General features: G+C 45.9%; 3 protein-coding genes across 20 annotated transcripts in view; all 3 read left to right on the top strand.

Annotated features, from left to right (window-relative positions):
- The window catches only part of FHAD1 (forkhead associated phosphopeptide binding domain 1), a 66,569-nt gene extending 37,832 nt beyond the window's left edge, over positions 1-28,737 (top strand). For 6 of the 17 annotated variants that reach the window (XM_073317147.2, XM_073317142.2, XM_073317145.2 and 3 more), the window contains 14 exons: positions 1,642-1,749; positions 2,607-2,696; positions 3,252-3,477; positions 3,928-4,009; positions 5,113-5,219; positions 6,173-6,332; positions 6,672-6,801; positions 9,915-10,050; positions 11,902-12,026; positions 13,306-13,401; positions 15,439-15,659; positions 20,383-20,548; positions 21,786-21,866; positions 25,682-28,737. In XM_073317147.2, the coding sequence (XP_073173248.2) occupies positions 1,642-1,749; positions 2,607-2,696; positions 3,252-3,477; positions 3,928-4,009; positions 5,113-5,219; positions 6,173-6,332; positions 6,672-6,801; positions 9,915-10,050; positions 11,902-12,026; positions 13,306-13,401; positions 15,439-15,659; positions 20,383-20,548; positions 21,786-21,866; positions 25,682-25,780 (1,827 nt within the window). In that variant the 3' untranslated portion in view covers positions 25,781-28,737. The other 11 variants (XR_012155595.2, XM_073317144.2, XM_073317143.2 and 8 more) reach the window with 11 other exon arrangements.
- Positions 28,738-34,733: 5,996 nt separating this feature from the next.
- On the top strand, positions 34,734-55,128 carry EFHD2 (EF-hand domain family member D2). The gene is given in 5 exon segments (XM_073317181.2): positions 34,734-34,859; positions 34,861-35,090; positions 48,846-48,993; positions 53,008-53,142; positions 53,755-55,128. Coding segments are annotated over 5 exon segments (726 nt in total). The 5' UTR covers positions 34,734-34,781; the 3' UTR covers positions 53,890-55,128.
- Positions 55,129-61,520: 6,392 nt separating this feature from the next.
- LOC140900115 (chymotrypsin-C) lies at positions 61,521-69,376 on the top strand. Of its 2 annotated transcripts, XM_073316771.1 has the most exons (8): positions 61,521-62,886; positions 63,605-63,693; positions 63,793-63,890; positions 64,679-64,801; positions 66,040-66,176; positions 66,972-67,117; positions 68,231-68,380; positions 69,304-69,376. In XM_073316771.1, the coding sequence occupies exons 1-8, from the start codon at positions 62,847-62,849 to the stop codon at positions 69,319-69,321; spliced, it is 801 nt and encodes a 266-aa protein (XP_073172872.1). In that variant the 5' UTR covers positions 61,521-62,846; the 3' UTR covers positions 69,322-69,376. The 2 variants fall into 2 exon arrangements, with proteins under 2 accessions (XP_073172872.1, XP_078705445.1); XM_078849319.1 differs by having other exon boundaries at positions 68,231-69,370.
- The last annotated feature ends 1,454 nt before the right edge of the window (positions 69,377-70,830 follow it).

The following is a 70,830-nucleotide window of genomic DNA, read 5'->3' as shown; positions in this document are numbered from 1 at the left end:
TCCAGGGGTGAAATCCTGGCAGCTTTGAAGTCAATGGGAGTTTTGCCATTGTCTTCAATGGAGCCAGGCTTTTACCCCAGATCTGGTGCTTTGCTTTGGGCCCATATCTGTATGCTTCTGTTAAAGTGAGGAGAGATATCAAGACTTGCAGTTATTGCACAGATATTAAATGAATATAAGTAGGGGCCAGTAGAGAACAATAATGTCTCTGTTAAACACATTGTTGTCTAAGGTTTAGAGCAGGGGTTCCCAAACTTGGTTTGCTGCTTGTTCAGGGTAAACCCCTGGCGGGCCACGAGACACTTTGTTACCCATGGTTTAGAGCAACAAAAGTGAGCTGTAGCTCACGAAAGCTTATGCTCTAATAAATTGGTTAGTCTCTAAGGTGCCACAAGTCCTCCTTTTCTTTTTGCAAATTGAGAATCAGGAGCCCTTCTGTTCACAGCTCCACAGCTGACTCCTCATTGGAGCCTGGGCAAAAAAATGTAAACCATTCTGTGTATCGGATGACTCATATTTCAAATGGGATAATAATAGATTAATTTACCTCACAGTATGTTTGTGAAATGCTTTTGATAATTTTGTATGAAAGCTGCTTTATAGAAGTACTATAATGTATTCAGTAGTGATATTGTCTAGAATAACTCCCCGGGAGGCTGAAGCTGGAATTTGCATCTCACCTTTTCCTCCCCCCCTCACATGGCCACACGGGTGGAATGCATATTATAGGGCTGTTTGTGAACGAAGGGATGATGGCATAAATGTATCTCTGTTGTGGAAACAGCTCTCCACAATTGAAATTATATGAACATATATATATATTTGTGAAGAAAAATATCCCTGTTAGGTCAGATTTGGGGCTGTCTCTTTACTAGTCTTCACTGACTTCCTTTAAATTCAGGGAAATACAGATCTTCACAAGATCTGGGGTGAGTGGGGGACACACTTACTTTTTTTTAAAAAAAAAATCACAGTTCTCTCCAACTTGACTTAATTTCTTGCTAGTAGCCATATTTCAAATGACACTGTGTATTACAAATTTGCCTGAATTATTCATCAGTCTCCTCTTGAACATCCTTCCGAGACTTCTGGTTTTCAAATTAATCAGTTGATCAGCAGACCATTCACTTCCTCTTTTAGTTTTGTGATCTCTGCAGTATCTCTGGTGAAGCATTCTTCACTCTTCTTTTTAAAATTGTGCCAAGTCCAGCTAACCTTCCTTCGTAATCCATCCTCCCTTCAAAACCCTGACTCATATTAAGAAAAGGAGTACTTGTGGCACCTTAGAGACTAACCAATTTATTTTAGCATAAGCTTTCGTGAGCTACAGCTCAGCTGTAGCTCACAAAAGCTTATGTTCAAATAAATTGGTTAGTCTCTAAGGTGCCACAAGTACTCCTTTCCTTTTTGCGAATACAGACTAACACAGCTGCTACTCTGAATGACTCATATTAGTTGCTCTCTGCCTTTTCCGTCTCAACAATGTCCTTCCTCTAAATAATATTTCTTTATTTGTTACACAAACTGTCATAAATATAAAGGGAAGGGTAAACACCTTTAAAATCCCTCCTGGCCTTCCCTTTATATTTATGACACAAACCGTCGGCACTTGGGTGATGATAATTTGATATGTTTTCTCAGATTCTGGACAGTGCTGTTGCCCAAGAAAAAGACAAATTAAAGGAATCTGTGGAGGAAGAAAAGAAAAAGGTCCAACATTTGGAAAATCAATGGAGACATTTGACTGAGGTATTTAGAAAACCAAAGAGATGAAATAGAACATCCTACATTCCCATTTTCAAAATCCACTCCAACCTTGGAGCCCATTGGATTTTGTTCCATCAAGAGTTTCAATTTCAGGCAAAACTTCAACAGGAGATCAACGTGTTAGCTATACATCCAACATGTGTATGCACACACCAAACACACATGCTTTGGAATAACCTTTTTGGGTATGTGCCAATCATCCATAGGGCTCTGAAATTATTAAAGACCTAGAAGCAAAGGAAGCAACCAGTAAGTAAAGCAGACGAGGATCTGCACCACTTTATTTATAGTCAGATCAATGCACCTGCCGCTGTATTTCTTTGCAGCAACAATGATGTGCAGCCAAGTTCTCTTTTCCCTGTTGGTGTTCCCAGGCCTATATATATTTTCTTTGTCCCTATTCAAAAGGATATATTTGGCACCAATTGGAATTAACTCTGGTACAGTAATAGCTAGTGACCTCTGACATTTTTTTTTAATCTTTGTAGTAGAATGCAAAGTACATAATTTTGAGTTTCTCCAGTTGAAATATTTAATATTCACAATTTTAAAAAATAATTACTATATACACTTATTTCTTAAATTTACTGCAAATTCCTGGTGCTTAAATAAAAAATGTAAATCATGTTTATGACTATGAGCCAAATTCACGATTGGTGTAAGCGGGCACGTCACCATTGACTTCACGGGGCGTGTGCCTACTTACACATGATGAATTTTCCCAGAGATTCCATGTCTGTAATGGGTTGAGTGGGATTCAGATAGATTTCAACTCTATTAGGAATAAAAGGAAATATTCTAGTTCTTTTTTCTCATCTACTGCTTATTTTCTGATTTAGGTAATTGAACTTAAAATGAAAGAAGAAGAAAGTGTAAATGCCAAACTGATAGAAGCAGTGGACAGCTTAGAAGAGGCTAGAAAGAGAGAGGTAACTACAGTAGAAAGGAGAATATATTTACTATGTTTTGCATTATACACATTTTTGGTTGAATGCAATTTCTTCATTGCACCTTGATGAGCCAGGCTGGTTCAAGCACATCCAGAGCCCCCTGCAAACCTCTTCATTTGCGGGGTCACCTCCTATGTAACTGTAACCTACATGAGAAGTTTGTGGATATTGTAGTAGTAGCTCATGCTTCTAGCTCTGCAGGTCCCAGGCTCAAGCAGGGTCAGTTACCTAATCAGTCAAAGGTTTCAGAGTGGCAGCCGTGTTAGTCTGTATCAGCAAAAAAAACCAAGGAGTCCTTGTGGCACCTTACAGACTAACAAATTTGGGCTGGGACTGGGAACGGTTCTCAGGTCTTGCTACTGTTCACGAAACACAGGTTGTTCCTACACTCCTTTTATGATATGGAAGAAAAGTTTGGAGCAGAGCTTTGAAAAATTTCCACAGTATCTACTAGCCTGAGGATTAAGCTCATTATCCCTTTTAAAAAATGTTTAAAGTTAAACACTTCTCAGAGTCTTAACAAATGTTTCCTAGGCCATGTTGCAAGAGCACCTGTTGATGCAAGACAAACATCTAACACTCATTCAGGATGAGAATGAGTTACTGAAGCAGAAAATTCAGAAAGAAATAATGGAATATAAAGAACAAATCAAGCAACATTCAGAGACAATTGTGGCTTTAGAAGACAGACTGCTGGAGGCCACACAGCATCAGAAGAATATAGAGGAGGAAAATTTAGCTCTATGGGAAAAAATAGAAAGTAGGTAAATTAAGTAGGTAAATTTAAGTTAATGCTTAAGAGTTAAGCATGTCTTAAGTGCACCTGAATAGGGATGGATTTAAGTACATGTTTAAAAGCTTTCCTGAATTGGGGCCTAAGTGACTGACAGGATGAAGGACCAAATCTAACATTTTCTGTATAATGTGCCAGGGTTGCTAAGACAAATATTTCCTTGTACTGGCTTGCTGCCTATTAATACAAAGACATTAATGTCTGGATTTGAACAGACAGACTTACAAAAAGAAAGACCCTAATCAAATAATGTAATTAATTTGTTGATGGGAAATCTATTCAACAATCTCTCAAAAGCCCTCTATTAAACTAAGGTTGCACCAGAAAAGCAAACAGACCTCAAGTATCCATAGGTTTTGAGAATAAACTAGTAACTTTTAGTTAATTGTAGGTAGTCAGTTTTATTTTTTTCTTTAGTATTTCAGAAAGAGCCTCAGCAGTCAACATCGTCTATTTCACAAGAGCTTTCTGACAATGAAGAGGCCCATGTTCTTCTGATGTAAGCAGCTGACAACTATTCTCTGATTTTGATCGTCATGTAAAAGCATTTAAGGAAAACTAGTAATCAGTAACAGACTTTTAAAAAGATCAAAGGCCTGATTCTCATTTAGATGAAGCCCCCTTTATATCACTCTGGCTATATAAAGGAGCCTTCCCATGGGTGTAAATGGAAGTTATTCACGCTTTCAGGTCCCTAAGGGTATGTCTACACAGCAAAGAAAAACCCATGGCTGGCCCGTGCCAGCTGACTTGGGCTCACGGGGTTCAGGCTGCTGGGCTGTTTCATTGTCATGTAGACTTCTGGACTCGGGCTGGAGCCTGAGCACGGGACCCTCCCATCCCGCAGGATCCTAGAGCCCAGGCTCCAGCCCAGGCCTGGAAATCTACACAGCAATCAAACAGCCCCGTGAGCCCAAGTTGGCTGGCATGGGCCAGCCATGGGCTTTTCTTTGCTGTGTAGACATACCCTTAGTGTAAATGAGAATCAGGTCCAGAACATCTAATAAATGTGCATAGAGGCCCATGTAAATGTAAATGATTTGTATGTGAGAAGGGAGCCAGTCTTTATATCATCTTATTTTTGTGGTTTTTCTTCCGCTCAGGATCACTTCTGGGGACTTAAAGTATATTAAGCTACAAAATCATAGAGCATGTAATTCTGACATTGCCTTGACTACTACATTCATTGCTTTTGTGGATTTGAGTATGGATGGCCAATGGACTGCCCATAGGCCAAGTGATGGCTCTCAGAGTTCTACACTGATCCACAGCTGCTCTTATCTTCACTGGGGAGCTGCATCCAGCTGAGACTATGCTATATAGTGTTCCATCTTGATTGGAGTGGTTCTGATGCAAAATATCGTGTCATTTTATCTGTCATCCATTCTGCAACATCTAGGCATGTTGGCTTGAATTAAGCAGTGAAAGAGACAGTAATACCTAACGCTACATGCCTGGGTTTAGGGGATTTAAAATCGTATTTTTAAAATAAGGTGTATATATTACTTATATGATCTTACCCTACATGACATGTACACATTAAGTAATATTAATCTTTCAAATGAAATTGGGTTTTGCAATTATCTGTCTCATGAATTTCAGAGGAGAATTAGCAGCTGCTCGGAAGGAAATCCTGTCCAAACAGGCTATCATTTTGGGATTAAAGAAAGACCTCTCAGAAGCCAAAGCCAGAATGTCGGATATGATAGGTTTGTGAAATGTATCATGTGATTTACAGTACTGCCATGACTTCCCCCAAAACATATTTAGAGAATAGGTGTTAATGGAAGGAGACACAAGATAGTGAAAATGGATATTACTTTCTCACTGGAACATTTTCATTGAGGTTTAGGCAAAAGCAAAATTGTCTGTTCTCTTTGGCTGGGTAGATTCCACTTTGGACTTAGCAAAAAGAGACTAAGATTTTCAAAAGTAGCTAGTGATTTTGGATGCCTCTATTTTTGGATGCCCAACTTGCGACACCTTGAGGGGGCCTGGTTTTCAGAAAGTGCTGGGCGTCCATCTTCTGAAAGTCACGCCCCTGTAAGAGGTCTCAAGTTGGACATCCAAAATCACTAGACACTAATGAAAACTTTGGCCAGAATTCTTAAATGCTTTATCCTTTAGGGGCTTAAATATTGTCCTCTGCATAGGAAGGAAGGAATATTGTGGAACAGAGTCTGAAAGAATAGTTTTAAAACTAGAAATGTGTGTATCTGATTTATTTAGTGTGCTGGTAGCCATGGAATATGGGTGCATGTACCTACATTACAAACAGGATATTCATTTAAATTGTCCACAATAAACAATACAGCCTATCTCATCCCAGTCCTTTTCCAACCCAGAAGATAAACTGCACTAGCAATGATATAGACACAACTGCTGAAGTGAAAAGTTGTGCCTTGCTCTGAGTTCTGAGGGGCAGTAAACTCAAGCTCTAATGGACTGCCAGAGTGAGTTAGTTCTACAGCGGAGGTCCTTGGGTGTACACAGCTATGGACTGTCGGAAAAAGCACCTTCATTGATCTCAGCCATCATGATATTGCATGGGGAAGAGAGGCATTCTCCAAGGCCCTGATCCTAATAGAATTGAAGGCACCTAGCATCTGGCAGCATCAGGCACCAAGGTAGCCAATAACCACTGAAACCTCTCTCCATGCAGGAGAACTCAGTGAGAAACAAAAGATGGAACTGGAGCGGAACCTAATTCTTGTTAGAAGCCAAGAGAGTGAACTGAATGTGCTTAGAGAGAAGCTATTTGAGATGTCAGACCTTGTGGACAAGAAGGATAAAGACCTGAGAACTTCAGCTGAAGAATTAAGGTATAAGCCACCTCAACATAAAGAATAGCAGAGGCTGAGCTACCCAGCCCAGCAAAAAAAACCCACTGACTTCATAAGTCAAATCAGTATTTCATTTAGATAACTACTTCCCTTGGAAACATTTTAAAATGTAAATTTTTACTTTCCTCTGCAGAAATCTCAAACAATCTTCTACAGGGATTTGGAAGAGCCATTGCAAATTGAGTTGGAGTTTAATCACAGCTAGTTATCTATTCCTGTCTGTGCATTTGTATGCTTTAATAGTTGCTGTTTTCAGCAAACTGATTATTCACCTTCACCCATCATCCTCTTCAGCAATATTTTCTGCTCTTGACATAGGCTTGCGAAAGAAAAACTGAAAAAGCTGAAGAATGCAGCAAAAGAAAAGGAGAGTGAGTTTGAAAAGCTACCACAAACAGATGTGCACGCCAGTAACACCACAAAGGATGAAGTCCCCAAAACCAAAAAGGCAAGTCCAAATCAAAACAAGCCAAAAAACTGAGGATGCAATAGACTAAACTGAATAATAAAGAATAAACAATTGTTAAATAAAGAAAACCTAGAGCAATATGTCCTTGATGCAGTAACAGAATCAAACTGAATGGGCAACGCCTGGTCAACAACCTATGAGAAGCAATATCCAGAGATCAAAAGGAAGAGAGAGAAAGGATCCACAATATTTCATAACATTTTCCATTTTCCTTTTGATCTGAGATGTTTGTTTCACTAAGGGCTGCTCTTTAATCAGACACTGCTCCTGATTCTGATCTCACTTACACCAAGTACACTTACATCAGAGTACACCAGTTGAAGTCAGTGGAGTTACAGTGGTGTAAACCTGTACAGTGGTGAGATGAGAATCAGGCTGCTGGATCCATTGCTTTCTGGCATATATTTGAAATTTTCACTGCTAGATTTGGTGCTGTAGGCAGCTGTGAGGGAAGGAGGTGGAGGTAGGGTGACCAGATGTCCCGATTTTATAGGGACAGTCCTGATTTTGGGGTCTTTTTCTTATATAGGCTCCTATTACTCCCCACCCCCGTCCTGATTTTTCACACTTTTTGTCTGGTCACCCTAGGTGGAGGGTTGTATTTACTTCCTGCCTTTAGGTGGATTGGGCCAGGGAGCAACATCTTTAGTCTCAGACCAGAGCAATGGAAAAAATTGGTTACTCACTGCCTTGATGAGTCTAGTGCTTTCCAGCAGGTTTTCCTGGTATATATTTTTGTAGTGGTAATGGTTTTACTGTGTAGCTGTGTGCTATGTATGTTATGCACCATCAGGTTGTGCACCTAACTATCCTAGGCCATTGTATAATCTGACTATTGCTACCCTTGTCGTTCCTTCACTTCCCCCACCCCTGCCTCTTCTGTTCTTTAACCTCTTTTGCTGCATCTTGTCCTAAATTAGAGTACACATTTTTCAGGACAAGGATTGTTTCTTTCTATGTGTTTGTACAATTTGTAACACAAAAAGATGCTGAATTTGATTGGGGCCTTTGGGTGCTACCACAATACCAATAAATGCGATATTGATGTAGAAGTGGGATTTATGATGGATGGCTTTATTGACCATAACAGTAGTAAGAAGAAAATGATAAAATATTTTAAAGTAAAGTAGCTTTAAAGTTCTTGAACAAGAGTTTGTTTACTTGGCTTTGTCATAGAAGTACATTCACTGTTAGACAACCAGCATTCTCTAATGGGCTAAGCCCAGGACTGAGAGTCAGAAATTTGAGATTTCTACCCAGTTCTGCCAATTCTGCCACTGACATGCTGGCCCTGGGCAAATCGCTTACTCTGAAATTCTCAAAAGTGGCCTGATTTCCAGGGTTGCTGAGCACCAGTGGTTTCTGTCAATGCTCTGTACTTGGGAAAGTCCAGGCCCAAGGTGTCCCCGGTCAGATACTCAAAAACTGAAGTACTCAAAATCACTAGTTTCAGAGTGGTAGCCGTGTTAGTCTGTATCAGCAAAAACGAGGGGTCCCTGTGGCACCTTAGAGACGAACAAATTTGTTTGGGCATAAGCTTTCGTGGGGTAAAATCCACTTCATCAAAATCACTAGCAACTTTTGAAATATTTTGGCCTTAATCTTTCTCATTTCCCCTTCTGAAAACTCAGGATAACAGTTCTTACATACTGCACAGGCATTTTGTGATGATTACTTAGCTAATGTTTGTACAGCCGTTTTGCAAATGTGAAATGTGGAAAGTGCTAAGTATTGTTTTAATTGCCAATTAGATTGTGTAAAGCAGCTTGAAAAAAGATACCATACTCTAGCTCTCCCACAGCCCATTCCTATTCTTTCCTAATGGGTCTAATGTACAGTATAGGATGTTTTTGTGAATAAGAAAAGGGGAAAATGTGCAGGTTTCCTGCTTTGTATTGAAATGCTGTATATATTACTGTCAAAAATACAAACAGATTCAAAAAGGATGTAATGGCAGAAAGAGGTTTTTTAATTAATGACTTTATGAAAATCCTCTGTAATAATGACAGGCAAAATGCAAGACCAACTGACTTGATTTATACAGCCAAAGTGGTGAATCGTGGCTGGGTGTTGCACTGAGAATTATCACCAGCCACTTCTTCCATACACGTAAGGTGGGGAAGTTTGCAGCTGTATATTTTTTATCTTATAAATGAGGTGATTTTAAACAATACAATGAAAATAAGCGTTGAGACCCTAGATAGTGTCGTCCATTTATCATTAGCTGGATGCAGTTTGAATGAACATGCTTACATAGATATCTATGTATATTAATCATAAAGCCAGTCACTGGACAGTGGTGGAATACTGAAATGCATAATTTATATATATTTTTAAAAAACAAATGGGGCATAATTTATAAGCTCACCTTCAGATGTGGCGTACACAGTGAATTGCTTTGGAAACAACAAACACATCAATGTGAGATGCCGTTTCTTGAGAAGGCAGGGACGGAAATAATTGAAGAGAGCAGTGCCTTAATTTAAAACTCTGTTGAAAGGGGTTGAAAAAGCTGACTTTACATTCAGTTTATACGTTGAGACCAATGCCGAATAAGCTGCATCGAGGTGCGTCGGCTGCCATCTTGGCTGACACAGCAGAGACTGAACCAGAGACCTCCAGAGCTAAAAAGCATGAGCTGCCACAGCTTGAACTGAAGAGCCAAAGCTTTGCAGCTAGGACAACTCCTGTCCTTTGTGGATTGATGCAGCGGGGGACCTATAACATATATTCTCCAGTGTGTTACATAGGCACTGCTAGCCAGCTGACTACTCCTGTTTTAATTCCTTATCTCTAAAACCAATGGAGAGAGCTACTTTTCTCACACCAACCAGAATTTGATTCTCAAAACACCTAAGATGACTAGCATATGACTTCTAGCTGGTGAGATCAGAATCACAAATACTGCAAGTGGGGTAATAGTTTTAAGGAAAGCTGCAGAATTTTAGGGCCCAAGCACCTGCATGTATGTGTTTACGTTGAACCAAGGTTATGATATGGCAGTTATTCAAGAGTTACATGGTGCTCGTTTGTGCAGAGCACAGTAATTTGTAATATAATCAAGGATGGTTTGGATGGGTTTCTGATTTCAGAAGCAGAATTTGGACTTGGCTGACCTAGGAGCTAAGTGTAAAGGTCTCAGACATGAGGAGATAATTCAGCGCCAAAAAGATGCACTGACTGAGCTCCGAGACAGAATCAAGACACTGGAAAAGACTCAGTCTTTAAGTAAGTCCAGGACACCGTTCTTCTGCTAGAACATTTCTCGGTAATTGTGTAGAGTGAATATAATTGAAAGGGATACTGGGCTCTTGTACAACAGTGAAAGAAATCAAATTTGTGATGTTGGGATTGCTAAATTTTCATAGTATATCATGACTAGGGCCCCAGTCCTTCTAAGACTTACCCACGTGCTTAATATTGAGCACATGAGTAGTCCCATGCAAGAAAATAGGAATACTTAGATCGGGGTGGCCAGCCTGTGGCTCCGGAGCCGCATGCGGCTCTTCAGAAGTTAATATGCGGCTCCTTGCATAGGTGCCGACTCCGGGGCAGGAGCTAAAGACGCCAACTTTCCAATGTGTCAGTGGTGCCCTGGCTCTGCCCCAGGTCCTGACTCCCACTCCACCCCTTCCCCAGAGCCTCCCCCCCCCCCGGAGCCTCTTTCATGCTATGAAACAACTGATTATGGTGGGCGGGAGGCATGGGGAGGGAGAGGGAAGTGCTGATTGGCGGGGCTACCGGCGGGCAGGAGGCACTAGGGGTGGGATGAGGGGAGCAGACGGGGAGGCTGCTGACCTATTACTGTGGCTCTTTGGCCATGTACATTGGTAAATTCTGGCTCCTTCTCAGGCTCAGGTTGGCCACCCCTCACTGAGATGCTTAAAGTTAAGCATGCGTGTAAGTCTTTGCATGAGTGGGACCTGAACCAGTAGAACATTTAAAGCTAGGAAAGCCAACTACCCTACACTGCGCAGCCATTGCCCTTACAGGGCCAAACCCTGCTCTTGCTTTCACCAGTGTGACTCGATAGAGTTGAATGGATTTACACTTCTGCAAAACCAGGCCCACCGTTAAATGATAATAGGTGCATACCGTGTATCATTCAAAGACAGTCAAGTGTGTACGGGTATATACGTATGAAGGGGCTCTATTCTGCTCAGAGGTTAGCAAAATGAATCCGCAAGAACAACCCTTTCAGCTCTGTTTACTATATTCTAAGATTCAGATACGGAGCAGAGTTCTGACTAGACGTCGAAATATCATGGGCCACATCTACTCCTGATATAAGCAGGCACAACGCCACTTAAGTCAATAGTTTTGCCTGCTTATACCAGCAACGAACTTGGCTCTGCGAGAAGTATTAATACAGTAAATTACATGTGTTTTTACAGTAAGGTTCCTTTCCTGTTTTAATTTAACTTTTTTTAATTATTCTCGCTCCAGGTATGCCTATATCTGAAGCTGGGCAAAGGGATTCCCAGCTCGTGTTGACATACTCACGTTGGCTTTCATCGAGCTAACCCGCTAAAAATAGTAGTGTAGCAGCATGGCTAGCCCACGCTGAGTACAAATGTGCCTGAACCCCCTGGGTACACACTTAACACTGCTAGCTTGTGCCACTGCTGGCTGTGGTACCCGGCAACACTGTCATATGTGGTTCGCTAGCTAGATCAGAGCTTGTGTGAGTATGTCTATGGGAGCTGGGAATCCCACCCCTAGCTCCCAGTATAGAAGTAGCCCCATTCTCTGTCCACAATTTATACATCTTCAGGAAAATATTGAAGATAGGTATAACCCCCATAAACTTCCAGGATTAGAATAGTAATTTCCAGTGCAATCCCTAGATTTCAAACCTTGAGTACATTGTCTGATTACTAGATTTATTGTGGGTTCTGTTCCTGATTTTATGAGAAATACATTCCATGTGTTACCCGTTTTATATTTATATTTTTACAGGAAAATTTCTTCAGGAAATTTTGAGATCTATTATTAAAACAGTGTGCTTTTAGTAAACCCATTACATCTTACATGTGACAACGTAACAACTCTGTGTGGGGGGTTTTCTTGTTCCCTTAGCTGTTAAAGAGAAGGTTCCTGAGCCACTTATAGTGCTAAAGAAAGACCTATCTGAGAAAATAGCTCAGAAAATAGGCTTAGAAAAGGAACGTGTGCCATCATCAATAAAAAAAATGGAGGCCAAGGTAAACAGAATTTTATATATTATTTTAGTTGTGGTTTCATTAGAATACGTAGGAACGTCTTTAAGGTGCAATAAGAAAACTACAGATAAATATTCCTTAATACCTTTGACTTTTTAGTACAGTTCCTGAAGTCATCTGTCTTTACAAAAAGTGACTTCCTGTAACTATATCTACATAGAACTTTTCCAATATCTCTCTCCTTTAACTCAGCATTACACAATGAATGTTGAGTTAACACTTTTAGGCTGAGATTTTCAAAGCTGCATAGGAGATTCAGACACCCAGTTCTCAATATTTTTCACTTCAGTAGAACAGTGCTGATTTATACCAGCAGAGGATCTGGCCCCACTGCCCGTACATCCTCTCTGGATCCATCTTTCTAGCTGCCTTTAGGCTGTGAACCATGTAAAAAGGCAGCAAAATGTATATGGAGAACAATAAAGGAACTGCTCTGATAGTGTGAATAACTGTAAAAAAACAAGGAGGCCAACTGGTGGAATCAAGTGGCTTTTAAGTTGAAGTGAATGTTTTGATGCTCAGATTTATAGTTTTTTAAATCATTTTCTGCCTTAAAAAGTCAATGGTAATATGGGCAAGCTCTAGCTAAAGACAAGAGTGTGCTAGCAGGAAAAATAAACAGTACACATACCGCCAGTAATCACTGGGCACTGAGCAAGAGGTGAACCCTAATTAAAAGCAGGTAGAAAGCTTCATGTGAAGGTGGTGCCCCTTTGAGGGTGGATAAGAGAGGAAAGAGGCATGGTTAACCAGAAATCAAGTGTGTTTAACATATAATCTAGTGTTTTATCAGATACTTGCTGACAGACCCTTTGTTTAGACCCGATGCTGTACTTTGCACAACATAATAGGCCTTCTGACAGCCAGAAGTGACACACTTGACAAGGTGTCAAGTTGCAGTGGGGGAGGTTTAGATTGGATATTAGGAAAAACTTTTTCACTAAGAGGGTGGTGAAACACTGGAATGCGTTACCTAGGGAGGTGGTAGAATCTCCTTCCTTAGAGGTTTTTAAGGTCAGGCTTGACAAAGCCCTGGCTGGGATGATTTAACTGGGAATTGGTCCTGCTTTGAGCAGGGGGTTGGACTAGATGACCTTCTGGGGTCCCTTCCAACCCTGATATTCTATGATTCTATGATTCTATGATTTTTTCACCACAGCTTTGGGTTGTTGTGGTTGTTTTGTTTGTTTGTTTTCTGTGGGAGGGAGAACAGGATTTGGTCTACAAGTAGTAAGGCGATCCATTACTCTATCTATTTCAGCTTCCAAGCCATTTTCCCAACACATATTCAAATGTAGCCTTAGAGAGGACAGCAAAGTTGGAAATGTCTGACGCTTTAGACCTCAGCGAGAAGATGGTATGTAAATAAAAGACAAGGTACAATCACATTCAGGAACTGTATATTGTGGGTCCTGTTAAAGTCAGTTTCAGAATTTAGTGATCAGCTTCCAGGTACCCTGGGAATCTCATGTATTTCTTAGAGTATGAATTCATATCTTCAGGAACTTCAAAACCTCTGTTAGCTGCCTGGGAAATATACAGTCTGAGGAGCTCCCAATGGCATGTGTTTCCTTTCCCTTCAATTTTAACCTCCAAAAAAATGTTCCCTTAAAAGACCTTAGATCTTTGAATGTCTCCTTAGCATGGCATTAAAATAAAGCCTAAATGATTTATGGAGCCAGACTGCCCTCCAGCAAATGGGCCCCTTCAATGGCATGACAGCTTAGAACTGTCGTGGATATGCGCTGGAGTATGCTTTGCCTTAAAAGAAGAGAGGATATGTAGGAATAAATAGCCTGAGACATAGGGATTTTTAAAATGTATTTAAATGTGTTGGGAGAAAGTGCCATTCTTAACCTTCTCTAAAACACAGACCACACACTGTGTAAAGCCAAACACTCAGCCCCTTTCTGAGGTTTGGCAATTTAGCAATGTTTAGTTCAAGCCTTCAAGCTGAGCTGCTCCTAGGGTTCCTACCTCTGAACTGCTCTTCTGTCTCTACTGCCGCCTGCCTTGTAGCAGAATGGGATTATGAGCCACGCGTATTAGTGAAACAGCAAAACACACTAAATACTTTTCCATCAGAATAAAAAATTACTAACAGGGCAGGGTGTTTCCATCAAAGATTACCAAGCCTGTTGTTGCCTGTGCGTTGCATGATATAAGAAGGGCTGTGTATATAGAGAAGGGGGAAGGATAGCTCAGTGGTTTGAGCATTGGCCTGCTAAACCCAGGGTTGTGAGTACAATCCTTGAGGGGGCCATTTAGGGATTAGGCCAAAAATTGGGGATTGATCCTGCTGTGAGCAGGGGGTGGGACTAGATGACCTCCTGAGGTCCCTTCCAACTCTGATATTCTATGATCCTAAACTTCAGGAGTGTTCTGTATGCGAATAAATGGTTGGGTATCCCTCTGACTGACTGGAAGTGGAAGACAGAACCAAAAATCCAGTAAAACAACTGGTTCAACTCCAGTGCTGTATTGAGGTGGAAGGAGTTTTTGATATATCTTATGTATCAGTCTAGGCCTTTATAGCCTGCCCATCATCTGAATGCTTCACCTGTGTCAGAGACTCTCCAATCTTTCCACTTTAGAAGAGGTTATCTGAGTGACACCTCTCCGCTTCCCCACAGTTTGGGTCTGAGAATGTTTCAACCTGATCCTGCATATCCCCAGTAATGGCTTTGTGAGCCACTGCTGAGAACCGCTGCCCTAGGACACAGTCAGTGCACTGACTCATCTTGTCTCTATTTATGTCCCAATTACTGTGTGATATTTATCTCCTCTTTTTTAAAATGTGCTGATCATCATCAAAGCACTGTAAATAAAATCTCCCTATTTTAAACCCAATAGCGACATTTCATCCTGGTTCTACTTCCTGGAGAACAACACTGAATCCCCCTACTGTATTTTCCACTGCATGCAACCGATGAAGTGAACTGTAGCTCACGAAAGCTTATGCTCAAATAAATTTGTTAGTCTCTAAGGTGCCACATGTACTCCTTTTCTTTCTCCAGCGTCTAGTTAGTTTCGAGTCCTTATGCCTCCATTACATGGGCATTGTGACAACCCAAGAAATAGTGACTTTAGAACCATTGGATGCTGATCCAGTTCTGCACCTAACTGCTTCATAGTCAAATTAGTTTGTCTAATACATTATGAATGAATTATTTGGTACATTATTGTTCTGCTTGATTCCTTAGGAACACAAAAGAGGCTAAGGAAAAAAATAGGTTAAATTTAAATGAAGAGGCTTGCACACAGTAGTTTATGTACTACCTTTTAATCCTTTACACTAAAGTAAAATGAAAGCCGATGGGTTGAGCAGTGTGATATTTTTCTAATAAGGAGTCAGCACACCTAGTAAATAATTCACTCTCTCCTCTTCATACAGTATCTAAACTTAATTCATGCTCTTGGAAGTCTGATGAATGTGAAGGAGCTGACAGGAATGCAGTCTGTTAAGCATCTTTCTCAGGATGAGAGAGAAAAAGTGAGAATGGAGCGACAGAAGGACCTTGAGCTGCTGTACGATAAGATCAGTAAACTCAAGAGTCGGCTAGAAAGGAAAGAAGAACTACTGAAAGAGTATGAGTCAGACATTGGACAACTCAGGTAGAGAAAACACACTTACTTACTATTTACTAAGAGTCGTGACCGTGGATCCAGCTGTTTTAGCAAAAAGACCCAAAACGGTGACAAAAAATTGTGAGAAATTTAGTGGAAGGAGAATATTTACAATTCAGTTTTAATTACAGGATACTTTTGTTTCTATAAAAACATTCACTATGTTATTGCGTGGAAATAAAGCTGGCGTAGCTAGGAAATGCCCTTTTTGAACTTCATAGCTCTCTAAAATGGTATCTTCTAAGGCCACATCAAGCTAACCCAGGGATTCTCAAACTGGGGGTCAGGACCCCCTCAGCGGGTCGCAAGGTTATTACATGGGGGGCCGCAAACTCTCAGCCTCCACCCCAAACCCCGCTTTGCCTCCAGCATTTATAATGGTGTAAAATATATAAAAAAGTGTTTTTAATTTATAAGGGGGGGTCGCATTCAGAGGCTTGCTATGTGAAAGGGGTCACCAGTACAAAAGTTGGAGAACTACTGAGCTAGCCAAGTAAATAAATGAGCAATTCTATTTAAAAACTAACCATACAAGATGACACAATGTCTATTATTGTACTAAATACCTATGTGTTGTTAGGATTGTCCATTACAGGCTATGTCTGGAAACTGTATGCCCAGTTTTCAAAAATGGATATTTTAATAGGACATCCACATTCTGAGCCCCTATATCAGCACTTAGGCATTCATTCATTTTAAGCATCTGAGTGCCCATTTGAAATCCTAAGTTTAGGGCTGGTCACTTAACTACCTACCATAGAAACTCAAATTTGAAAATAGGATCCTGCAGATGAAAATGATATCTAAAGGTTTGTAGTATGAGCAGAGGGACATCTGCTGCTTTTATTCTACAGCAACATTACTCTTGTCTGTTTTTCCTGTTCGAGATTTATTATTAGTAACAGATATAATAATTATATAGTCTTTAATCATTTATACGATTCTTTGAAGAATCCATGGCAAGTAATGCGGTGTTATTCTGCTTAATCATATGCATCACATGTGGTGTTTGTCTTGTACTAGAAAAATGTCTAAACCATTTGGAAAATGAAGCCAAAAAGAACAGTGGAGTGTTGGATGAGATTCTCTGGAATCTCTGGTTAATACTCCACCCTGAAATTGAAGGGAAGGTTGGGGTTATTTCGCTGCCTGTGAAGAAATCCCCATCCCTGTGGATAGTAAAGTCTCCCTAACAGAACTATTTATCTCTGGGACTCATTAAAATGCTTTTTAAAGGAATTTTTGTGTACTTTAAAATGTACAAAATTGCCCCAAATATGCAGGTGTTTTCAACATAATTCCTAAGGAAGGAACTCCCAGGAGCCCCTACTGAGTCTTCACCTAGTGTTCCCAATCATACACACCGAATGCTGTGTTGTGCTATCCTCACGCTCCATGTACTTTGCAGAAATCAAGTATAAACATTCCTAATAAACACACTCAGTATGGTCTGTGGTTTGATGCTACCTCCTTGCTTGGTTGTGGTTATGAGAAAGCATTTTTGTTTCAATAGGATGAGTAAATTCCCCATCACGAGCCACTTCTTTCAGCAGAAACATGCACCCTAAAGAGAGGGGTTTATCACGGACTAAGGAGAAATTTTTGTGGGAAATCCTTGTTAAAACATTTTCAGCATTTCACAGGAAAAAACAGGGGGCCTGTTTCTCATTTACACTAAGGCCTTTTCCATGCCTCTGGTAGTGTAAAGGAGCCTTAGCCCTGGTCTACACTACGAGGTTAGGTCGAATTTAGCCACGTTAGGTTGATTTTAAAATGGATGCGTCCACACAACCAACTCCGTTCCGTCGACTTAAAGGGCTCTTAAAATCGACTTCTGTACTCCTCCCTGGCGAGGGGAATAGTGCTAAAATCGACCTTGCTGGATCAAATTTGGGGTAGTGCAGTCGCAAAACAACGGTATTGGCCGTGACCATGCAGTCCCCCCAGAATTGCAAACGAGCTCCAGCATGGACCGAAAGGGAGACACTGGATCTGATTGCTGTATGGGGAGAAGCATCTGTGCAGGCAGAACTCAGAGCAAAAAGAAGAAATGCCAATATATTTGCCAAAATCTCACAGGGCATGATGGAGAGACGCTACAACAGGGACACACAGCAGTGCCACGTGAAAGTTAAGGAGCTGAGGCAAGCCTACCAAAAGACAAAGGAGGCAAATGGGTGCTCTGGGTCAGACCCCCCATACATGCTGCTTCTATGATCAGCTGCATGGCATTCTAGGGGGGATTCTACTACTACCCCACCACTGTCCGGGGACACCTGCAGGGGGAGAGTCTCACACAATAAGGAGGAGGATTTTATGAATGAGGAAGAGGAGGAGGAGGAGGAGAATGTGCAGCAGGTAAGCGGTGAATCCGTTCTCCCCGGCAGCCAGGACTTTTTCATCACCCTGGACCCAATACCCTCCGAAGGTGGGATCCCTGACCCTGAAGCTGGAGAAGGCAGCTCTGGTGAGTGCACATTTGTAACTACAGTACAGGGTTTAAAAGCAATAGTGTTTAATGTTTGATTTGCTCCAACGAATTGGGATGCATTTGCGGCCAGTACAGCTACTGGAAAAGTCTGTTCACATGTCTGGGGATGGAGCGGGAATCTTCCAGGGACATCTCCATGAAGCTCTCCTGGAGGTACTCTGAAAGACTTTGCAGAAGGTTTCTGGGGAGGGCTGCCTTATTTTAAGTGCTATAAGGACACTTTACCACGCCAGGCCAGTAGCAAGTAGTCTGGAATCACTGCAGCACAAAGCATGGCAGCGAATGGTCCTGGGTTTTGGTCACATTCAAGCAACATTCAGTCTATATCTTTCTGTGTTAGCCTCAGGAGAGTGATATCATTCATGGTCACCTGGTTGAAATAGGGGAATTTTTGTAAGGGAATAGTAAAAGGACCCCGTTCATGCTTGGCTGTTTGCGCTTGGCTAAAAGGGATCATCCCGGAGAATAGCCACACAGCGGGGGGAGGGGTGAAAGGATCATCCCAGAGAATAGCCACGCGGTAAAGGGTGGAGGGAGGTGTGTGCTGCATATCCACCCGAAAACCACAGCCCCTCCTTTTAAATATGAAACCCAACCCATTGCTTACTATGCGAAAGGGTGGTGCTGCAGTTTGAAACCATTCCCACATGTTATGTGTAAGAAGCCAACCCCACGTACCCTGGGCCTTACCATGGCTGCCTGGAAACTGAATTTTGTTGCCCAGCCATGTGTGATGTGTCACCATACCGACAGGCATTCAATATAAAAGGTAAAATGCGACCTTGTACCTAAAGCACATGTGCTGCTGTGAAATGCTTGATTCACTGTGAAAGAGTATCATCTTAAATTTTACTCACCCTTTTTATCTCCCCCCCAGGTGCAAATGTTTCTACGCTCCTCCTATCATTTCCGTCTCTGAGGTTATCGCAGATTAGAAAGCGAAAAAAATGCACTCGTGATGGCATGTTTTCTGAGTTCATGCAGTCCTCCCGCACTGATAGGGCACAGCTTAATGCATGGAGGCATTCAGTGTTAGAGGCCAGGAAAGCATTAAGTGAGCACGAAGAGCGGAGGCAGGAGCGTGAAGAGTGGAGGCAGGAGGCAATGCGAGGCTAATGGGAGAGCAAACGGACATGATGAAGCATCTGTTGGAGCTGCAGATTTCCTGCACATTTCCCAGAGTCACTACCCTTGATAACAGAATGTCAATGATTGCACTGGCTACCTGGATCACAGCAGCCCCCATAGTAGACTTGCCCACTCCAAATTGATTCCCGACTGACCGGTAGCAGTCAGGCGTTGCAAGCTTCCACAGGGCTATCACCACTCACTTCTCAACTATCAGGGCAGCTCTCATCTTGGTATTCCTGCACTTCAGGATGGGGGAAAGCAACTCACAGAGTTCCAGGAAAGTGGCCTTACGCACGCGAAAGTTTTGCAGCCACTGTGAATCATCCCATACCTGCAACACTATGCGGTCCCACCAGTCTGTGCTTGTTTGCGGGGCCCAGAATTGGCATTCCACTGTATCAGCCAGCCCTACTGCCGCCACTATGTCCCAAATGCCACAGCTCGTGCTTTCAGGAACATCTGTGTCCATGTCCTCATCAAAATCCTCCTCATGCTGACGTCTCTTAGCCCGGTTCTGCATATACTCCAGGATAATACGCGAGGTGTTTACAATGCTCACCACAGCAGCGGTGACAGTGAGCTGAGCTGAGCTGAGCGGGCTCCATGCTTGCCATGGTATGGCACCTGCACAGAAAAAAGGCGAGAAACGATTGTCTGCCATTGCTTTCACGAAGGGAGGGGTGACTAACAACATGTACCCAAAACCACCTGCGACAATGTTTTTGCCCCATCAGGCATTGGGAGCTTAACCTAGAATTCCAATGGGTGGCAGAGACTGCGGGAACTGTGGGATAGCTACCCACAGTGCACCGCTCCATAAGTCGATGCTAGCCACGGTAGTGAGGACGCACTCCACCGACTTTATGCGCTTAGTGCGGACATATGCAATCGACTGTATAAAATCGATTTCTAAAAATCAACTTCTATAAAATTGACCTAACTTCATAGTGTAGACATACTCTTAAAGTGGATGTAAATGTAATTTATCCTCTCTTTTTAAGGCCCCTTACACTGCCAGAGGTGTATCAAGAGGCTGTCGTGTAGATGAGAATAAAGCCCAGAATACTTTACCTCTTCTGTTTTGTACAGGGCGAATAAGGTCTCTCTGCAAGCGTACCAGGCCGAGATAACTAAACTGGAAGATGATGTCTATAGAGAAGCAGAAGAGAATGCTCTGCTAAAAGAGGCTCTAGAGAGGACACAGTTCCAGCTGAATCAGGAGAAAAGGTTGAACAGAGCAGTTAAACTGCATAAGGTAATGGTCTAGGGACAAAAGTCATGGCAGTGCTTCCATGAACCTGGTACCTAAACATCCTCTTCTGCAGCTGTGTGTTGGGCAGTAACCTAATTATTTAGGGGGCTGACTTTTGGTAGGTCCTGCTTGAAAACATCCTCACTGAGGCAGGCACCGATGAAAGATTATATTATAGCTGCAGGGTTAACACTGAGATGTCACCCTGCAATCCAAACGCCACAGAACAAGACCCTGCAAGTTTTGACTTGGATATGTGGAGGTGGGAAGGGAGCTAATCACAAACAGGTAGTAAGCTGGAAGGGCCTCTGCCTGTCTATCTTTGCACAGGATTTGGAAGATCCCAAGGAGCCTGTCACCTTAGTATGTAACCAAGAATAGAACTGGCTGAGATTTAGGACAAGAATAGCAGTACATTTGCTATTGTTTCCTTGATTTCTCTAATCTGTCTGTGTAGTGTCATAAGCTTGGAGAATGCTCTGTAGCCCCAAAAGGCCATATGATAAGTGGTTTTATCCAGACTTTCATATTTAGTTGATGCTTTGGGTCTTCATCAAAATGACCCTTAGAAGAGTGAATTGCACATTGGTACAAGTTAAGACAATTCATGTTTGAAGGAAGTATTGAGATTAAACAATAATTGCCAGCAGTTAGGTGCTTTTTTCATTGCAGCTTGCTGTTGGCTTTGGGGAATGTGAGTAACTCAGTCCGCTTGAGTCAGGAGAGTGAGTTTGTGTGTGTATGGGGGTGAGGGGGATGTGAGAAAACCTGGATTTGTGCAGGAAATAGCCCAACTTGATTGTCATGCACATTGTGTAAAGAGTTGTCACTTTGGATGGGCTATCACCAGCAGGAGAGTGAATTTGTGTGGGGGGGTGGAGGGTGAGAAAACCTGGATTTGTGCTGGAAATGGCCCACCTGATGATCACTTTAGATAAGCTATTACCAGCAGGACAGTGGGGTGGGAGGAGGTATTGTTTCATATTCTCTGTGTATATATAAAGTCTGCTGCAGTTTCCACGGTATGCATCCGATGAAGTGAGCTGTAGCTCACGAAAGCTTATGCTCAAATAAATTGGTTAGTCTCTAAGGTGCCACAAGTACTCCTTTTCAGTCCGCTTTGTTGGTCTTATCAGATTTGGAGTCCTATTTAGTTCTGATGTGTCTCAGCTGTATTTTTGATAGGATGTCCAAGGCAAGATTTGCAATTGGATGTCATTTTACTGGTATTTTCACCCAGAGCCATTTAGAGGAACTGGAGAAGAGAAGTGAAAAGTTGTCACCATGTCGTACCTGTTCACAAAAAGACAGAGCCAGGAAGGTATGCATATGTCTGAACACTTGCTCATAGTAACAGGATCAGTGTAATCATTTTGCCTAACTTATAAGAGATGGACTTCAGCCCATCTAATAATAATTCATTTGTGTGTCATAACACCCGTGAATGAAGAGATTGAACTGGCCCAGCAATGTGAATGAAGAGCTGTCAGTAAGGTAGCAGTAATATTAATGGCATTGATCCAAAGAACTCAAAGCAGAAACCCCGTTACACAGAATGGGAAACCGAGGCACAGGGAAGTTAAGTAACTCATTCAAGATCACATACCCAGCTGGAGGCAGGAACAGAACCCAGCTCTCCTGATTTCTAGTCCCCTGTTCTGACCACAGTGAAGTAGGTGAAAGCTAGTGCTGCAACTGAATGAACAGCAGGAGGGAAGCAGCAACAAACCGTGGAGGGGAGGAAGTGCACACAGCAGGAGCCTGGGGAGCAGATGACAACACAGGGAAAACTGGGAGGGGCTGCCAAAGAAGGAGGGAGCCATGTATGGAATTAAAATGGGCCAAATTTGGACCATAAGTGAAATGACTATAATTCCATAGAGGCGCTCAAGCTCTCAGTGTATGTACATCCTGAACTCCTCAGGGGAACTCTGGCCTCTTCATTCCTTAGTTGACTATTGTTATTTCTATGTGAAAGGCACTACAAACACCAACAGGTACAGAATTTGAAATTTCTGCAAGCTCTACCTAGAGAACCTTTTGAAAACGTTGTACATTTCAAAGCTGCAAGCATACAGCAGTGCAGAGTCATCCTCTCCCTACACTTGGGTGTCTGGACTGTGCATGGCTTTTTCTGATTACATAACGAGTTAGTGAACTGTAGATTCTTGCAGTAAACCCCCTATCATACTGCGTAAAGTTATGGTTCTCTTAACCACTTGGTCAGCCTAAGACAATCACCTTAATTAACCTGTGCTCTGTCTAATGCATTCTATGCCTAATTAACCCATTGATTGTAAATCTCCTTTTATAGAACCTGGGTAGAATTTTCAAAAGTGCCTTAGTCCCTCTATAAGTTAAATGAGATTTATTTTGCTTAGGCCCTTTTGAAAATGTTACCCCCTACATCTGTAGGGGAAGACATTGCTGAAGCAATGATTTACCTTCTCTGCAGCTGAGAGGTCTTTTTTGTAAATCACACTCCGTTTATAGAATCTAAAGGTCTCCATATCTCTATCTGAAACAGAATTGTGCAGCATCTGTTATTTGCTTATGAAAATACCTAGTCCAGAAGGGCCCAATGGTCTTTCTCTTACGGATGTGGCCACACCATTTGCTTTAAGCATCTGTAAACACAAGGTATTACATTTTACTTTTTACCAGGTAGGAAATAATATGGTCTTGATACACCACACAGGGAGCTCACTCTAGTAAAGTGGTGCTTAGAATTTTTTAGTATATTTGGAATTTGTTTTAAAGATCCATTTCCTGGAGTCATGTGATTACCTGAGACTCTCAGCATTTATTTTTTTTAAAGTAAATCTCTGGCCGTCATCGTTGCAGAGAAAAGCCTGAAAATGTGATCCCCAGAGGCTCAAAATCCAGAAGGCAAAAGAATAAAAAGAACCCAAAATGTATTATTTTTCAACTCTCAAGATTTTTTAAACCAGTTGTCTCAATATGGGGGGCCTGACTCATTATTTTTGAATGCTTGGGATTGGCAGTCCTCTGAATTTGTTGTCACAAGTGGCATCTTTGCACTCACCACCCTTTAACTGTGGAGCACTGGTTTTAGTTCTCCCAGGTGCAAGGATGTACAGAGGGGATCCCAAGGTAGGGTTATGAACCAGTAATTGGTAATCTTCTTTACAGATCTACACCCACCTACCCTACACAGCTCACTTAAATCCCTAATATTCACTAGGCAGTCCACACAGATGAAACGAGATAATTTCTTTGTGACTTGTTGATCACTGCTTAGTTACCATAAAGCTCCATGTATACTTGTGGTGTTTCACAAATAATATCTGACATTCCCCTGTGAGGGAAGGAAAAGAAACTAGTACATTTCATTTGTATTAACAAGCAGATGCTTAAAAAACGAGGATCCAGCACCAGATTTCCCAGATCAGTAAGTAAGGATTATAAAGGGTAGGTCATGCATAACAAATCTGATTAACTTCCTTGTGGAAATGACAATGAGAGCTGACAGGAGAGAGGCAGCAGACGTAATCAACTAGGAGTTCAAGAGGGTTTAAACACAGTACCATCAAGGGAGAGAAGTACTGTGTATAAGATTAGTAATTACAGTGTTAATGACGAAAAATTGGCATAGTGACACTGGTCAGATAAGGAGAGGTGATGAGTGATGCAGGGATTGTCTTAACCTCTGGTCTTAGTCACACTCCAGAGAAAAGAACTTGTAGTAGCATGTACTAATTTTCAGAACAAATGCGGCTGGAAGGGAAACCAGGACATAAAAGAACAGAGCTTACTCAGAAGTGTGAGAAGAGAGTCAAGAAACAGGGAAAGGGATTCCTCTTGAAGGTCACATGCAGTCTGTTCATGAAAAGGAAGTGTAGATGATAGTGAAGGGAATATTTCTAAAATACTTCACCTCCCTTTGTCCTACTTCCTTGGCTCTGCACAATCACAAGTATCATCTTATAAAGCAGTGCCCCAATGTCCAGGCCCTTCAGACTTTGGTCTAATCTGCATTTATGCAAGTCACCAAATCATCAGACAAGTTAGCAGAATGCAGTGGGACTGGCATTCTCCTACAAACAGTTTCATCACTGCAGTAAACAGGAGTATAGCTCATTGGGATTAAAGTGCATTGGTAATGCTATGTGAGGCTGTGTGAGGAGTGTCATGTGTAAGGCACAGAAGGAAGTTGTCCCTCTCTGTTCGGCACTGGTGAGGCCTCGGAGCACTGTGTCCAATTCTGTGCCACACTTAAGGAAAGATGTGGACAAATGGGAGAGAGTCGAGAGGAGAGCAACAAAAATGATAAAAAATCTAGAAAACCCAGCCTTTGAGGAACGATTAAAAAAGCAGGCATGTTTAGTCTTGAGAAAAGAAGACTGAGGGGGGACCTGATAACAATCTTTAAATATGTTAAGGGCTGTTGTGAAACAGATGGTGATCAATTGTTCTCCGTATCTACTGAAGGTAGGACAAGAAGTAATGGACTTAATCGGCAGCCAGGGGATTTAGTTTAGATATTAGGGGGGAAATTAACAAATTAAGCTCTGGTATAGGCATCTAAGAGAGGTTGTGGAGTTCCCATCATCAGATGTTTTAAGAAGAAGTTGGACAGACACCTGTCAGGGATGCTCTAGGTTTACTAGGTCCTGCCACACCACAGGGGGCTGGACTTGATGAATTCTCAAGGTGCCTTCCAGCTCCATATTTTTATGATTCTGTGGTTTAACCCAGCTCTATCAGTAGCTCATTGTTACGAGGATTGAACTGAATCATTAAAAAATGGGTGCTTAAAGTTTGGCTCTGAGATTCATATTGAGGTATCATAAGTGGCCTGATTTTTCTTAAGTGCTGGATATGCAGCAGCTTCCACACACCGAACCAGGCCTCATCCTCTCATCCAGGCCTTCCATCTTGTGTGCTGCACTAACTAGATGCAGGCATCCTAGACAACACTTGCCCCACTGCACCTCCCTCCATGTGGTGTTACTGCTCCCCGGTACATGTGGGCAATCTACACTGGAAAGTTTACCCTTTGGTTTAAATTGCATAATACTGATGTGATGAACACATGAGCATGAGAAGGTTTACATTGCAATCTACAAATTGTCCCGTATAAGAACAATTTTTTAATCTCTCTCTGTCTCGCAGCCTGGACCCAAAACAAAATCATTCCCCGAAAAGCTGAAGACGACAGACCATGTGATAGAAACATTTAAGAGGAGAGCACATAGTAATGCCACCTCATAGGCGTTTCTCTTGCAAAAATCCTGTAGTAGGAATTTGCCAAGTACTGTAATACTGTTTGGGTTAGAGCTGTTATTAATTGTATTGTTTTGATGAGAATCCATTTAGCCCTTGTGTAAATATATGAAACGCTGCAGTGTATCTTGAATTACTTATGACTTGTTTTTTTTAAATATGTTGCTTATGTACCATATTGTATTTCTGATAATTAGAAGTGTAAGAAAAATGGTCATTTTAATACAAACTGATATATAAATTCAGAAGTGTATTTTTTATCTTTATAAGTATCCTTTTTTAAATAGTCTCAAACTCCTAAGGTCTGCTTAGGTTAAATTTTGTTATGCTGGTGTAGCTCACTTGAGCCCTAACACAGTCCTAAATCCAAGTAGATCCATGGTAGAGTTCCAGCATGAGGTATGAAAATGGACCACCAGGTTCTGACAACTAAATTCCAGAATTGCATAAATGTGACTGAACAGAACCATTCTGAGTCCATTGTGTAATTACAACCAATTGAAAGAATGCTGTTCATTTACTAGAATGTTACTTAAATAATACACTTGCATGAGCAATCTGGGAGCCACATTTGATAAGCAGCCTTAGGGACCAACCCAAATTCCCATATTCCGGTGAATACAGAACAGCAAGGGCTCACCTCTCTGTTACTCTGATCAGATGTATTATTTATTACTATAGCATTCTTGAAAACTAAAGGCTATTTTCCTTTGCAAAATCAGAGCAAAATGTTCGTACTAGTTACCACCCAAAATAATTCTTGATATCTGAGAAAGCTAATCTTGCTAAGTAGTGAGGTAGGTGTTAGCCCATTCGCTGCTGGGTCAGTGCAGTAAGCTAGTGGTTCTGGTACATACTGTCCCCACAGTCATTCTCCCTTTGTTGTATTCTGAACAGTTTGCACAGATCCTTTCAACAATGGGTAATTTGGATTCTAGGCTGTATAGATAAAGTCCTATTATATTGCAAATTGTCTACATTTTGGCACTAACAAACTGGCTCATTAGTGCTAAAATGTCCAGTGCGTGGACATGCTTTTGTCCGAGTCTCACTGCTAATGTTATGTATGGTACAATAGTCCGTAACTAGTAGCTCTTTTCTAGTGCAGGCTTGGTTTAGTTCCTAACACACTGGGTAAAGTCAGTCTCTCTTTAGGACTTGGCCTATTTTTCTTACCAGATGTGCAATGTGCTTCCATCTGTACAATGTCCTGAGTTTATTTTGGGACAATACATGACCTCACATGCCTGTTTTATTTTAACATTTTGCTCTGGCCCCGTCTATCTGTTCTGTTTGAACCTTTGCAGCAGTTCTTCCTTGAGCGTTTTTGGGGCATCATTATTTTGCAATCCTCATATATTGCCCTTCCCCCTGCCCTATAACATTAGCTAATTTCTATAGCTGCCGTACCTTGAATAATCTAGATTTGCATGTGGCTATCACTTCAGTATTGTCCCAAGGATTTGAAAAGTCTCCTCTGTCTTGCTTGTGATAAATTTAATCTTCTGATCAGCTGCTAGTAAGGTAATCATTACCAAACTAGCATATGCTCCCTTATTTCCTATGTTTTTTTCTTTCATACTCTCATCCATTGCTCTTCCCAGTGCACCAGCTGTAGATGTAGCTTTGCTAGAAGTGGAATACTTTCAGGTCATCTCAGAAGCTTGATCATAATTATTTTAATCTGCAGAGGGCAGTCACTCAGTGACTTCATAAAGAATAATTGATGTCTTGTGGTCAGTTTCAGACCCTTTATAGTCTAATTAAACGGTTCTCTAGCAAATACGTTTAGCAGTTTTTTTATCTATATGTCTACTTTCCATATGTCAGTCAATATTGTGTCTAAACAACAGGTCATCACTGATGATCAGACCTTTGCTCAAGTATGTTTTCAGATGTTTCAAGATATTTTGCAATACAGGGAAACTGCTAAGGTTATGAAGAGTCCTTGTGGCACATTAGAGACTAGCAAATTTATTTGGGCATAAGCTTTCGTGGGCTAAAACCTGGGTGCCACAAGGAATCCTTGTTGTTTTTGCTGATACAGACTAACAAGGCTACCCCTCTGAAACCTGTTAAGGTTATATCATTCCTGCAGAGCTCTGATGACACCAAAAATCAATAGCTTTGCCCTTGGTGCTCAGCATGTGATGCCAAAGGTCTAGTAACGTCCAACAATCTGAGAAGTTGAGGAAACTAGTACAAGCCATGTACTTAGTGTGTTACTGCCCTTCCCAAATTGTTAAAAATATATAAATAAAGTAAATTTGGCCTCATTTTCAGAGGTACTGAGCAACCGCAGCTTTCTGTGGAAGTTAGTGGGAACACATATGTGCTCAGCACCTTTGAAAATCAGGGAAATTATTTTTAAAAAGCTTATTTTTAATAGAATACCTATTCTCAAGATTCAGTGCACAGAGCCAATGTGCTACAATAACCTTTTCCAGCAACCTCATGCATGGAAATATCTACATCTTTGCAATTCACACTTGCATTGAGTCATTATTTTATCTCTGTATTTGGCACTGATCCAACCGCTGCTGGAATACTGTGTTCAGTTTTGGTGCCCATAATTCAAGAATGAAATAGATAAATTAAGGAAGGTACAGAAAAGAACCATGAGAATGAATAAAGGATTAGAAAACATGCCTTACAGTGAGAAGCAAAGACTTTAATCTATGTAGCTTAACAAAAAAAAGGTTAAGGTGTGACTTGATTACAGTCTGTAAGTACTGTATCTACATGGGGAACAAATATTTAATAATGGGATCTTCACTTCTAGTAGAGCAAGGTATAACACAATCCAATGATTGGACGTTGAAGTTAGACAAATTCGGACTGGAAGTATGATGTACATTTTTGACAGTGAGGATAATTAACTATTAGACAATTTATCAAGGGTCATGGTGTATTCTCCATCATTGACCATATTTAAATCAAGACCAGATGTTTTTCAAAAAGATCGGCTCTAGGAATTATTTTGGGGAAGTTTTCTGGAGTGTTATAGAGGAGGTCAGACTAGATGACAACAATGGTCCCTCTGGCTTTGGAATCTATGGAACAAGTTCTCCTTTATAGCTTAGACATATTTGTTTGCTTTGTTTATTTCTTCACCACTGCTCTGTACTTGATGGAACAGCTTCTGAAAAGTTGCTCCACTAATTCCATTATAAATGTTCTTTAGTAATTGCATCTCTAGTACTGTGAACTGCTGCTTTAATTAAATATCATTTTCACGCACTCTAGCCTGATGGGGTTTTTATGTTTGTTTTTTTTCTTACTCCCAGGCCATTGAAAAGGACACAAAACAACCACACTTTAAACTGCTGCTCGCATTCTCTCCCACTCATTCAGTCAGGGCTCATGTTGAAACCAGGAGGTTTTGACAAGAGACTGGCATTCAAAAATATCTGTTTCAAGTCAGCCAGCTACCAGCCTAAGGCTTGATATTCTCAAAATAGCTGGTGACAAGCATAAATCACCTTTTATCAAAACTATTTCTGTTGCCAGAAAACTTAAGACCTGAACCAGAGAAGAATAATTTAAAGAAAACAAAAGAAGAATCTTTGTCTTGTTGAACACGCAAAGCAATCATTAAGGGTTACATATTCAGCTGCTCTGTAACCCAGCCTGGTTGTGGAGGCACTGAGCTGTAGCTACCTGATTGCAGCTGCTCAAATAGTCTGCTTTGCATCAGCAATTAAATTGTGGGTGCATAGTTCACCACGCCTTGGAAAATTTACCCCTGAATATATAAGATCTCTTGACCAAAATGGCCTGTTATGGGTCATATCATCTGTGTGAGTAAGCCTATTGGTGGTTGTTTTTTAGAAGTGTAATTCAGGTTGAATGTAATTCAAGTGACGTTTGCAGCCATTTTGAAAGTGTGTCAAGACTCTTGAGACCACACATACATACCCGTCTGTTGCTGAGATGACATCTCAGCAATTTCCTCCATCTTTTGTCCTGATATTCAGATTGTAAGATCTTTAGATCAGGTGCTGTCTATTTCCGTGCATTTGCCCAGTGGCTAACCTGTTTGGGGCCTTTCTTTTTAAATAAATACTCCAGAACCATAAATCATAGAAATGTGGGGCTGGAAGACACCTGGAGAAGTCATTCAGTCCAGCCCCCTGTGCAGAGGCAGGACCAAATAAACACAGATCATCCCTGACAGGTGTTTCTCCAACCTGTACTTAAAAATCTCCAGTGATGGAGATGGGGATTCCACAGCCTCCCTTGAAAGCCTATTCCAGAGCTTAGCTACCCCTGTAGTTAGAAAGGAAAGTTTTCCCTAAATCTCCCTGGCTGCAGATGGAGCTCATTACTTCTTGTCCTGCCTTCAGTGAACATGGACAACAGTTGATCACCATCCTCAGCATAATAGCCCAAAGCATATTTAAAGCCTGTTACCAGGTCCTACCTCAGTCTTCAAAACTAAACATGCCCAGTTTTTTAACCTTTCCTCACAGGCTGGGTTTTCTAAACCTTTTATCATTTTTATTGCTCTTCTCCAGTTTAGCCACCTCTGTCCTAAAGTGTGGCACCCAGAACTGGACACAGTGCTATAGCTGAGGCCTCACCAGTGCTGAACAGAGCAGGACAGTTACCTCCCATGTCTTCTATATGACACTTCTGTTAGTACCCCCCAGAATGATATTAGCCTTTTTCACAACTGCATCACATTGCTGACTCGTATTCAATTTGTGATCCCGTATAACTCCCAGATTCTCTTCAGCAGTACTACCATCTAGCCAGTTATTCCCCGTTTTGTGGTTGTGCATTGGTTTTATCTTCCTAAGTGTAGCACTTTGCACTTGTCTTTATTGAATTTAATCTTGTTGACATCAGACCAGTTCTCCAATTTGTCAAGGTCATTTTGAATCCTAATCCTGTCCTCCGAAGTGCTAGCCTCCCCTTCCACCTCGGTGTCATCTGCAAATTTTATAACATACTGTCCACTTCATTATCCAAGTCATTCATGAAAATGTTGACTAGTACCAGATCCCTCCAGGACCATATCTGATGCTTTCCCCCCAGTTTGACAGCGAACCATTGATAGCGGCTCTTTGAGTACGGTCTTTCAATCAGTGTTGTCCCCACCTTATTGTAAGTTCCTGTAGATCACATTTCCCTAGTTTGCTTACGAGACTATAATGTGGGCTGTATCAAAAGCCTTACTAAAATTAGGAAATATCATGTGTACAGCTTCACCCCCCATCTACTAGACCAGGAACTTTATCAAAGAAGGAAATTAGGCTCGTTTGGCATGATTTGTTCTTGACAAATCCATGCTGGCTATTCGTTATAACCCTATTCTCGAGGTGCATACAAATGGATTGTTTAATAATTTGTTCCAGTATCTTTCCAAGTATCAGAGCTAGGCTAACTAGTCTACAATTGGCCGAGTCCCCTTTTTAAAGATGGGAACTTTGTTTGCCCTTCTCCAATCCTCTGGGACCTCACCCATCCTCCGTGCGTTCTCAAAGATCGTTGCTAATGGTTCCGAGATTGCTTCAGCTAGTTCTTTCAGTACCCTACAATGAATTTCATCAGGCTCTGCTGAATTGAATATATCTGACTTATCTAAATATTCTTTAACCCATTCTTTCTCTTTTTTGACTTGCATTCCTTTCCCCTTGTTGTTAATATTAATTGTGTTAAGCATCTGGTCACAATTAACCTTTTTAGTGGAGATTGAAGCAAAATAAGCATTAAACAACTCGGCCTTCCTAATATCATCCATTATTAGCTCTCCTTCCCTGCTAAGTAGAGGACTTACACTGTCCTTTGTCTTTCTCTTGTTACTAAAGTTTGTAAATAAACTCTTATTGCAGGGGTGGGCAAACTTTTTGGCCCGAGGTCCACATTGTGGTTGCAAAACTATATGGAGGGCTGGGTAGGGAAGGCTGTGTGTCCCCAAACAGCCTGGCCCCTACCCCCTATTCACCCCCTCCCACTTCCCGCCCCCGATTCCCCCCCTCAGAACCCACGACCCATCCACCCCCCTGCTCCTTATCCCCTGACCGCCCCCTCCCGTGACCCCCGCCCCTATCCAACCGCCCCTTCTCCCTGTCCCCTGACTGACCCGACCCCTATCCACACCCCCACCCCATTACAGGCCCCCTGGGATTCCCACGCCTATCCAACCCCCCGCCCCCATTCCCTGTCCCCTGACCACCACCACCCCTGAACCTCCACCCCATCCAACTGCCCCCTGTTCCCTGTCCCCTGACTGCCCCTTGGGACCCCCGCTCTCCGCCCCCTTACCAGGCCGGAGCCAGCCACGCCTCCACGCTGCCCAGCAGGAGCGGTGGGCCAGAGTGCTGGCGGCGCAGCACCCTGAGGCTGCGGGGGAGGGGGAACAGCAGGGGAGAGGCCGGGGGCGTCTCCCCGGCTGGGAGCTCAGGGGCCAGGCAGGACGGTCCTGTGGACCGGATGTGGCCCGCGGGCCGTAGTTTGCCCACCTCTGTCTTACTGCCTTCTCTGTCCCTTGCTAGCTATAATTCATGTTGTGCCTTAGTCTTTCTAATTTTGTCCCTAGATGCTTGCACTCTTCTTCTGTACCCATCCCTAGCAATTTGTCCAAGTTTGCACTTTAAGTTCCTGTTAGAGCCATATTGGCCTTGTACTATTTTTCCTATCTCTCCTTCCCATGGGGATAGTTTGCTGTTCTGTGTTTAATATGAATTTAATAAAAGGATATAAATATATCCTTAAATGCAGTGTTTCTACCAGCAGGTTTCTAACTTTTCAGTTGATGCTGGCATTGACTTAGCTCACATATAGTGGTGCTTCTGTACATATACATATACGCACATATTTATTCCTGACAATAATAAAAAAATACTCTCTTTGGGGAGGCAGTGGCTTCTTTTTCTCATGTGAGCCAGCTCTTCCTGGGTAACCCTGCTATGTTGGTGCCAAGTCTGGCCCATCACAATCACTTTCACGGCAACAGACAAGTGTCACAAACACAGGATCATGACTTGACTACAGGGGATTCCGGCAGAAGGAGAAGCTTGGCAGGAGAGAAGAAAGATCGGCTCATCACCCTAGGGGAGGGAGAGCCGCAGTTAGGGATTGTATTTTTTTCATAAAATATCTATGACCCAGTCTAAATCATTTCAGTGACAGTGAAAGGGACTTCCCCATTAGAGGTTTCTTTTAATGGTGTTGATTAATGAACATTTAATGTGCAAAGTAAATTGATTTGGGATCTGAATACTAAAATGCAGCAATGATAATGCTTAGCTCTTACAAAAGCTACTGGCATGTATGATTCCTTTAAGGTCTACCTGCCAAGCATGCTCTTCTTTTTGTAGCATTCTGTGATGTCACCTTGTCTGTAATTGTTGTGAGATGTTCAGCTATCGTAGCAATGCTTAGTATTTAAAAAAAAAAACCCAACCTATTAATCTCTTTCAAATGCTGGCAGATATTAGTTTGACATCTCTACACACACCAGCTAATCCATTGTCCCTCCCTGCCTACAGCAGCCTCATAATCTCCCAGGGCAGATATACCATTATTACACACAGTATGATCATAAACACTGCAAGGGAGTAGATAGCTTGCAAATCTGTGGTGTCTTCCATTCAAGGATCTCAAAACACAAATTAAGGGGGAGAAAGAGACACACACACACTCTCTCTCTCTCTCAGTCTGTCCCTGTTTAACAAGCAAAGGCCAGGCACAGAGACTTTAAGGGCCAGGGCCCAGATTCACAAAAGTAATCAATGGAAGTTAGGAGCCTAAACTACCTTTAAAAATTTGGCCTTAAGTGACTTGCCCAAGATCCCATAGGAAGTTTGTGCCAGAGGCAGAAATAGAATCGGGAGTCTAGTCTCCTGGTTCTAGCTAACTACTCGACCCATGGTTCCCAAACAGCAGCCATCCATCAGACCCTCAATGGACTGCAGCAAGCTGGCTGGTCTAGTAGTGCTGAGTGTTCTCCTTGTTTCCATCCTTGTTACTTTGTCATGTCAGCCATCGCAGTAGCTGCCAGCGGTGTTCTGGCAGTGGGAGGGAAAATGGTTCATGCCAGCACCAGTGGGAGGGAAGGGGTGTGTTGGCCAGTATCTCCTTAAGAGGTGGGCCACTTTATGAGACAGTTTAACAACTCCTGGACTAGAGCGTGGGAGTGTAAAAGACTAGCACACCAAGAACTGCTTCCCAAGGAAATGAAACAGCTGGGGGTGCAGGGCATAGGAGGGGGTCGAGAGAATTGCGCTGGTTGCTAAAGTTTGTTCCAGAAGGAAACTCTCTCTCTTTAGGAGGTGGCACTTGGACTGGGGGTGTGTCAGGAAGAGGGGCAGCCTATTAGCCTCCCCTGTTGGTGTGTGTCCTGCTGCAGCCCCTGGGGCTGGCCTGTGCTGGGCACCAGCCTGAGTCTGTCTGTCCTGCACTGTGCACCAGCCTCACCTGTCTGTCTGACCTGTGCCTCAGCCCCTGTCCTGTCTAGCCTGACCTTCCTGTCTGTCTGTCCTGCACCGATCTCACCTGTCTGTCTGTCCTGTGTCCCAGCTCCTGTCCTGTCCAGCCTGACTCTCCTGTCTGTCTGTCCTGCACTGTGCACCGACCTCACCTGTCTGTCTGTCCTGTGCCCCAGCCATGTCCTGTCCAGTCTGACCTTCCTGTCTGTCTGTCCTGCACTGTGCACCGACCTCACCTGTCTGTCTGTCCTGTGCCCCAGCCATGTCCTGTCCAGTCTGACCTTCCTGTCTGTCTGTCCTGCACTGTGCACCGACCTCACCTGTCTGTCTATCCTGTGTCCCAGCCCCTGTCCTGTCCAGCCTGAGCCTCCTGTCTGTCTGTCCTGCACCGTGCACCGACCTCACCTGTCTGCCTGTCCCGTGCCGCCCCCGTGTCCCGCCCCGCGCCTGGCCCCGCTGTCAGTCAGTGGCGGCGGGTGGGCGGCGCCGGCTCCTCCTCTGGGCCCGTCCCCGCTGCTGCTGCAGAGTCTCGGCCGCGCCAGCCGCCGCGCACCATGGCCACGGACGAGCTGGCCAGCAAGCTGAGCCGCCGGCTGCAGCTGGAGGAGGGCGAGGGCGGCGGCGGCGGCGGCGGGGCCCGAGGGGCAGAACGGGGAGGCGGCCGCGCCCGAGCCCGACGGCCCGGAGCCCCTGGGCGGCGGCGCGGGCGATGAGCTGAGCGCCAGGCTGCAGCGGCGCACGGAGCTGAGCCAGGGCGGCGGGGAGCTCTCGCCCGGCGGCGGCCGCAAGGTCTTTAACCCCTACACCGAGTTCCGCGAGTTCTCCCGCCGGCAGATCCGCGACATGGAGCGTCTCTTCCGGCAGTGAGTGCCCGGGGGGTGCCCGGGGCCGGGGGTGCCCGGGGGGCGCCCGGGGCGGGGCAGGGAGCTCCCCGGCGGCCGTGCAGGCTGGAGCAGTGAGTGCCCGGGGGGTGCCGGGGGGTCCCCGGGGGGCGCCCGGGGCGGGGCAGGGAGCTCCCCGGCGGCCGTGCAGGCTGGAGCAGTGAGTGCCCGGGGGGTGCCGGGGGTGCCCGGGGGGCGCCCGGGGCGGGGCAGGGAGCTCCCCGGCGGCCGTGCAGGCTGGAGCAGTGAGTGCCCGGGGGGTGCCCGGGGCCGGGGGTGCCCGGGGGGCGCCCGGGGCGGGGCAGGGAGCTCCCCGGCGGCCGTGCAGGCTGGAGCAGTGAGGGCCCGGGGGCGCGGGGGGTGCCCGGGGCCGGGGGTGCCCGGGGGGCGCCCGGGGCGGGGCAGGGAGCTCCCCGGCGGCCGTGAGGCTGGTGCCCGGGGAGAGGAGAACCAGGGAATTGAGCCGCTCCCCACCCCGGCAGCCGGTGCTGGGGACCGGGAAAGCGACCCCCCCCCCCCGTAAAGTCCGGGGGAGAAGGGGAGACCCCACCCCACCCCCTAACCACACACGACAGGGCGTGGATGGAGCCACTTGCAACCACTGAGTGCCGGGGGGGAGATGATGGAGATCCTCCTCCCCAGCCTCCTTCCTCTGGGCAGAGATACCTGTCTCTCTGGTTGGGGGACTCCAGCCCCTTTCCTTCCCCTCCTGAGGAGCAAACCCAACCGCTTCCCCATCCTCATCGCCTGCCCCGGGGGCATCACTGACCTCTGTCTTGGGGGGAGAATTGCCCCTGAGACACTCCTCTGCCCCTCAGGGCATCACTGACCTATGCACAAGTGGGGTGTAGTTCAGCTTGCTTCTGGCAGGCTTAGAGATGCCACTCTCAGCCATGTGACGCTGGAGGGAGTAGGAATGGTTACATTAGGAGCATGAGCAATTCCCCCTTTCCTCCCCCAAAAGACTGCCAGACTTAGCTGCATTAGAGAGGCTGGGCTTTTGATTTAAAGCAGGGTGTGCAGTGTGCCTGTGGATAGAAGAGGGAAAAGATCTCTGCACAAACTCCCCCCTCCTTTTAAGCGAGTCTGGCAACGGGTGTGAAGCCTCCAGACCTCTATAGAAGAAGTTGATCCTGCACAAGAAAGCTTAGTGGTGTGAGGGTGATTAGCGTTTCTGCTGCATGCTGAGATAATACCCAGTGCTGCTTTTGTAATAGTTATAGTTTAGGGAATCTTGTTCCTTTTTTTGTCGTGTGTGTGTGTTGCAAGTTCCACTTCCAGAATTGGAGGTGACTTGCTCTTGTTTTGGATTTAACAAGAAAATCCTTCCATCTCTTCCCAACTAACCAAGCCGGGCCTGTGGCATTATGGCTTTGCAGACATTGCTCTTTTCCGTAGAGTTAACAGAAAAGAAGGCAACTTTAGAAAAACCTGACATGGCAATAAATTTCACACATCAGAGCAACACTTCCTGCTCTATTAATTTCTGCTGTATTCCTCTTTTTGGTTGCTCTCCATTCAGTCCCTCCTGAGGCTCGCGCTCTGACAATTACTGTACTAGCTTGCTTCAAATAAGTTATCAGTAGTCGCTAACGGCAACTATCAGGGAAGAAACCTTAGAGTTGTAGAAATTTCTCATGGAAACTGAAAAGAAACGTAAGTTTTGATCTTCTGGAAACATAAGAATTCTGCAGGCTGTGGGTTAAGTTACAAGCTGCAACATTAATAAGTAAAATAGACTGGATCTCCTCTGTAAAAATCGGTTGATCTATAGCTTGATGTACAGACATTACCTTCTCAGTGTAACAAGTTAAAATTCCGGGAATACAGATCACATTAATGGGCCATGTAGTCTGGTATCCTGCCTCTGGCACTGGCGAGCACCAAATGCTTCAAAGCAAAGTGGGAAAATCCCATAATGCGCCTGGTCAGTTGTGTAATGCTTTGAGGGCCCATTCTTGCACCACTGCTGGGAGTTTTATTGTTGGCTTCGATAGGGGTAGGAACAGGGATGAAATCGGTGGAAAGGATGCTGCTCTGTGTATGTTACTACCATCAATATAAGGGCCTGTCATTGCTCTTTAAATCCTGACCTTTCCTGCTCAGCTATTTTAAATTAGCATCCAGCTGAGACATGACATATGTTGTTAGCCAATTATTTAAACAGTGTTTAGCTAAATCAGTCTAGGAACAAATATTTAGAGAGTTTGAGTGTGTTAACTAGAAAGGCTGCACTAAAAAAACATAAGGATCTTCAGGGCAATGGTCCATAGACTCTTAATTGAGCTCCATACAGGAGTAAGTAGGTGAATTTTAATGGCCTGTGATATACAGAAGGTCAGACGAGATGATCTAATGGTCCCTTCTGGCTTTAAACTCTGACACTGATTTAAAATAAATGCAGTGATGGAACTAAGGGAGATGCTATTGGAAAACAACACGTTTCCTCATGTTTACAAAATCTGAAATTATACTGGAAACGCTTTGTTTGAATAAGTTACTTTTCACTATGATGGGCCTTTTTTTTAAAATGTTTTTCTGCTGGGACATTAAAAATGGACTAGTTCTGCTTTTGTTTTTATGGTAAGTTCCGAGTCAATTTCACTTCCAGATACTTTGCACTGGCATTATTCTGCTGCATTGTTTTGGAATGTTTGTTTGGGGATTGTTAATCTGTTTCCCCTGAAACTTAAATTTTTTCTGGCTACAGAGATCTTAATTTTGGACCAGTGCTGACCTGTGTTTGTTCTTTTAAAATTGGAGTGCAACCCACTGCTCAGGGATAGGCATTGCATGTGGCAGTTGAAAATGAGGAAATGCCACATTGTTGGCCAAAAGCTGCGTCTGGCCATATTCTGGCCCAGCTCTAACGCCTACTTCTGATTACAGAACTACAGAGTGAGCAGTTTCTACACACTCAGCTCATTTGTTCTAACGTTACTTAGTTGAACACACTTCCGAGCATTTTGCTGCAGCATGAGGAATGAGAGTCTGTGTGGGAGCTGTAAAGCTAGATTGCAAAGTAAAGCCAAGCAAATTGCATTCTTATGGATCAAGCCAGGGCCACTGGCATAACTTGGATAATTAGCAAAATCTAGAGAATTCTACCCAAAACCACTGGCAAATCCAGGTAGCCAGAATACCAGTTCAGCTTACTTTCTGGATTTGCCTGTGTTGTCTATATATTGATGAAAACTAGAGCAGTGGCAATCCCTGTCATATTCTTGTGTTAATTTCTCTGTATCTGACTTGTTCTCTGAAGATTTTCTCATTGGTATAGATGAATTTGCTGCTCCTCTTTTGCCACAGATGCCTTTTTTTAGTGACAAGACTGCCCCCGTTCTGATAGCGTTAACAGACATTTGGTAGGTAAAATATGAGGGTCTGTGGAAAGTTTTTCTCCATTGAGGCCTGAGATGTATACTCGCCCCGTGGAGCCTAGTGGAATCAAAGAGTCATAGAGTTCAAGACCAGAAGGGACAACCAGATCATCTAGTCTGACCTCTGGTATATTACAAACCACCAACAGCACCCAGCACCCTCACACTAAACCTAACAACCAAAACTAAACCACAGCACCAGCGCCCACAGGAGACTAACCTGTTATTTGCCACAGTTAGAGAACAGGAGGGAGCAAGGTGCTCCAGTGCCCAAGGCCACCTCGGTGATAGGGAAGTGATTAATCATAGCATGAGGCATTCAGTTTCTAAATGTGTATTTGTACTAAGGTTTCCAGAGCTCACTTTTCATAGTCCCTGGGATAGTTCGTGTGAGTAAGGGTTACTGGTCTGGGTCCTGAGATCCAGCATTACCCAGACATTTTGTTATTAGCGGCTTTGTAATCTGCCTCTGTGTGCTCTCCCTTGTTCTTCATTTTTAAAACCTACTGAACGGACCGTTTCTCATTCTCTCGCCCTCCTCCTGCTTCCCTTTCAGGGTATTAACACGAGGTGTGATTCAGAGCTTGTCAAAGTCAATGGGAAGTGTCTCGTTGACTTCCTTGGTCTTTCGATCAGTCCCTCAGACAGTGGCTTATGTGTCGCATTGAATTCAGCAAATTGCTACTTTTTAATCTCTTGTAGTGTAGCTGTGCTGGCCTGTAGCAGAGCTTGCAAAGCCCGGTTGTGTGTGTAACAGAACCTAAGGGACCCTGACTTCATCCCCCACTTCCTAAGTCAGTGTGAGGCATTTCTGTAGATGTCCAGAAGGGAAAGCAACAATTAAAACATCTTGTAAAATGAAAAGGTTGCAGAAGTAGTGCTCTGCCCATGAATATCCCTTTGTTAAGTTCTGCTTCTCCCCTAACCTTTTAAAGAAAAACAAAAGTTAGCCTTAAATTATTTCTCCTTCCTAGTCACCAGAACCACATAGGTAAAGATTTAAGTCAGTCCACCTCCAAAGCTGTGTTAGCTTGTTCCGGCTTTAGAGGTTTTACTTCTCTTCCTTTCATGCTGTTTTTTCTAGTTCTGCTTTTCTCCTCCAGTATATGTTTGCAGGTTGTTCCTCTTCTACCCCATTGGCTTTCTTCTGAGTTGTGGGGTGTATTTTTGGTTCTGTATTTATTAGCTCCTGTTCAAAAGGCCACGTTGCTATCAACATACTTACGTTTAGTTCTGTAAGTTTCAAATACCTTTACACTTAGTTTGAAATGAGCTCACTGCTTTCTGCAGTCTTTTGTGTGCGTGTTTCTCTCTGCTACAGCAATTAAGTGTCTGTATAAGGAGACCATAGAACCAGAGGCTTAGAAAGACACAGGAAATACAGTCATCTGCTTCTGTAGTATAGGTCAGTCACATATTTAGTCGTCTGTCTTCCCTGAAGCAGCTGTGGTAGAGATCTAATCAGTACTTGTTTTCCTACGGTATAATATATAATGTCAGACAAAATGTTGCTGAATTCTGTGCCATGCTCTCTTCCTGAAAGGAGTTGGCAGATTGGGGGATACTTCTTCCTCAGAGAAAGAAACGGTCCATCGCCTCCTATCCAGCACCTCTGATTGCAGCCCCGTTACTTCCAAGATTCTAGAATCTTGGCATCTTCCAGATTCCATTTACACAGGCTTTACATCCCGAATTCTAAAAATCGTGCTTGGTTGGTGCCAGTGAAGATAACCCGGTGTGGATGGGGTTAAACCAGGGCAAGGACATGCTGTCTCTAGCTAGGAGCCTGGTTTCAACATAGTTCGTCCTTGTCCTCTTTGCCTGGTCAAATCCTTATTCGATCTGTTGGCGCCAAACTGGTAAACATGGCTGTTTTAAATTATGAAGGGTTCCTGGGACGGTCCTGTTTAATGAGGCAAAGAACTGGGGAAGACTAAGTAACACAAGCAGGAAGAGCTTGCTAGCAAAGAATTTGAAGGAGCCATTGACTGACCCTTCTGACACAGAAATGCTCTAATGATGTTTCTTTTGAGGTTGCTAATAATGGGGTCATTTACCACTTAGCCAGAGATTAGGGGCACAATTAAAGCCTGTCTCCAGGAGAGGTAATCCCCCTTTCCAAGTTAGGAAGCTGAGGGAATTTGCAACACTGCAATAATTCATCCACAGGGTGTATTTAATGTTATCCAGACAGAGGCTTTGTTGAAATGCTGCACTGAATTGACCCCACTGATTTGGGGAAGAGGAAGGACTGAGTTACATACAGGGCGGCGGGATTTTCAGCAAGAGAGCGGCTACCAGCCCTGGCACGCAAAGCATGAGTCATGCTAGCAAGAAGGGAGATTTTGCTTTATAGCCCAGGCTATCACACTGAAGTTAAAATGGATCCCTAGAATAACTTAAGGAAGGGGAAAAGAGGGGCAGGTGCCTAATTCAAGGCAGCCAATGTACTAGCCACTGAATTGGAGCTGCATTTGTTGCAGTTTGGAGAGAACCCAGTCTAGAGAGAAGCTTTTTTTCCGCCTCCCAAACTGGCTTTGTCATCAGCTACACGTTCAACCAAATGTACCCAGGCTTCCAGGAGACCGTCCTTTCTCCTAATATAGTAGGAAGGCCCACAGACCATGGGGAGTGAGAGGAACCATTGCTGCTCCAAAAGCAAACTGCACCCCTGAGTCACAGGCCGGCGCAGGTTTAGGCTCTGCACTGTGGAGAACCTCTGCTCCCCTCGCATGATAGCTTCAAACATGCCTTATTCGGACCCAGCTCTAGCTCCTCAAGCTGCGATTACAGTGACTGCTTGTGGCAGAGCCTAAACACAACTTCTCCCCCCTCCTCCAGAGGGAAGAGAGTCTTGCTTGCGGTAACTAACAAGGTGGGACAGATCTGTGGATTTTCCTGCTGGAAGAAAGGAAATGATCAGGTGGGCCTGGGCATGTTTTCAGGATCGCCTGTGCTTTGCTGATGGTGGTGAAGTGCCGGATTCCTGCAGCTGGACAGCACCGAGAAATTCCTCTGCCCCTGAACTCTAAGGGCAGTGGGGGCGCTGACTGGCCCACATCTAAGAACCCAGTTTCCCTGCTGGGTTCTTAACACTAGGATCAGAGTCAGCAGCTGAGGTGGCCCCAAGGTACTGCTCTCCAGCTGATCCTAGCTGGAGCTACTGTGGCAGGGAGGGGAGGGTGAGACTGACCCCTCCCAGCCAGGTGGGCCTGGCCCGGCCCTTTTGGCATTCTTGGAGGAGCGAAGCCAAGGGATGCGTGTCTGTCTGGGAATCTCTTCGCTGTGTCCACCTCTCCAACGCATGAGTCCCTGCAGCAGCTCGAGAATCCCAGCCATGTGGATCACTAATTCTCTAGGGGCCTGCGTCAAGGAATTCTGAACAGAGGAATCAAATGGTTCTGTTCAGCGCCCTGCAGAGGAGAAGCCTGACGCCTGTTGCCGCTGGAGCCAACACAATTGGCAGGTTCCTTGGGGGTGGGGACCTGTCCCTGGGTCTGTGTTTCGTGGGTCCGATTTCACTCCAGGACAGCCAGAGAGGCTGGAGACACGCCACTGGGATCTTCGGGCCTTCCCGTGCAGGGGAGAGAGTGTGGCGCGCACAAGTGGTGAAGTCGTGAGTTATACTACGATGTCCGTAATGAGTGGAACAGAGAGACGGCTGTCGGGGCAGCCCCACATTCTCCTCTCTTCTGCTCAGTGTGGGGAACATTGTCCTCTGGCAGCAGACGGCACAAGCTGGGGCTGGATGAATGTCCTGCAGGCAAGATACTTAATGGAAGGCAGTCTGGAACCTTGGCCCACCACCAGTTACTCACAGCGCTAGCTCCCGATAAAGGTGGAAAATGACCAAGCCTTCATTTGTGCTGTAGGGTAGCTCTCAACTTTGGCTAGGAGCGTGGGTGTCGGGTATCGCGAACTGCCCCCCGCTGGCAGCCGGGACTCAAAAGCAGGTCACTGCTCACAGAGGATCAGACAAGGCCCAGCTGAGACTTTCCACCTCCAAACTCCGAAGCACAATTATGAGAATTGCCTGGAGCGTTTTCAGATCTCGCTTTCAGGACTGGAAATTACCCTGATCCAAGGCCTTTGCTCTATTAATCCCTGGAGGAGTGCCAGAAAGGCTCCTTTTGGCTGAGGGACCATGCAGAGATTTAAGGGATGCTTCCTGACGCCCCGTGTCTTACGGAGAGCGGTGTGTAGCCCCGGGAAGTAGCGGGCTCCATTTTTCCAATACTGTGCAAGGGTTGTTTCCGACCCTGGCAAACTGGAAGATTAAACTCTTTCCCCACCTCCACCCCCTGATAGGTCTTCCGGCTCAGGAGCAGATTCACCATGAAACAAACCGAGGGGTGGCACGGGGCCCCCAATGATGGGGGGGCTCCCAAAATGCAGGACAAATATCTGACAACTTGCCCCGAGTCCCGGCGGGTGGCACAGCAGGGCTCAGGCTGGCAGGCTGCCTGCATGCCGTGGCCGGTGGCCCCACACTGCTCCCGGAAGTGGCTGGCGGCTGGCACGTCTCTGCGCGCCCCTCGTGGGGGGGGGGGGGGAGAGAGTCAGCTCCAAATGCTGCCCCTGCCCCAGGCAATGAACAGAGACCCATTGCTCCCCCTCCCCTCCAGGGGCATGCAGAGACATGCCAGCAGCAGGGCTAAGGCAGCTCCCTGCCCGCTCTACCTCCCTCCTTCAGCGCCGCTTTGCTCCTGGAAGCAGCCGGCATGTCCCTGCAGCCATTGGGTGTGGGGGGGGGGGAGGTGGTTTCTGCACGCTGCCCCCACCCCGAGCACCGACTCTGCAGCTCCCATTGGCTGGGAACTGCGGCGGCAATGCCTGCGGGCAGCGGCACACAGAGACCCCCCTGCCCTTCCCCCCGCCTAGGAGTCTCTGACGGAGGCGGGGGGTGTCGGTTGCTTTGGGAGCCATGCCACCCAAGGTAAACGCTGCCCCCTTGTCCTCCTCCTGCACCCCAACCCCCTGCCCCAATCAAGGTAGCTCACTTTATTTTCATTTACTTCCCATTACTTATAATATAGGAGGAGGATGAAGAAAAAAAAGAATGAAAAACGGAGGAGGGAGATAAGAGAGAATGTACTTTTTCTTGGCTGGGTCCCGAGGGGGGGGCCCCGAAAATGAAGCTGCGCACAGGGCCCCACTAACTCTAAATCCGCCACTGTTCCAGCTTCATTTTTGTAGACAAGATGTTGACCTGCTAGTTCTACAAACCCAACCCTTTGTACCATATTGAAGCAAGTGGGGCTAATTGGGGCTGCCATTCAGCTGGATTAGGGGAGTTCAGAACTTCTGAAATCAGGGCTACCCACTCCAGATTGTTGAATTACCAACTCTAATGGTGAGCCAGGAATTCCTGACTTCTGAGCTCAGCTTTCTGACCACGGGCTTCTCCCCATCTATAAACCTGTAAGAATATCTGCCTGTTTCAGAAGGGTGTTGGGAGGATGTCTGCAAAGGACTTTGAAGATGAACAATGAATAAAGTAACTAAAAGAACTGCTGATGGAGAACTGTGCTAGGTGCAGGGATCATCCAGATCAAACATATAAATCGTCTTTCTGAACAAGTCAGCTCAAGAAGATGAAGTAATTCTTGCTGGATGTTGCTGGCATCTACTCTGTCAGACACCGGGTGTTTAGCGTAATGTGTCTGGGATGTGTTAATGACTTAAGAGGAGGGGCTGGGGGAACTGGGGTTATTTAGTGTGCAGAAGAGAAGAGTGATGGGGGATTTGATAGCAGCCTTCAACTACCTGAAGGGGGGTTCCAAAGAGGATGGAGCTTGGCTGTTCTCAGTTTTGGCAGATGACAGAACAAGGAGTAATGGTCCCAAGTTGCAGTGGAGGAGGTCTAGGTTGGATATTGGGAAACACTATTTCACTAGGAGAGTGGTGAAGCACTGGAATGGGTTCCCTAGGGAGGTGGTGAAATCTCCATCCTAAAAGGTTTTTAAGGCCCAGCTTGACAAAGCCCTGGCTGGGATGATTAATTGGTGGTGTTCCTGTTTTGAGCAGGGGGTTGGACGAGATGACCTCCTGAGATCTCTTCCAACCCTAATCTTCTGTGATACTTTAGGGAAGTCAGGGAACTTCAGCAGGTGTATTCTAGGGACAAAAAACGTCAGGGTCTTCAAACAAACTCACTAGATGTCCTTATGAAATTTTTAAGTATGGATATGACTTGAATCTGCTTTCCTAGACAGTCTGCCAGATTAATCTAGCATTTTCAGGGAGAGGGCCCTCATGTTCTAATGGGTCGTTTCCATCTGTGACTTCTGCAATTGTTGGCTGCCCGACAATGATTTCACTGATAAGAGTAGGTATGAAGACTTCACCCTAATCAGAAGAACCTTCTAGTTTATGGACAAACGATTCTGATTCATTAAAGAACAGCAACCTTGTTCTAAACCAATCTTAATAGAGCAGGTAAATGGCGTATCAGCGTAATTGTTACTTTCACTACCAGTGTCTATCAGGTTAGCTGATTCACCAGTTCTCATTGCTCAATAGAAATGAAGTCATTGTTAAAACACTGATCCTGTGGCCATCTCTCCTGGTTTGAAAACCAGTGCAGAGCTACTCTGTGCCTTAAGATACACGTCTCTTGTGTCAACATAGACACGTATATTAGCAGAAATCCTTTGTTTCAGCACAGCATTCCAGTGTCTGGACATCATGGCAGAAAGAAGAATGGTAAATAAGAATGTTTAGGTTATTTATTCCACCCCATTATATTATACATCAGTCTCTGGGTTCAGTCCTGTTGCTTAGTGCTTAGTCTTATTTAGATTTTAAACTTCCCTTCAGAGTTTATAATGATTCAACAACTGAAGTGGATGTGTTTTCCTCCTTCCTTAACAGATGTGCATAGCTACATTCGTCTTGATGCACACACCAGTCCTATATTGAATCTGCCTCTGGAGCACTATGTTTTCTAATTTAGTATTTTTGAATGGATTTAGCGTGATCACTTCATTGGAAATCTCGTATATGCCGAGTAAAGCAAGCACTGAACCTCCTATAGCATGTGCACATTTTACCATGTAGGACTTAAGCAAAGAGGTGTAGGGTGTCGTCAGATAATGATGAAGCAAATTAAATCCACTCAACTCAAAGCACATGTACAGCTGTGATTCCACTTCAAAAGTAGGTTGGCCTAGGCTGAAGGGGGATTATCAAGGCACAGGTCTCAAACCAATCTTCCATGCTTGGTAGCGGTGGCAAGATTTACCTGGAAAAGCTCCTCTTGTACTGCAACAAATTCTTTAGCTGAAGTGGTGCACGCTTCACTGGGGAGAAAAGCATCTGGCGTGTTAATTTCAGCAGTAACACAAAGTATCATTCCAAAAGCATCCACTCCCCCCCCGCAGGGAGCCCTTTAGTGGGGTTGTTAATGCTTAGTGCAAGTGTATTCTAAGCCCCGAGAGTGATGAGCAAATGGAGCACTTGGATGTGTCCTGGAGGGCTTGAATACCATTGCAAACCAATCTCATTTAAGCCAAAAGTAAAACTAGATGCTATAAAAAGACACTCTCGGGTGCCTTTAGTGGTCTCGCACATGCCTCCGGTGTGGAAACACACCCAAAGCCATCTTGAGTAAGCCACCAAAGCACGGCCTGGCTCATCTTAATGCTTGCTATAAACGTTCAGCACAAACATGTTCTGTGATGGGATTTATGGGGCATGTTCACGATGAACCTTGACTATTATTATAGTGGGATATTGACGTCCTTATGGGGAACCCCTGGGCCAGGACACAGTGGATCATAAGCAACACCGATACTAATAATTGTAGCCACAGAGCTCTTACAGTGTGAATTGGGGGCTGCATCTGAGGATGATAAAACTTCATGTCTCTTTATGCACTCCTTAGTGACAGAGAATTCCTAGCCAGAGACGAAATTAAGAGAAGAGTCTGAGGGTGTTTTGAGGTCCATTGGTACATGCCTGGTGATGAGTTTCAATACTAGGTGCTTCCAGCCACATCCTGGCTATCTACATTCTGGCTACTATTTTTAAATACATGTTGAGTCATTGACCTGGGAGACTTTAGAGGAACCAGATCTTCATCTAAAACCTCACAATATCATAAGCCTCTGGGGAAGTGTGTGGTTTCCACTATTCATTTCTTTTAACAGGAAGGTTTTAGACAGCTCACCAGGCAGATCATCTGCACGCTAAGCGGGTGGAGAGGCTTTCCTAGAACGTGCAGACTCTTAATTGCTTCTCCTCCCATCCCGGTAGCTAATTTCATACCTGAATGCGCCATCTCCTCTTCAGAGTGGGAAACAAAATTCCTGCTCCTGAGAGTACTCAACTTGGAGTGCAGCAGCCAAGCTCCCTAAAGATGTGTCTATAACCGGGCTGAAGCCACCAGCTGGAGATCTGTAAGACGACTTTCTACAGCAGGGCTCTGCACGTCTGATATTCACAGCTCAGCTGCCAGGCCTGGAGGCTTGTGCCAAGTCTCTCTCCCTCTCTTCCCCCAAGCCGTTTAAGAGCTAGTGCTTGATGCAGAGTGTACTGAGTGTACTGAGACTGCCAAAGTGCCACCATTCCATCTAGTTAGCTAAATCTGTTCAGTTTAACAAAGAGAAGGTTAAAAAGGTGACTTGATCACAGTCTATAAATCTCTACATGGGGAGCAAATATTTAATAATGGGCTCTTAAATCAAGCAGAGAAAGGGTTAACTCATGATCCCATGGCTGGAAGTGGAAGCGAGACAAATTCAGACGGGAAATAAGGCGTACATTTTTGACAGTGAGGATAATTAACCAAGGCTCATAGTGGATTCTCCATCACCGACCATTTTAAAATCACGATTGGATGTTTTTCTAAAAGCTCTGCTCTAGGAATTATCGTGGGGCAGTGCCCAGGCCTGTGCTATATGGAAGGTCAGACTAGATGATCAGTGGTCCCTTGTGGCCTTGGAATCTCCACTGAAGGAAGTGATGGCCCATTACCCGAACTTCTGCTCACTTTCTAGGGGTGCCCCGATTCTTATCAGAGCAACTGCCGTAGTAAGTTCTGGTGTTGTTTATGCCCCCTGTACAATTTTTGGAACAATAAGTAGAAGAAATATTTTAATGGTGCAAAAAAGCCCACAACCAACCCTGTAATTTCCTCCTTTGTTTGCTTTGTCCTTGTCTGTTTGCAAGCCATTGCACTCTGTACAATCAGTAATGCAATGTCGAAATGCTTCCTGCTCTTGCTTCCTGCCTTGCCCCATTCAGGTTGGCATGTCCCTATGCTCTTTCCACACCCACACAGAGTCTGGTCTTTGTCTTTAGCATGGCATTGCTTGTGGATATTGTGATAAGCTCCAGCTATTGCCAGGGTTGGAGGCTGGAAAGCAAACAGACTCGCCCACTAAGTACAATGAAGGGGCTGAGCTATACCATAACTCTGCACTCAGTGTCAACAGGCTGCATAATGCATGATGGTAGGCCATTAAGAGACAAAAGCAGATCCATTATTTTAAGAACTTATTTTATTATGGACTATGAACTTCCTGTTGTGGTATTCACCTGGTCGGCTTTTGTACAGTGGGGAAATTGTACCATTGGGCAGTAGATCAGCTTCCTAAGCTGGATCTGAATGTCACTAACTGTAGCTCTTTTTACAGTCTGTGTGTTATGTTGCTGGAGAGGGAATTGAAAGTTAGAGCTTCAGGGTCCTGAGCTGGAAAGGGATTGCATTTACTGGGTGTGTAGTTCAATCCCATGCCAGGGGCTCTAGGCAAAGGTCTTCGATTCACTCTCTGCCAGCTGGAATGATGCTTTGTGGAATTATGTTTCTTTTTTGATTGAGAACTAGCCGTTCAGGAGCGGCTGTAGTCAAGCATCAGGGGGTGCATGTATAATACAGAGGGTCAGTACTATCTCCTTGCATCACTCTGCTGGTCTCCTGTACAGAGATGGATTTCACTCTTAGTATGTTATATATGTCCCTCCTGACGCTTTGCTGCATGGCCCTGGGGGAGAGGAGGGTAAATTTCACCCATCATGTGTGATCATGTCTCCCTTGAGTAGCTGCTGCCCACAGAGGATGACAGCTTGCTATTGCTCACAGCTAAGATTTTAGCTAAGCTAACATTTTAGCTCAACTGGGAGAGGCCTGATCATTTGATACTGAAGTCCCTGAGTTCCACTGACTCCATGGTATTTGATGAATCCACGGCATAGAGAGATGGTACAGGTGGGTTTGCAAAGGCAGCACTGATGGGGAGCGATAGGACAGGGCCTTCTAGAAAAGTGCTGATAACATAGAGGCAAATTCACGGGATCTGAATTAGCAACTTCTGAAGGGAAGCTGGTCTCTGTAGTTATTGTTTCTGTCTCCTAGGTATGACGCGGGGAAAGATGGCTTCATTGATCTGATGGAATTGAAGCTAATGATGGAAAAACTAGGAGCATCACAAACGCACCTTGGGCTGAAAAATATGATCAAAGAAGTAGACGAAGATTTTGATGGCAAGCTTAGCTTCCGGGAGGTAAGGCCTTCTCTAGTGAGCAGTATCAGAGTGAGTGCGCCAGGACAGTGTGCCCATCCTGGTTTGTGTGCCCGATCCATGGAAGCACCTGCTCCTCTCCGGGGATACCGAGACTTTTAGATGTTTCTCTTCTCTGCCAGGGCAGGACAACTGCTCCTTCACCTGCTCCCCAGTGATCTTTGTGCCCTCGGTTACGGTGTATAGCTAATCACGCTGCATGTGTCTCCGAGCCTTCCACCACTGAATATCTATGCTGTGCACGTTCAGCCAGACTGCCTTTTGCCCTAGAAAGTAGCTGGCTAAAAGCTCTTCTGATGTGTCTGTAGGCTCCTGTAGAAGGATGTAGATAGTATGGTGATGGGTGTGTTAGAAATGCTTTAGAGGGCTAGATCTGGGTCAGTTTGGAGTCAGGGTGGGTTGAGTCAGTTTCCAGATCCACCAGCCTGTTTCTCCTGCCATAGCCCTAAGGGAATGGCCTCCCAGTCGAAGGCAGGAGAATTCAACATGCGCCCCATATAAATGTCTATAGCAACTGTGCCCTGGGGAGAAGCTTGTGCTTAAATGCCAGCTAAACTGCATTCGGGCGGTTTTACAGCTGGCAACTTCAACCTGGAGGCCACAACGCTGGGCTGTGATTGAGGTTCCCACCTTGCACAGCTGTAGCATCTTTGTGTTACTGTGGCTGGCAGCGTGGGGCTTGCGTGATCTCTCCCTTCGGCCCTGATCCAGCAAGATAATTAAGCACGTGCCTATCTTTAAGCCTCGGACCAGTCCCACTGGCTTCAGTCACCTGCCAAATTTGTGGCTCTTTATTTTTTCAGCTCCCGTGTTTTTAAATCACCAGCATTTCACTAATCCAGGGGCTTTTCTGACTCTGATTTCTTCGGGATCTGCAAAGCTTCCATGACACTGGTGAGGTCAGGTTATACTGGAATTTGTCTTGCGCAACGTGGGCGGGTTTGGCACTTGGGGACGGCGTATAAAGGCTGAGTGCCCAGTCACTAGAGGGGAGGGGGTAAGTGTCAATGTGCGCTCTAGGAGTTTGCTACAGGAAGGAGTGGGCTGCTTCTCAAGCAATTGATAAAGGCCTCTCCCTCCTTCCCACCTTTGAAAAGATCTCTGGGCACCAGGGTTCCAGCTGCCTCTGTGCGGAGCCGTGACTCTGTACCTCCTGTCTGAGCGATGCTTGTGCCATTTTCGGAGTCCCCTGTGGCAGCCGTTGGTCCAGATCTTGGCTCACCCTCTTCCTGCATCATCTGGAGTGTGAATTGTCCCCATTACACGTTAGCTCTGTCAGAGGACCAGGAGGCAGTCTGGCCCCAGGCCCAGTGTCTCTTCGAGGGGAGATGAAGCAGGGAAGGGGGGGAGTTGGCACAGGGCTGCGAATGACTGATAGGGAGATAGGATGGAGAGCGTCTGGTTCTGTTACTCTGTGATGCACTTTTTGCTTCACCTACTACTTTTGGCAAAACCAGTGTTGTTAATGTGAGTCTGGGGACTGGAAAAGAGTCGTAACGCAGCCCTGTGCCCCTCCCCATTCCCTGTCCATCACGCGCTTAAATAAGACAGTTCCCAGGAGACCACACACAATTAACCTGATTCTGCAGGTCTACAAGTGCTCAGCCACTCCTTATTCGGTTGGATGAGAAATTAACACGCCCCACGCCATGTCTTTTTGGCAAGAAATTCCCCCTGGACAATGGAAGGGCAAACAGGGTCACTGCTAATGGGGCTGGATTCCCCGCAAATATCTGTACTGGGTTTAAATCAAAACTGCGAGTGCTTCCTCCATGCAGCCGGTCCCCTCTCACTCTGAGCTGTCATCTCCCCCCTTCAAGAATCCTTCTGCTGAAATTTGAGGTCTGGAAAACTTGCCTGATGGAGAGAGGCTCAGGGAGCTCAGTCTCTTTAGCTTAACAACCAAAGCGTTAAGGGCTGACTTGATCATGGCTTTAGAAGTACCTACAAGGCAAGAGATTTTTCACAGTGGGCTTGTCAGTCTAATAGACAATGGCAGAACGGTCGCTAGAGATTGGAGCTAAACAAATTCAGACTAGAAATAAGGTGCTTTTTTTTTTTTTAAATCAGTGAGGGCAACAAACCATTGGAGCATCTTACCTATGGGTGTGGTGGATTCTCCATCACATAGACTTTAAATCAAGGCTAAAAGATCTGCGCTAGCTGACAGGGTGCTGGGCTTGCTGCAGGGATCACAGGGTGAGGTCTGGGGCCTGCGTTGTGCAGGTCAGGCTGGAAGACGATGGTCCCTTCTACTTAAAATAGATGAAACGTCATAATGGCGTAACGTCCTTCCCCGGTGTCATCTGCTGCACGTTCCTCCCCATCAGTGCTGCCGCCTCCGCTTCTGTGGTCTCCCCGCTTGGCCCCACATTCTGCTTAGGGATGTAAAAGGTTAACCAGTAAGCATTAGGTTTACCCTTAACTGGCCTTACCTGTTAACCACGGCGGTCCCATGCCGGCCAGAGGACCCCAGCTATGCCGGGTCGGGCTGGCAGGAGGGACCCCTGCCAGGCCGGCCAGAGCAACCTCGGTTAACCAGTTAAACAATATAATTTTAACTGGTTAACTTTTTAGCTGATATTTACATCCCTAATTCTGCTATTGCCTTGATGCTTCTGTGTCCCTCCTTCTCTCCCTCCACTTATGCCTTTGCCTCTGCTGTCCATCTCGCCTACAAAATCCTCCTTCCCCCTTTGCCTCTCACGTCCTCGCTGTCCTCGGTTCAGACCCCCTCTCGACACTCTGGCCTAGCATCCTGCTGGCACCCATCTCTGCTCTGGAGCTTGTCTAGGATAATATAAGAAATGGTTAAACCTGCTTTCCCCAGAATGTCTTCCCCTCTTGATGCCCCACCCAGAGGAGGATCGCTATGTCTGTTAGATTGTAAGCTGGCAGGCATTAATATATTCTTCTAGCCGCGAAGCACTCCTACCGTGCTATATGAACAAGGGTAAGTCTAATGGGGCAGTCGTGTTTAGGTTGTTGCATTCCTGCAGATCTCTAGGTCTCTCCAGCATTGAACCTCACCCCCAGTGTAGGACACTCATGCGGACACGCAGCCCCTTGCATTTAAAAGTCTTCCTTCCTTGTGGGAGATTTCCAGTGAGTTACACTGACTGCACAGAGTCCCTGGGATGGCATCGCTCTAAACATGCTTCCTGTGGGAGACGGGCTGCTTGCCTCCTTAAACAGCATCCGTGCAAAAGCACTCCGCTCTTGGGGCGTCGTAACGAAGCCTCTGCAGATCGAATGAAATCCCCTTCTGAAAAGAGAAGTGAGACTTCAGCAGCAAGGCAAAATAATGCACTCAGGGGATTATATCTTCCTGTTTTATGCACTGTCCAGGCTGTCGCCAGCGCCTTCGTTCTCTGTGAGGGACATATCTGCATGCAACCCTGAGCGGCTGGCATTCATGCTTGCTTGCTCTATGCAGTTATCTCAGCACTTGCCCTTAAAATACTCGTGAGCAGATGTGCAGCAGACATGTGATACAGCTCAGTATCATTCACAAGATGAATATTCATGGTGTTTGGTCCTACAGTCGCTAAATAAGATGGTGATGCTGGCCCAGTGACCTAATTTTCAGTGTCTAACCTGTCAGCTTCCCGCCTTTCCTGGTTACACGGCAGTCTCCTGACTCGCCCTCTCATGCTTGATACAACTGACTCTGAACATTTTGTATCAGGCCAGGTCCAGTGGGCAAGACACTGGACCAAGACTGAGGAAACTTGGTGTCTCCCAGCTCTGCCACTGCTGGCTTGGGACACCTTGGGAAAGTCACTTCAGCTTTTCCTTCTCCTCTTCGGTGGTGGAGATTGTGTATGTTCTTCAGGGCGGAGACTGTCCTACGTATCTGACGAGTGCAGTGGGCCCCTGATCTTGGTCAGTAATAAATAACACAGCGGGGAGCAAGTCTCTCTTCCCAGGATTATTCTCTTAGGCCCTCCAGCCAAGTTCCACTTACTGCAGTTTTGTGCCTCTTCCCTCTGACAGTTTCTCCTGATTTTCCGCAAAGCCGCGGCGGGCGAATTGCAGGAAGACAGCGGGCTTCACGCCTTAGCGCGGCTCTCGGAGATCGACGTCTCCACGGAGGGCGTGAAAGGAGCCAAAAGCTTCTTCGAGGCCAAAGTAAGGATAAAAATACAACTTGAAGTCATTTTAGTGCAGCTAGGAGGGGGGCAGGGGGAACACATGAGGGTGTGTTCCATTATCACAAGGTGACGGGTGTTCTGGGCCTGGTAGAGGATTCTGACCATAGTGCTCGGTGTTCAGATGTCCTATATAACCAGTGTGCGTCACACTGCGGTTTACAGAAAGCAACTCTGGAGCCAGACCCCGACCACCACCCGTTGTCGTGCGTTTCCTGTGTGAGCCAATGGCAGCTGCCTGCCCCCAAGGGTAGAGCTTGGCTTGCAGCCTGCAAAGCTGCTGCATGCGGCATCTGCTCTTCCTTGCGAGGCTGCTGAATGACAGCCGGGACAGCAAAGGTGCCGTGGCTTCGCACCTGCTGCCGGTTCACACATGACGAGTTTGGATGGCGACTTGTAGATGAGTCGTGCCCAAAGGGCCGGCTAGAAGCCTCGCTGTTAGGGCCTGATCCCCAACCCACTGAAGGGAGTGGAGAGTTTCCCCTGGGCTCTGCTGGGCTTTGGCTCACGCTCTTTGTGAGAAATCCTGCTGCCAAAGGCCTTGTGGGGTTGGCTCTTCTGACTCCCTTGCCTAATGCGATTGAACTTCCAGGTCCAAGCTGTTAATGAGGCCAGCCGCTTCGAAGAGGAGATCAAAGCCGAGCAGGAGGAGAAGAAAAAGCAGGCGGAGGAGATGAAACAGAGGAAAGCTGCCTTTAAGGAACTACAGTCCGCGTTCAAGCAATGATCAGAGGTTGGCGGGGAGGGCGGGGGGCGGCAGCAGCCCTGGAAAGGACTTCCACGGTACAGAGTGCCAAGGAGGTGCTGAGCAAACCGCTGTCTGGGAAATGTCCGGAATGATTTGTGTAAGTGATGGTTGAATGGACCAATTTATAAAGAACATTTTTTGTCTGTGAATCCAGAGTTGTTGGGCCACCTTCAGGGACAGGCTGCTGATGGTTTTGTTTATCATCCTGTTGTCTTGCAATGTAAATATGGCAAGTGAAGACTTGGCGAGCCGTTTCCCGTTGGTCTGTTAGCTGTTCTGTGACGATGTGTGTCTGCAAATTGGTGGGGGTGTAACTCTGCTTTTAAAAAAAACAAAACAAAACAAAAAAAGAAAACAACTTTCCGTGTGCTCTGAACTCGTGTGTGTTCTCTAGCTGTGAACCATTTTGTAAACCAAACCGTATGATAAGCACTGTGGCTATGCCCCCGGCATTGATTGTACTGCACTCTGGACTAGCATCTCCTGCTTGTGCAGAAGTGCCTTAGGCAGCTGTTAGTGCGCGGGGTCTTCTGGAAACAGTCTACACTTAATGCTTTAAATCAGTCACTTTAAAGGCCCGTAGCTGAAACCGTTCCAAAAATCATCTGGGGGAAAGCCCACATTAAGGCAGCATGGTCAGTCAACTGAATGAGGGATGAGGAGCTGGGGACGCTGAGTTCTAATCCTGCCTCTGGCACTGATTCACTGTGTGGCCTTGGATGAGTTGCTTGAAACTTTTTGGGCCCGTACAATGAGGACAAGGCTACCTCCCTTCATCAGGGGGTGCGAACGAGAAGGTGGATTTTGAGCAGGGCCTGCCTCTCTGTGAGATGCTAAGCACCACAGACTGGTCCTAAATGGTTGCATACACTAAGGGCTCAACTTTTACAATCTGGACAGTTCCCTGAGCTGCCTTTGATGGCAGTGGGAGTTAAGGACTCACAGCACCTCCAGAAGTTGCTTGGCATATTGCTGACTTGAGATCCAAGTGCTGCATTTCATGACGAAGCTCTGCCTCTCTCTGCATTCCCTCTTGATAAACGCTTAGTACTGAGGTGTTAGGGAAAAGGACACAGCCTAGTTCTGGAAGATGCAGCTAGTGCTGGCATAATCTTGTGTATGTCACCTGAGTTGGTTTGTAGACAGTGTTCCCTGTGCAGAAAGAGCCATGGTAGGAGAACGAACGCAGGGGATTTCTCAGTATCAGGCCTAAATATTTTGGTCACCTGCAAAAAGTGAGGGGAAAGCCACAGGCATGCTGGGGAAACTTGCTGAATACAGCTACGGCTCTTTAACAACCAATAAACATTCAGGCTGGAAAAACACCTCTCTGAGAAGTGCTTTTATATGTCTTTTGCATGCACTGTGATCCTTAAAAGAAAGGGACAAACTCTAATCACCGTTGTTCGGTCCTTTCAGGGTTTGTAATGAAACCATACACATAACTAATGTCTCTAACTGCATTTCTGATGAGGTCAACTGGAATGCGCAGAAACCTCCATGGCACTAAGTGGTGTTTGTAATGAAAACCAGTAGAATTGGTTTGTGCCTGCCTGTAAGCATGGAAAGCCCGAACTAACCCTTAATGTCGTCATTCAGATGAGGAAGTGAAGTGTGAGAACAGAAGACTTGACATTTAAGTGTTGATGTTTACTGGAAAAAGTGTTTTAAAAATCCATGCCAATGGTATGCAAATGCAGAGTGTCATGTTCATCCTGAAAAAGTTAATTGCTTGATTGCGTGTAGACCAACCTGGTGTTCTGGTAAAAGATTTTAAGAAGAAACCCATTGGTGGATTTAGAGGCTCTATTATTTTTCATACGGTTATCTGCTAAAAGATTATATTGGTTTCTTCCATTCTTTTACTGCTTTTCTTTAGCAGATGTTTTTACAGATGAATTTAAAAGTTGTTGTTTTGTTTTTTTTCTTCAAAAGCTCCTTCCATTCAGGGGTCCGATTATTTTTTGTAACTAAACTAAAATAAAACCTATATTTCTTATGCCTGTGTGTGGCTGATGGCTGGCGAATTTCAAATGCAAAGGGATTTATTATTATTATTCCTATTATGTAGGTATTATTCTCTGCCTGTGGCCCATGAGTCTGTCTAGTCTCTCATGGGCTGTAATATTGTGGTCTCATTCCAGCTGGTTGGGTTTAGCGGGCAGGTGAGGGGTGGTGTTGGTGGCCTGTGGTAGACAGGTCAGATGCTCTGGTGGTCCCTTCTGGCCTTAAACTGTGGCTCTCTGCATCAGTTAAATCCTAGCAGCAGCGCGGCTGTTTAGGTGCAAAGCTGCCCATTCGCCTTCTTTTGGGCATGAGTCAGGCATCAAGCTGTCTAACGCATGCAGAAACCAGCTTTGTTGCAAGTGAACACATGTGTAGCCCCTGACCTGTGTACTCTCCCTAGGTTCCGTTTGAAAGTGAGCGTGACACTGCAGTGGCAAAGAGCAACATACTTCCCCCCCTATGTTGCTGGCAGCAAATATTACTCAAAAATACTTCTGGTCACTACCCCTTAAAATGGAAACAGTGCAGAAGATGCACATGCAGTATTGTACAGCCAGCCACTATGATAGCAATACAGAAACCCCTGCAAAAATAACGGGACCCTTTAATTGAGAATTAAATCACACTGCCACCTAGCGTGTAGAATTGCAACAGGCAATTTTGTTCACTGGTTTTTCCTGGTTCTGCTTAAACCAGTGACTCATAAGCTTTTTCATAGTGACACCCACATCTCAAACCCATGGATGCCTCTTCTCCCACATCACCAGCTGCTCTCTGCAGACCAGTTTGGGAACCACAGATTGAGACCCATAGCCTAGACTAGAAAATGGAGAGAAGTTTTAGGATTAGTTTCTGCTCTTAGATAGACACTGAAACCAATGGGAGTTTGTATGTGTGTTTGAGAGTGGGATTTGATTTTTATGACATCATCTTGCCCATAGATTAGCAGCCTAACCTTCTGGGGAGCTGTAGCAACCTGTATGGAACTCTGAGGGAGGAGCACAAGTTGCAGGAGAAGTTTGAAGGAGGGACCAGGAAGCTAGTCTGTGTGCACAAGGCTGGAATGCTGGCTGCAGCACCTCTGTCAGCAGTTTTAATTTTACAAGCATGGAGTCCACATGTTGCTACCCAGCATGTGGTACAGGAAACAATAACTAGGAGACCTGGGAAGAAATTCAGAAAATACACACTCAGGCTGAAGATAAGGACAGTTGTCCTGCAAGTGGATCTTAGATCATGTAACAGCTTCAAGGTAAGTAATGGAAACTTCATTACTGGGGCCACTTAAAAATGGACTGGACAAAGCCAGGGATCCCCTAGTGCTCCCTAAAAGGGATTGGGGTCCTGGTGCAGGAAAGGCCGAGATGCACTGAGCTAGAGAACAAGGTAGGTGACTACCCTGTGCAGCCCCCTAGGTGATGGACTCGCTGATATAGTAGAACATTTCCCTCTCACTTGTCTGCGTCTGTGCTTGACCTTAGAAATTGACCCAGTGGAATTCTTGCCAAAGAAGAGCTTTTTCACTGGATCATTTTAGATTCTGGATCTGGGTTCCTAAGTAAATGGATTCCTAAAACTTCTTCCCTAATCCTCCTGCTCGTGACTCATTGATGCAGCATGGAGGCTGTTGCCCTGGGGAGCCCCAGATGAAATTTTCATGAGCCCAAACCCTACTTTCATACCAGCAGCCCCCTGATAAGCAAAATCTCCATGTGGGCTGTGGATTTGTCCTGGATAGTTAAATCACAGCATCTATATTTATTCTCCTGCTCACGACCCTGGGGAATGGGAAGGCGGAAATGGGGCAAACGTCCGTGTTAAGAAATGTTTTCTAAAACGTAATGAAATGAGCAAATTGCCCACAAGAATCCCCCGCAGCTGCCAAGCCAAACCTCCCCGTTTGCTCCTGCGGATAAGATTTTCAGAGAGGCCTAATGGAAATTAGTCACTCGGCACCAGCGGAAAATCAATGTGGGTTGGGCACCTGCCTCCCTTAGAAAAAGAGATGGAGAAGAAAGATGGGCTAAAGCAGAAGGGGAAACACAAACAACACAGGGAAACAGAAGGGTGCGAGGGAGACTCGGGAGAGAGGTTGAGCCAGCATAGGAACTGTGGAGAAAAGGGAGTTGGGAGGCCACAGCAGTGGGAAACTAGATCCAAGGAGAGGCAGGAGCAGGTGGAGATATGAAGTGCTCTGCAGGGTGGATCCAAGATGGGACAATTCAGTAGAGAGCAATAGGAGGTGATGCTGGCTATGACCATGCTAGGTTTACTAGTGCTGGTGACAGTTAGTTTTAATACCCAGTCCTCCCATTTTCTCCCCACCCTCCACACCCTGATACAGTGCAGCCCAGGCTGGTGCAATCTGTATGATACCCAGTACCGGGTTTACAATGATGCCAGTAGAGGCCCTGGTGCCCAGACTATGGCCACTCCACCTGCGATCCGCCCTGAGGCCACTCCCCCACTTGGCCTCTCCTGCCCCGGACGACCCGCCTCTGGCTCGTTCCTCTCCGCCCCCACCTGCTGCTTGCTCCTTTCTGCCCCCTACCCCTGTGTGAGTGGTGGGCCGGGCCTCTGGAGGAAGAGGCCAAGTGGGGGCAGGGCCTCGGGGTGAAGTGTGGGAGCCGTGGCCACAGTCCAGGCTCCAGGGCCCAGAAAAGGTTAATCCAGCCCTGATGATACCATGAAGTTTTAGAAGCAGCCAGCAAGCCCCATATTAAGCAGCTCATCTAAGCCAGCAGGGGTGAGGGATGATCTGTACCAGCCTCCCACCCTGGCTCCAGTGCCAGATGTCCATGGCTAGAGGTCTCTCCAGGCTGCTTTTGAAAGCCAAGGGTGTTCAGTGGGGCTGCAGGTTTTGCAGCCACAAAACTGACAATAGTGTATAGAGGGGAGGAGAGCACACAGGCAGGCTGCAAAGACATCCTCCCCCCGTGCCACCCCGTTGCTCAGGTTCTGATTATAAGTCGCTATGCAAAAGCTGTAAGAACTAAATTAATAGATTTTTAAGGTCCCACGGGACCATTATGCTCACCTAACACAGGCTGACCTGCAGCTATAGCTTCTGTTGGCGTTCGGGCACAGCCACCCGGTAAGGGGTGCCAAAACCATTTCACACCCGGCATCAACTGTTGCGTTGGCATCTACAAAGCGTGCCGGGGACAGTTTGCATGGGACTCTATCGGGAACTCTACAGGAAAGGAAGCGCCATTGCGTTTTAATGCGTCAGTCAGTCCGCGGGCTGCAAGGCGCTCTCGGGTTTGTGTCCTCCCAGGGCGTGAGAACACACCACTTTGCCTCGCACCCTGCTGGAGGCCCATGGTTCTATGTCTGACTAGGAGGTTTGGCAGTAAAATTCACTGCATCTAGGGCACCCAAGCTGACGCTTTGCCACCAGCGAGAGCTCTGGGGGGAGCTGAGCAGCTGGTTACACAGGTTTCATGACAGCTGAAAAATGGGTCCTTGAGTATTTGCCTATTTGTCTTTCTGTGAAACACCTGTTAGCACCTCGCTCTTAGGGGTCTTCCCGCCAGAAGCAAAGGCCACTTTGTGGGAGCTTGGCTGAATTCACGCCAACGTGTAAAAGAACTGGAGCCTCTCACAGCTGAGCTCTCTGCAAGGGTCAGCCAGTCCCTTTGCAGTGTCTTCCTAGATCTTCTAATCTGACCTGAACATCACAGGTTCCACCCAGCACCCACCCACTGAACCCAACAACCAGAATAAGACCAAATTACACAGCCTTCAAGAGACTAACCTACTGTGTGCGGCAGGCAGAGAACAGGGAGGCCTGAGGTGCACCAATGCCTCAGGGCCCCACAATGGCGTGAGATCTACCCAGCTGATATGTCCTAATTTCTTCCAGCGCCTCCTCTTCTGATGGCTCCACATCTTTCACCGTTTCACCTTTATTACTTGAGAAGGTGGGTCTAGGCTCACTATCTCCTCAACATCCTCTGTGATGAACATCAAAGAAAACATTTGTCTCTGTAGTTGCACTCCCAGTTCTTTAGTATTCCAGCAAATCCACCGATTCTCTCACAGTCTTCTTGTTTCTGATCTACAGTCTCTGACATACTAGTGTTATCTCCATTGGGGGGAAAGCCCGGAACAGCAAAGCGCCTCGTGTGAACACTCTTATTGCCAGGTGAGTGCCTTTGTGTGGGTTAGGTCAATCCACTGCGGAGTAAGTGTCCACACAGGGAGTTAGTGCAGAACAGCTATTGCACTTTGAATTCCCACCCTGGCTATTCTTCACTCACGGCCCTGTCAATTCCCCAATTCCCTGTGAATTAGACAAGCCCTTACGTTACCTCTTGTGATTTGTTTCTGCCTTTGGCTATTTGCTCCTCAAATTCCCTCTCGATAGGCCCAGTGTCCATCTCACAGAGTCTGGGCTCTCCATTCCCATGGTTGACACACTGACCCTTCTAAAGCTTGGCTTCCTTTTTCATATAGGGCTACCCCTGCCTTCTGCAACTCCGTTCCGGTTGCCCAGACTCCAGGCTGAGTCTAAGGGCCGGATGCTCAAGGAGGAACGTAAGTGCTGCAAGGCGGAGTGGGGCAGCACCCATCTTTTAGGTGCTGGGCTGCCCAGGGGAATTCACAGCTCCGCGTTAGGTGTCCAAGCTCCCCACACACACAATGTGTGGGGCACGTTAGGCACCGAGTCACAAAAGCCAGCAAGCTCAGCGGTGAGCTGCCTAAACTAGCCACTAGCCCGGGGTGGGCAAACTTTTTGGCCTGAGGGCCACATCTGGGAGGGGAAATGGTATGCAGGGCCGGGGCAGGGAGTTGGGGTGCAGGAAGGAGTACAGGGTGTAGGAGGGGGTGTGGTGTACAGGAAGGGGCTCAGGGCAAGGGATTGGGGCAGAGGAGAGGTGCGGGGTGTATGAGGGGGCTCAGGGAAGTGGGTTGGGGTGCAGAGTGCAGGAGGGGGCTCAGGGCAGGGGTGCGGACTGTGGGAGGGGGCTCAGGGCAAGGGGTTGGGGTGCAGGAGGGGTGTGGGGTGTGACGGGGCTCAGGGTAAGGGGTTGGGATGCAGGAGGTGTGTGGCAAGGGGTTGGGATGCATGGGAGGGCAGGGGGCTTAGGGCAGGGAGTTGGGAGGAGGGGTTCGGGCTCCGGGGTGGCAGCGGCATGCACTGGGGCCAGGGGAGGGTCCCTGCCTGCCTGCCCTGGCCCCGCGCCGCTCTGGGAAGTGGCAGGAACCACGTCCCGGCGTGGTCCCTGGGGGTAGGGGGGGCACAGGACTCCGCACGCTGCCCTTGCCAAGCCTCCAGGTAACTCCCCCAAAGCTCCCATTGGCCGCGGTTCTCCATTCCCGACCAATGGGAGCTGTGGGGGGGCCCCCGGGACGTGGTGCCAGCCGCTTCTGAGAGCAGTGGGGGCAATCCTGCGGGCTGGATCCAAAGCCCTGAGGGGCTGGATCCGGCCCACGGGTCGTAGGTTGCTCACCCCTGCACTAGCCAGTCAGGGGCTTTAGGGACTGTCACAGTGGAACTTAGGTGCCTAGATCCAAATCTAGTTTGGCACCTAACTCCCATTGAAACCATCTAAATATCTTTGAGGCTCCTACAGGTCAGGCAGCAGCTGGACGGGGATTTCGTGAATGCCAGCAGCACCTAAAATGCTTTCTGCAGAAGCCGGAACATCAGCTTTACTTTTGGAAGTAACCAGATGGTTTTTCCTTAATCCTGTTACCAAAAACAATTGTCCCACAGATTCACTTGCGCGAGCCGTTCTCAGAACACGCCTTGAAAATATGGAAGTGCTTAAATGTTACAGAAGCCCTTCAGAGGCCTAGGAACCCTGCTCTTGTAACTAGTAAGAGAATATCCTCGCTAATCTGTCGCAAGGCGAGGCAAAATGATACAGCTTCTCTAGCGATAGGCCAGGTTCTGCCTCCCTTATTAGCATTGTCTGCAATCTTACTCCACCATCGTCCCATTGAAGTCAGGGGGCTTCTTGTCCGGAAAATTGCTACAGCGTGCGAGTGCTCGGCTGGACTGAAGCTATTGCTAAGGTTATCTGTGGAATGTTTAAGTAGTGAGGCTCAGATCCTCAAAAGGCTTGAGGCACCAAATTCCCATGAGCATTAGGTACCTAAATACCTTGGCAGATACCGGCTTGACCCCTTTTCGGTGTCAAAACTAGGTGCTGGAGATGCATACGCATCTTACAGTGGCCCCACTGTTATACAGTAGCAATGGGTGGCCCAGTAACCCAGACCAAGCCAAGCCTCCCACTTGAGAAGAAAAAGTTTCCGAAATGAGAAAATACTTGACTATAACACCGGTACTTTGCCTGTGCTATAGCCTCGTCCATGTGAGGCCTTCAGGGAGCATTAATTAAGATGGAAAAACTGATGCACAGAGAAGATCAGGTAAGCGAGTCAAAAACGACTGCCCATTAGCAGATTAAACACGGTACAAACCCAGTGTATGGAGGCCGGAGAGCAAAGTTTTGCCTTTTCTTTACTGACCCCAGGATCTCTGTGTAGAATGAAAGCATTACCTGGTTCGTGGTGCCTGATATCCTGGGTATGCCTAAAAGCAACTGTGGCTTGCCCGGCATGGCACGGTGAGTGAGCCTTTGCTACGTGCATCCAATGAAGCGAGCTGTCGCTCACGAAAGCTTATGCTCAAATAAATTTGTTAGTCTCTAAGGTGCCACAAGTACTCCTTTTCTTTCTACAGAGAGAGAAATCCTGCTAGGTCGCACATTTTAAAGGTAAGACATTGCCTTTTCTTCCAAACTTCCCAGTGCATCATGTTTGCTGAACGATAACTTCCCAAGGTTAGGAACAAATATTTATCTCACCGCGTATTGGTTCTATGCTGCAGCTAATCTCCATTCTTGGCTTCAGGTCAAACTGGTCTTACCCTTTAAGTAGTCAGCAGTCCCCTTCGCTGAACCTAGACAGTCACCATGTTCGGGTTTGTGTTCCTCGCTTTGCTCCTGGACTATGGTAAGTTTTTTATATGTCTGGCAACTCCAGTCTCCTTGGATGGGAAGGGAGAGGGGAGGCCCGAAATGAGTGCAGGGGGCTGCCAAATGACTGCCTTGGCGACTGAAGGCCTCTCCCTCACCACAAGCTGGAGCACTGAGCAAGCTTCCTGCCGGTGTCTCTCAAACCTACTCCACAGGGACTTCTTCCAGGAACCAGATGGGAATTCAGTTACCTTGGCCCAGTTAGACCTTGGCCTCACTACAGAGACTCCAGCAAGGTGACCAGTTCACACCTGCTGCAATACGGACACTTGTTCCTGAGAATTTGACAGTTGCACTTGAGAATGGACCCAATTTGGGTCAGTTAACTTGGGGAATTTCCTTGGTGCAATTTACTGTCAGTGCCCATAGCATATTGAATGCAGGTTTACCATACACAGGGCTTCTCCTCTTCCCTCCTAAGTTTCCTTGGTATGTTGCACCTCATCCTTTAGTGAGCATCTCTTCTGCAGATGCCCAGCTCAGCTTGATGACAAACTTGCATTCAATCCAATCGCATGGGCGGACAGGGGGCAGGGGAGTTCAGGTGGAAATAAAGCTCACAAGCACATTCCCATCCCCAAATGAACTTGGGACTCCTTGAGCTGGTTAGCAGACAGGAGCATAGGGTCAGGCCATTAGTATGAGGTTGTGGTAATTTGTAAATGCTCATCTCTCTTCTCTGTTGCATTTCCCAGCCTACAGCTGTGGCGTCCCTGCCTACCCACCTTTTGTCGCCCGTGTGGTCGGAGGTGAAGATGCCAATCCCCACAGCTGGCCCTGGCAGGTAAAGAAGCAGCGTTATTATTGCCCAAGATTGGGCTTTATTTTTTTAACCACTGGGTGAAATCCAGGCTAACGTCCTCATGCTTTCGGTGAATTCCAGATTTCCCTCCAGTACGACAAAAGTGGCGTCTGGGCTCACACATGTGGCGGGACCCTTATTGCTACCAACTGGGTCCTCACTGCGGCCCACTGCATCAGGTAAACCAGTGGCTTTCAAGCTTTCCAGACGACTGTACCCCTTGCAGGAGTCTGATTGGTCTTGTGTACCCCAAGATTCACCTCACTTAAAAACAACCTGCTTTCAAAATCAGAGACGAAAACACAAAAGTGTTACAGCACATGATTACTGAAAAATTTCTTACTGTCTCATTTTCACCATAGAATTATAAAAATAAATCACTTGGAATATAAATATTGTACTCACAGTTAAGTGTATAGTATACAGAGCCGTATAAACCAGTCATTGTACGAAATTTTACTTTGTACTGACTTTGCTGGTGCTTTTTATGTAGCCTGTTGCAAAACTAGGCAAATAGCTAGATGAGTTGCTGTACCCCCGGAAGACCTCTGCGTACCCCCCAGGGATATATGTACCATGGCTGAGAACCACTGAGATAAACAAATAGCCATGGTGGGTGAACGAGGGCAGATAAGCCATGCGCACAAACTAGGAGCGGAAGTTTTTTGCCAAGGGAACAGGCCCAAAGCCCTTGTCCAGGAAGTCCAAGTGTTTAGTGCAGAAACGCAGCTGGGGAGGGGACCAAGAGTGAGAATACGCAACTCATGCTAGGGGTGCGTGGGTCTTTGCCTTCACCTGCTGCCTGATCCACAATGAGGCTAATAGCTGTCCGCTAACAGAGTTACTTCCTTAGCTTTCATTGATGGCCTCGTCACAGCTAGGAAACTAATGCAAGGCCTAAGCAGATAAGCTGTGAATTTGGAGAGGTAAGTTTAACAGTGTTTTCTCCTGCCGTTTGTTCCTATAGCAACAGCAGAACATACCGAGTTCTACTGGGGAAACAAAACCTGGAGGTCGAGGAACCTGGCTCTGTGGCCGCTGCTGTGGAGAAGATCATTGTCCATGAGAAATGGAACTCCTTCCTGACCATGTAAATCCTCTAAGGCCCCTGGGTGCTGGCGGTGGGGGCTCTGCAGTTTCTCTTTCAGCAGTTGTGCTGTGAAAGCTGAGCTCAAATCAGCCAGTTCTGGCTCTATTTCACTGATTGCCCCCTAAGCCACTTTGATTAAAACATGCCTCTGACAGCTGCAATAAGGAAAGTTGCTATTCAGGCGGGCCACTCTTGTGTAAAGAGAATTATTGGGGCATGTCACCAACCCTCATTCTCCCACCACCGCCCCAAACTCACTGCCAGCCTTCCCTGCTTTGATCTGGAGTCACGTGACGTGTTTCCTTTGGGAAGCTAAGGAGTGGGCAGGGGAGATTTTTGGTTCTGTTTGCTTTCTGACTGGCTGCCGTGTGGGATGTGCTTTGGTGAGGTGGTTCTAGTGAAGGGTTGCTTTTGTAATGGAATGTCACGGTTCAGATTAAATCAATTCAATCAAATTAAGAAGACGGGCCGGGGTAAGGCACAAACACCTCAGCAGTTGTTTTATGGCTACATTGGCTGTCCATGTTTTTTTTTTTGACTGGCTCAGATATTAGACTTCGTTTATTCTCATAACTCAAGTTTAAAGTGTTTGCAAACTAAGGCATGTATTTAATGTGTGCGAAAAAGTGGTTGGTAAAATTCTCAAAAAGGCCCAAGTGACTTAGGCACCTAGGTCTCACTGAAAGTCAAAGGGACACAGGTTTTAAGTACCCAGGTCATTTTTTAAAATGGGACTTAAGCCGTTTTGACACTTTTGCTCTTTATCCAGTATATTAATATTGCATCTTTATTTACGGTGGGATTCTTTTTTAACACCATGTTTTGAAATTTGGATCCTACTCTAATACTGCTTAAAGATACCAACCCTGCAGCTTCCTTCCCACAGGCAAAACTCCCACTGAAATCTGCCCCTGCATAGAGCTACTGAACTGGACTTGTGTCCTCTCTGCTTGAGAGAGTTGCTGTTTGCTCTGTGGGTCTGTCTTCCACACCAAGTCAGGACTGAGCATAGACATTGACATAGACATCCGGCAGTTAGAAATGAGCGAACGAGGGAAAGGAAGGTTGTTAGTGAGCCCACTCACTCTTGAGTGTGGAAAGAACAAGAACTTGAACATCTTACTCAGCTAGAAAAGAAAAGGTGGGTAAGAGGGTCTCAAAGGGTCTCTCAGTCCTCAGGAGTCCAGTGTTTCCCAGCTGAGTTTAAACTTCCCCTCCCGATCTGATTTGGGTTTCAGCAACGATATTGCCCTGATCAAGCTAGCGGAGCCCGTACAACTGAGCAAGACGATCCAGCCAGCCTGCCTGCCTGCAAACGGTGCAATCCTGACACAAGACTTCCCCTGCTACATCACCGGATGGGGACGCCTTTGGAGTGAGTAGAGCACCTTCTCCTACAGCCGTGGTGTCCCGCTTCTAGGACGTGGCCCAGTACTGATAGACTCCAGTCGTTGCTGAGTATTACTCCAGGCTACCTGTTTTAACAATGAGCCTCCTTTGCAAGCTTCCCATGTCACTGGCCCCGCTCTGACATGCCATGGCCCTCTCACAAAGCTAAGATCTGGAACAGCCCATGCACTGTGAAAGGCTAGAGTGAGCATGGGCTGGTTCAGTGGAGGCCAAAGCATGGGGAACTGGTGCAGGTGGCCAAAAAGATTGGAAACTATTATGCTGGAGGAAATAGGACACAGTGCCTTCAGGCTGACTGAGCTCCTGAACCAGAAACCAAAGGATGTCTGAGCTTGGATTTCCCTTGGAGCCAGATCAGATCTCAGACTCCCAAAAGAGCTAATAAATCATAGAGGTTAGAGGTGGAAGAGAGTTAGGAGAGTTACTAGTTTACCTGCTTGACAATGCAGCATTGATTCCTACTCTTTGTTCTAGTCCTTTTCCCAGTCTAGTCTTCTCTGATTAACATCTTAAATTTACCTTTACTCAGTTTCTTCCCATAATGCTTTTACGCACCCTCAGTGATTCTTCTCCTTCCTTTGCTGTTTGCACCCTTCATATACTGGTATCTTGAGTGATCACCAATAGCCAGTCAATCTGATGTTTCCATTTTCTGAATAACCTCCCTTGTGAGGAAGGCAGCTCCTGACTTGGCTTCTCACCTGTGTAAAACGCTCCTGATGGTTCTTTTTCTTTTTTTGTGACCCACTCTATTTACCAGCCAATGGCCCCATCTCTGATGATCTCCAGCAGGCATTGCTGCCTGTGGTGGACCATGCCACTTGCAGTCAGTGGGACTGGTGGGGCTTCATGGTCAGGAAAACCATGGTCTGTGCCGGAGGAGATGGAGTCGTTTCTGGATGCCAAGTAAGTCTTCCCAGCACGGTAGTGCTGCATCCTTTCTCATCACCTCTCAAGAAAGGTGAGCAAATCCTGTTGGCAGGAACTGGGGCATGTGCTGATGGGTTCACAGCAGCATCTCAGTGGCTCCTAGGGACTCCCTAGCTATGAAAATTCAACCAAGAAAGTCCTCTGGATAATGACATCAAAGTGAGACTAGGCACCTCTGATATTTGCTAACAAGCTGAGTGAGTTTTGTGGCACAGCTGAGCAGTCCATGTATCAAGTTTGGAATATAGGACTCCCTGGAGTTACAGGTTCAAACCTAAGCAGGGATCAAGTTACCTCTCAAGCCATGTTATTTACTTCTTTTGGGGGGGGGTAAGGGGAGGATTGAACTCAATCTTGCAAACCAATGTCCTTTTTGATCCGTGCAAATTAATTAAAGATCCCACAGTGCTTTTCATAAGATCCCAGTGTCTCTTCTAACTGCTGAGCAGAAAGAGTTAATCTGGCTATTCGCCACACCAGAGTGGCTGCATTTCACTGGTGATTGATGTATGCCTTTGACAACGCAGAACACAAATGTAAAAGATTCATCCACTTCATAGCTGAGCACAAGGCCCATCCTCTGAACTGAAGCAGCTGTTGCAGGTTAGAGTGAAGTGCCTGGGTGGAGAAGAAGTCTGAAGGTGCTCGCCTCACCCATATCTGAACACGAGCCTCTTATTTCCATGCAGACACCAATTCACCCACTTCTGATAGAACAGTGGAATTCAGCTTGGCCACACACCCAATAGAACAAGTTACTCGAATGCATGAGCGAAGATACGCAAGGCTGCCTTGAAAAAGTCAAAGCTACCGGTTATTTCTTACTCCGAGTATAGAGAAAAATGGTAGTGTCCTATGTACAACACCGGGTCACATATGGACTTTCTGAACAGTGACCACAGTACAGAATGAAGGCATTATCCCCAAGAGTTTGAAGAAGTCCAGGACACTAGACACCAAAAAAAAAAAGGCAGAAATTCTCTCTGTATCCTCCCAAAGTCTTAATACTAAGAAAATCAGCCAAGCCTTATCGCTGAGCCAGAAGGACTGTTACTATAATAAAAGTTTCCCTCTTTTGTGTTGTGTCAGGGAGATTCTGGGGGCCCACTGAACTGTCATGGCGCTAATGCTTGGGAAGTACATGGCATTGTGAGCTTTGGATCTGGGCTGGGCTGCAACACTTATAAGAAGCCAACTGTCTTCACCCGGGTGTCTGCCTACATTGACTGGATAAATGAGGTAGGTATCGGCCCATTAAAGCAAAGCTCCAAGTGCTTAACTAGATTTCTGCACACTTACGTGAAATGATTATCTAGTTGCTTTTATTTAAGTACCTAAAAGAAAACCGGTTGACCCATCCCAGAACTACTTTCTCTGTTTCCTTTTCAGTCAGCTCTCGATGACTAAATCAAATGTATAGGCCTGCACCAAAGCCCTCAAACTCTGGGGAAGTTTGGAGCAGGATCACAACTGAACAGCCTTGGCCCATCTTTGGTGCCATCTCTACACAGCAAATGGTTTTGCTGCTGTCCTACAAAAATGAGGCATTCTTGTGTCCAGTGTCAAAAATGGAGGCCTAAAGTTAGGCTCCTAAGTCATTACTTAGGTGTTGAAGTAAATAGCCTGAGCACCAAGGAGCTTCCATTGACTTCAGTGGGATTTCAGTGAGAGCTACTAGGTAAGGGGCAACTTTGAAAGTCCAGCCATTTATTTCATCCCTAGCTTTGAGCCTCCTGGCCTAGAAATAGTCTACAATGCTGGAAATGCCAATAGGAGAGGAGGCAACCCAGAGAGACTTGACTCAGCTGCACCATGCAGAAGGATTGTGGGCTTGCCTCAGATGCCCACGTTACTTTAGAGGAGAGTGGTCAGCTGTTCGGACACTTTTTGAAATTTATAAAGAAATCTCCCAGTTTTATGACCAGCTTGTTGCACGTGTATAAATCTGATTGGATACCCAGGACTTCGGGCCCATCTGTTTTAGCTTGCCACAGTATAGGTTACACTTCTCCAGTAGGAGAGAGCCATTGATGCTTCAGACAGAATGGACTTGTAAATAAGAACTTGCTTTACCGGGAGCCATTTAGTCTGGTTTAGTGTGAAACTGTAACTTATTTTTTAAAAATGACTAACACTGCTTCTTTTCTTTCCCCTGTCACCAGAAAATAAATCTCAACTGAAGAGTCCAGCTCATTTCATTGATTGTAAATCCCAGGAAACCCTAATAAATTGTCTCATCACAACTTTCCTTGGTCCAGAGGCTGCTTGAAATGTGTCTGACACATGGGTACTTATTTACAGGAAATACACACAGTGCCAGTGACTTCAGTTAAGTTACACTGATTGACACCAGCTGAGGATCTGGCCCAGCTTTTTGCCTTTTCCCAGGGACACTTATACAGGGGAGAAAATACCTGAGACTAAACTGTGGAATCATGTGTGACTATCAATAGACAAGAGTTGAAAGCAGATGGTTGTCCTTACTACTGCTGTTACCACAGCACAACCTAGAGTTCCCAGTGCTATTCCACCAGGCGCTGTCCAAACACAACAGAGATATGGTCTGTACCTCAAACAGCCAATTCCTCAAGGATTGGCGAGCCCAGGCTGGGCTAAAAACAAGGGGTATCAGCTCAGCAGTGAAATGATCAAAGCTATTCTGGCATCTGTACATAACGCTGAAGTGAAAGCTGCCTTGCTTTGATTTTGGATGCTGATACATTCGCTTATACAAATGTAACCCTTCTGCCAGGCCAAGTTGATAGCAGCAAGGGCCGGGTTCAATACACAGGGGTTCCCTCTCATTAAAGCAAATGCAAAACTGGCTCGAGCCCCCACCCAGTGACCTGGGAAAATCTTACACACCCCCTGGGCGCCTCAAGGAGGCAATACTTCCCCTCTCGCAAGCACAGAGTCTCGGTGTAGCAGAGAATCTTTAATAACATGAGGCAAACAACATCAGCATTAAATTGGGGAAACACCACAACTAGTGTTCATTAACCAAACCATGAACACTGACCCACCCCAGAAAATTTGGGCCACATCCTTTCCCTCAGGCTCTTGAGTCCCAGAACCCAAACGTCTCTTGAGTCCAGCAATCCACAAATCGCCCAAAGTCCAAAAAAAGTCCAGCCCCGGAGTTCAAAAGTTCACCTGCAGAGTGTTACTCCCCAATCTGGCTAAAATGTGCCTGGGTGTGGGGGAAAGAGGTAAGGGGCACCTTACGTGTCCTGAAGCTGACTGCCCCACAGAGCTCTGCTCCGCTCCACCACGACCGGCTCCGCTCTGCACAGCTCACCGTCTCACGACCGGCTCCAGACAGCTCGCCGTCTCACGAACACACCGCTGTCTCACGACCGGCTCCGGACAGCTCGCCGTCTCACGAACACACCGCTGTCTCACGACCGGCTCCGCTCAGCTCGCCGTCTCACGAACACACCGCTGTCTCACGACCGGCTCCACTGCACACTAGAACTTCCGGCTCCCCACTACTTGACACAGTGCTCAGTGATTTCAGCTCTCAGTGATTTCAGCTCATAGTAGTGGGAGCCTTAGTGCTGGTGCACTATAAGGCTGAAGTGAATTCAGCACAATACCTGTAACAAAACTCTTAATAGACCCAAAATTAGCTCTGACATTCCACAGTGGAGAGAGACAGAGGTGCAATTGGTGCTTCAGGCCCTCACAAA

The sequence above is a fragment of the Lepidochelys kempii genome, chromosome 18 (genome assembly GCF_965140285.1).
Source record: "Lepidochelys kempii isolate rLepKem1 chromosome 18, rLepKem1.hap1, whole genome shotgun sequence".
Taxonomy (NCBI): Eukaryota; Metazoa; Chordata; order Testudines; family Cheloniidae; genus Lepidochelys; species Lepidochelys kempii.
The sequence above is the reverse complement of the archived record's forward strand: the minus strand, read 5'-3'. Positions and strand labels throughout refer to the sequence as shown.

Bases quoted from the DNA above. Each gene is read 5' to 3' on its own strand.
- LOC140900115 (XM_078849319.1), top strand. From the start codon at position 62,847: ATGTTCGGGTTTGTGTTCCTCGCTTTGCTCCTGGACTATG. The intron at 63,891-64,678 runs GTAAACCAGTGG...TTGTTCCTATAG, and splicing joins ACTGCGGCCCACTGCATCAG to CAACAGCAGAACATACCGAG. The intron at 67,118-68,230 runs GTAAGTCTTCCC...GTGTTGTGTCAG, and splicing joins GAGTCGTTTCTGGATGCCAA to GGAGATTCTGGGGGCCCACT.